At 37.4% G+C, this 72,089-nt stretch overlaps 4 protein-coding genes across 5 annotated transcripts in view; 2 read left to right on the top strand and 2 right to left on the bottom strand.

The window, feature by feature from the left end:
- The window catches only part of LOC104210807 (2-C-methyl-D-erythritol 2,4-cyclodiphosphate synthase, chloroplastic), an 8,640-nt gene extending 8,169 nt beyond the window's left edge, over positions 1-471 (top strand). The window contains exon 3 of one of the 2 annotated variants that reach the window (XM_009759779.2): positions 97-471. In XM_009759779.2, coding sequence (XP_009758081.1) covers positions 97-330 — 234 coding nt within the window. In that variant the 3' untranslated portion in view covers positions 331-471. The remainder of the gene's footprint in view (positions 1-96) is intronic. The other variant, NM_001302588.1, reaches the window with a different exon arrangement.
- Positions 472-12,008: 11,537 nt separating this feature from the next.
- On the top strand, positions 12,009-15,034 carry LOC104226114 (1-aminocyclopropane-1-carboxylate synthase). Its single transcript, XM_009778005.2, has 4 exons — positions 12,009-12,287; positions 12,393-12,524; positions 12,639-12,799; positions 13,683-15,034. Exons 1-4 carry the CDS (start codon positions 12,111-12,113, stop codon positions 14,665-14,667), a joined length of 1,455 nt encoding a protein of 484 aa, XP_009776307.1. The 5' UTR covers positions 12,009-12,110; the 3' UTR covers positions 14,668-15,034.
- A 29,868-nt stretch (positions 15,035-44,902) lies between these two features.
- LOC104222410 (uncharacterized) lies at positions 44,903-45,453 on the bottom strand. Its single transcript, XM_009773643.1, has 2 exons — positions 45,376-45,453; positions 44,903-45,247 (listed from the first exon to the last, which is right to left on the bottom strand). Exons 1-2 carry the CDS (start codon positions 45,451-45,453, stop codon positions 44,903-44,905), a joined length of 423 nt encoding a protein of 140 aa, XP_009771945.1.
- A 60-nt stretch (positions 45,454-45,513) lies between these two features.
- LOC104222409 (uncharacterized) lies at positions 45,514-46,450 on the bottom strand. Its single transcript, XM_009773642.1, has 3 exons — positions 46,162-46,450; positions 45,997-46,061; positions 45,514-45,912 (listed from the first exon to the last, which is right to left on the bottom strand). Exons 1-3 carry the CDS (start codon positions 46,448-46,450, stop codon positions 45,514-45,516), a joined length of 753 nt encoding a protein of 250 aa, XP_009771944.1.
- Between the last annotated feature and the right edge of the window lie 25,639 nt (positions 46,451-72,089).

The following is a 72,089-nucleotide window of genomic DNA, read 5'->3' as shown; positions in this document are numbered from 1 at the left end:
CGATTTTCATTTTTCATCACCAGTAATTGGTAGTACTAATGTGCACTTGAATTAATAGATGATCTAATTTATCCCTGCTTTTTGATCAATTTTCAGGTGCGTCTAATGCATGAAGCAGGTTATGAATTGGGAAACCTCGACGCCACTTTGATTCTACAAAGACCAAAAGTGAGCCCGCACAAGGAGGCGATTAGAGCCAACTTGTGTAAGCTGCTTGGTGCTGATCCATCTGTTGTAAACTTGAAAGCAAAAACTCATGAGAAAGTTGACAGTCTCGGAGAGAACAGGAGTATTGCTGCTCATACTGTTGTTCTTCTTATGAAGAAATAGTGAATAAAGGTGGTCGAAGTTTGGTGTGTAAAACTTGTATACTCTAGCATTGGCAGCCATTCTGGAAGCACATCATATTGGTACAAGAGTCATGGATATTTTCTATTAGTACTAGTAAAAAAGAAGGGAACCTTGGCGTAACCGGTAAAGTTGTTATCATGTGACCAGAAGGTCACGGGTTTAAGCCGTGGAAACAGCCTCTTGCAGAAATGCAGGGTAAGGCTGCATACAATAGACCCTTTTGGTCTGGCCCTTCTCCGGACCTCACACAAAGCGGGAACTTAGTGCACCGGGTTGCCCTTTTACTTCATAATCAATAAATGATATGCTAGAAATTTGAATTCCCTGCCATTTCAGTAACCCTTCTTTCATCACCTTAAGTCCTTAGAGGTCGTTTGATTGGGAAACAAGTTATCCCATGATTAATTATATCGGGATTAGTTATTCCATCCTTTCATAGAGATAAAAAAATATTATAATCCCGGGATAACTAATCCCGAGATTAGTTATACCCCGATTTTATCCCAACCAAACGTGGGATAGATTCATCTCAAATTCAGTCCCGGAATTAATTGTCACTTATTCCTTGTACCAAAACGTGCCCTCAATTGTCCTAGAAAACCGTACTGTTGGTCAAAGTTTTCGCCCCTTTCTGTATTTTTTTTCCATCCATTTTTATTTATATTTGAATTATAGCAGCTGGTCCAAGAAAACTGAAGAATACATACTGCAAGACAAATATTTATGATGACCAAGATATACTGTGATATTTCATTAACTTATTGGCCTTGAACTTTATCCTCTAGATTAAGTGAGCTAAATTCCACTTTCCACATTAGTACAACTTCTAGCATTTTCACAGTCAAATAAGTTTCTGCCCTGGTCTTTATTTTGAAGGACAAAACTGCCTTAAAATTGTTCAACAAAGTTGAAAGGCTACCATTCAATCCTAGTTTCTATATTCTTTTGTGGCATACTATGGTCTAGTTCTCTTCTTTTACCTATTCACATCAGCCCAAGAAACAAGAACATAGAATCATAGATCGATAAATAGAGAATTCAAAATTAATTCACACTCAAGATCTTGAATGGTTCTGCACTTGACCCAAATTAGTTGATTTCCTCAGTTTTTTGATCACAGAATGATCTGGAATTAGAGACCCAATTTTTGAAATTAGATATTTACATGTGCATGATTGACCAAAGAAATAAAAGAATATTGGTAATAATAAAATCAGAAAAAAGAAAGTCTCCAGTATTATTTGTGACTCAGATATTAATCCAGTGGACTATTGAAGTTTCAGCTCATGGTTGCCAGAGGCAAAATTCCTTAATTTTGACTTTCAAAGAGAACTGAGAAAGTTTCAAACTATGTGAATGCATAATATTGAGGTGGTGTTAATATTGAGGGAACTAATATTGACCATAAATGTTTAACCTGTTGGATTAGGTGAATGCTATCTTGATTAAGGGCTAGAACAGATTTAATCGTAATTAATATTGGATCAACTTGGACAACATACGTTATCAGTCTAAATCAATTCATTGAAGTTTTGTCGAAAAATATATATGAAAGAACCAATGTTAAACTAACAATGGTTTTAACTTTTAAATGTAGGTTATAATTTTATTTTATTGTACAATAGCTGATTTTCTTAGCAACTTAATTGCAGATTTAGATTAAAAAACAAACAAAAAAAATAATGAAAAAATAATTTTTAATTACACGATATCTTTACCCCATTAAACTTCTATAAGGATATCTGAAGTTATTTATCTTATTGTATTATTATTAATACTGGATTTCTAATACAACTAGAATGACCCTCATAAATTGCGTACACTAACTCATTAAGAATTATTGGATTGAGAATATAGTGTTACTATTCATTGGAATTGAAATATGTACGAGATCGGGATCAGGATATGTATTAATTAAATAGATTGTTGAAATTCCTAAAGTAATATTCATACAAGATCATATATTTTTCAATGATATTAATCCGCTTAAATTTGGCCCGAACCATTTATTTAACACCCTTAATTTGAAAATAGTAACCAAGCAAAAGAGCCACCCACATGGTTGACCAACTTTTCCTCTGTTCTCTTTTTTCCAAATTATTCTCTTACTCAAATAGAAATTGTTTTCTTTTTCTTGTGACTAGTAATTTTATTGGTGAGTTGCACGCTAAAAACAATTAAGTTTGATTATTTGTTGACTATATTATTTCTGCTTATGAATCATATGCTTCTATTTCCCTTTATTTGCGTATGGTTCAAATGTTGCTCTTGCTTTATTTTAAAAGAGATAAAACACGTCGTAGATTAGGTCAATAATCACTTCTTTTTCGTTGTCTTTACTTTCTTTTCTTTGTCTCCCATAAAATAGAATTTTTTGACTTTATAAAAATAGGATTAAACGATATTGATAAGTTAGACATTTAGGTCTATTAAATTCAAGTTCAAGATAGGTATTTGTGCTATTTAATACTAATTAGGGGATTATTATTAATCAAACATTAATTTGATAATATCGTTTGAACTTTGGTATTTTCTGCAAAGGCACCTTAACAATCAGCCAACACGTTTAAACGTAATTATAAACGTAACTATGTATTCAAGAAGTACCTAGTAATATTATAATTATTACTTTCTCCGGCTCACTTTAATTAATTTTTTTTGAATTTTTAACGTTAATTAACAATAAAATTAACTATATTAACATTTACTATATCTTTAATTTATTCATTGGAAATATAATAGATATTCCGAAATTCTTTACTCTAATGACAACTTTAAAAAATAAATTAATTCTTCCTTGATGTCTGAAAAATCAAATATTGTGGACCACAAGAAAACGCAAAAAAATCAATTAAAGTGTACCGGAGAGAGTATTTCTTATGTCTCATTTTACTTGACATCATTTTATCAGATACAAATTTAATTTTTGTCTGTCTAATATCTGAGTATATAATAAAACAAAATACTAATCACTAAAAAAATAGAAAAAGTATCACATTAAATTATAATTTCAAAATGAAACTTTTAGAATATAAAAGTAGTATTATAAATGAATTATTTTGGAATGTCCCAAAATATGTAGAACAATCATATAAATTGAGATAAATGATATTATGATTAGTATTAAAATATAGAGTCATGCACGTGAGGAATAATTAGAAAGCATTTGTTAGTTAAATACACAATTAGCAGAAAAGACGGGAATATACTTTAATCAAATTTAAGTTGGTTCTTTAATGAGATTTTAATATGTTCAAAAATAGTCCAACATAACATGGTCGGAATAGACCAAATTCCAAATATGGAAAGAATTAAAAAACTAGCCTAATGTTTGAATGATTTTGAGTGAAAACTGCTTAAAATGTGTGGACGGAGAAAAAGCAACCATTTTTGGTACTGCATTTGCTAGGTTTAATAATAGTAAATTCTTAGCCTAGATACTAGTAGCTAGTACATGAATTCATTTTCTCAAAGACGAAATGACTTCCTAACCACTTAAACTTGTAGGGCTTTTGAAAGTCGATACACAAACTTTAGTCTTTCCCATTTAAACACTCAAACTCGTGAAACCTATAACTAATAAACACTTTTGACCATTGACTATGCTTATGTGGCGGTAGCTTATCTTACGTGGACATAGTGCGTACAAGTCACATTCAAATGACGCGTGTGTGCCGATTTCCATAATAGGAACACCCCCGATCTCGTCTTCTACACACCACCCCTGTATCTTCGCACCATCCCCAATGTCCAGAAATAAGGCTTCACCCATAACCTACAGCAACAATCAAACGAACCCAACCAGTCCCTCCTCCCCATCTACGCCTAACAGTGCCTCCCCCCTTCTTCGGATTTTGAGCTTTTCTTGTTTTCAATCTAAAAGCTAGCCGCCTACCACCAGAAACGACTGCAAGATAAACACACATACACGCAAGGGACAGAGAAACAGATCTGCCCTTTTTTTTCCATCTCCATTAGAGGCTTTGAAGCTCTTCACTGCACAACAATGGTGGATTTATGCTTAAGAATCAAAATAGACAATTATTTTTCTTCATTAAAAGTTTCTCTGCAAAAAATTAAAATGAATATCATCTTTAATTTTTTCTTGTTTGAGGGATTGTCCATGGCAAAATCACGACTTAAATGGGTTTGATCTTGAAATGGAGAGAGATAAGAGAGAACACAAAACACTTGAGATCCTGAACAAGATAATAGAGGATACGAAGTCCGTCAGGATCTTTACTGGTCTGCACATTCAACAGTGTGTAGTGAATGATATGTGCTCATTCCCCATCACTATCTCAAGCTCATGCCTCCTAATTCTATCAGTTGGTGAAGAAGAAAATAAGTGAAACAGAAGAAAAATTAGAAATTAATAAATTTATTCCAGCACAGCTGCCCTTGACGTGTAACAATCTCATTGGTAATTTGCTGACTGGATGGACACGTCTGTGAATGTGTAATACACGCGCATAGGATCAAAGGTCAAATGTGTTTATTAGTTAAGAGTTTCACGAGTTTGGGTGTTCAAATGGGAAAATCCAAAGTTTATATATCGGCTTTCAAAAGCCTTACAAGTTTAAGTGGCCAGGAAGCCATTACGCCTTTTCCAAAAACCAACATTTTTCATGAGGGAAACACGAGAATTTTGTAGAGACACTTCTCCGTCCTTAATTAGTTTTAAATATTAACCAAAAAAGATAACATATATTTCTCTATAATGCGAAATATGTTAATTTTATCCTATGTACCTAATATTTTAGGGTCATTCATGCACTCGCCATTAGCAAGTTATCTCATATTTATCTTTAAGCCGATGGAGCTCAAACATATCATAAGGGGTAAATTTAAATCAAAATAAAAAATAGATGAGCGAATTTGAATATTTATTCAAAAGTATTTTGATACGTGAAATTTATCCTATTCACAGTGGAGAGAGGTTTAGACAATAACAAATAATCTACTAACAACACATATATAAATAGCCAAAACCTCTAGGATTTGGTCTAATGGTAAGGGCGTAGCACGCAGGGTCGAATCCAGTGCATTAGTTACGGATTCCCGTGAACCCGATAACTTTTACCTAGATTCTGTATTTGTATTAAAAAATTTATTATATACAAATATTTAACTTGGAATCCAGTCCGTTAATCCAATTATTATTGTATATTAACTTGAGATTTTTGTAGGAACCCGTAAACTTAAAATCCTGAATCCGCCTCAAACAGTGCATACATGAGTGTATTTACGCGCACGTCACTAGCTTAGGGTAATTTTTGGAGATCACAAGATACAAGTTAATTTAGTCAAATCACATGGTTATGGTGATTCACGTTTAATTATCGTAATTACGTAGGTGCATGTACTTATAACTCTACTGTGTAGAGAACTTTTTTTCCCCAGTGATATGTAAACTTTTATATACATTCAATGAATTAGTCTGCGAAGTTACATATCATATTTTACATGTTATCTCATCCTATACTTAATATAAACACTTACTTGCGGTTAAAACGTAAATAATTTGATTGCATTACAATTTGAGATCGAGATGAATAAACTTAAAGGTTTTGCATATATTGCCAGAAAGAGAAAAAGAAAAACTCGCCGTACTACACTTAATTTTTCTCTCGTATGAGCAGTGACAAAGTTAGAAATTTTATAAAAGACGTTCAAGATTTAATATATTTCTATAAAAAGTAATTTTTAACTTATACACCTAGGATAATATAATTTATATATTTAACGTAATTTTCTAATGAAAAATATTCAACTGAACACCCTTCATTCTATTTGGCTACGCCGCAGTATATAAGAACGAAGTTGGTAAAAAGAAGTGATCTTAACTCTCTTAAGAGATGAGGTTTAAACATAAATTTAATTCCAAATTTGACTTTGAGATCGATCAAAAATAAGACTCGTATTTTATTAAAATTCTTTTTTTTTTTTTTTGGTGTTTCTTTCCACACTGGGGCCTCAACTTTTTTTGGAAAATAATAACACCGGCAAATTAAGTCTTTGGTAGTTCAAGTGCCACAGTCACAAGACGGTGGAATTGTATCCAGATGGCTAGCTAGGAAGTATACACTGAAAAATGCTATTATTTAATTTTCTCTCAAAATATGGGACCAGAACCCTGCTACACTTTTGACTTTTGGGTAAAATTTATTTTTTTAACTGTTAGTGTATGACAAATTTCTTTGCACATAAGTTGAAAGTCAATGGGAGTTGACTACAACAGCTGTATTTAATTTTATTTAGTTAACAATTTCTCGTCAAATAACTAACAAGAATGGCAGTGGAGTGGTAAATATTCATTTATCTTTAATTAAAAATTTCGAGTCCTTAGTGTAGAACCACATTTATTAGGAAGCGCTTTACCCCTCCCTCCTAAACCCCCCCCCCCCTCAATGTAGACTTTTCAATGCGAATTCGGATTTAGTTGAGCTCAAATACTGATATAACCATTGAGCGAAAAACCAAAAAAGAAAAAATGAAGGAAAAAACCTCTAGTCAAATAAGCGTTCAACTGACCAATAAGTACTCATTCATCCTTAACCAGAAGTCTCGGGTTCGAGCCCCTGGGTATGGAGTCGCCTTTGTTAAGGAGCGCTTTACCTCCAATGTAAGATATTCCGGCGCGAATTCAAATTTAATCGGATGTAAATATAAATATCGAACACCAGGTGAGAAACAAAAAAACCTTCGCCCTAAGAGAGAGTCTCCCAGAAAATCTCCAATATTTAATTTATAAAGTATCTGATCCGATCAATTACATAGCATTCTGTGCAAATTTCATTTCCAATATATTAGAAAAGCATCTGATCCGATCTATAATTACATAACATTCCGTGCAAGTCCAAGTGTCAATATCTTTCGATTTGACCTGAATACCCTTTTACGTAGTATTTTACATCTAACGTAATTTGAAGACAAGATATTCAAGTGGTAAGCACTCTTCATCTCGAATTCTCAAGGGAATAAAGTCAGTGGCGAAGCCACATGATCACAAGGGTGGTCAACCGATCATCTTTCACCAAAAAATTGCACTGCGTATATAGGTAAAATATTACGTTTTAGAAGTATATAACACATATTGAAAACTCTTTGTCTGGAATTTTTTTTCACTTCTTTCAAATTTGAATACCTTTGGGAAAATTTCTAGCTTCGCCACTGAGTTAAGTAGAGAGCTTTTGCGGAGAGGAGTAAAAGGAAAATGTAATTTGAAAATATAAATATTTGTATACGGTAAAATCATATGATTCTGATTTATAGGCTCGAGGGTCCATCCTAATCCCAAGTCTGGGCGAGGTTGAGTTCGAGACCGATGGACCAGACTCGAGCTCGAAGACAGAGTGCAAAGCCCGGAGATAGGAGTACGGGGAACACCAAGGCCAAGTATGCTCGACCCCGAAATAGTATGTTATGGATTTGCATCGGAATAAACTAGATTCCTGCCACGTTCCCAAGATCATGATGCAAATCCCGGAATAAGATTGTACTATTCCGTACTAGGCGGTTAGACAACTGTACCAAGAATATTCCTTACTGTATAAATAGAAATATACCTTATTTAGGGTTCCCCTATTATATAAAAGGGGCCCCAATCATTTGTAAGACCATCTAATCATTGAGCAAAGAGTATACTCTCTACTTTTTCGCCTACTGTTCATAAGAATCGTCCTTAGCTCTACTGCTCTTACTTTACTTTTCTTGTCTAATTGTCCTTATTGTTCTAAACCCACCTCGAGGTTACTAAGCTCGAGGTCACTGCTGAGTAACATTGGTTTGATTCACTTCTATCTTTCATTTGTACTTCATATTTCTTGATTATTAATTGGTATTGAACTAGATCACATACCTTTAAAACCACTAATCAAATTTAATTGTTACTCGTATTTTCGAGGTAAACAATATTACCAAATTCAAAATAGTCAAAGCATTGTTTAACTTATGTGTGGATATAAAAGAGAGAATCACAGACTGTGACCATGTTACATTAATGGTCTAAGGTGAAGACTACGATATAAAGTACCCTCAATAATGCAATGCAAAAATAGTAAGAAGTGTATTATTTCATGAAATAGAAGTACAAATTGTACCATTCTATTTAGGAAGCATTCTTTTTCCTACCAAAAACTTAGGAAGAATTTGAAAAATTGAAGTAAATTATTGAGGCTCCGACCGCGTTCTATAATATGAAGGATTTCTAACGAATTAAATGCAAATAATTCACGTTTCCTTTCTATTTTTGTGCATGTGCTTGAACGTGTACGTAATTAATGGTTCAAAATTCAATTTAGCTCTATGTTTTAAGCCAAACATATCAGATATGTATAAGAAGGTAATAATCATTAGTTCACTTGCTTAATCTCACAAGTCAAATGCATACTAGAAGCCTCAATTTTTTTTTCTTTTCCTCAAAAATATGTTATTGAGTATGCGAATAAAGTTTTGCATTAGAAGTTCGAAAAATAAAAGTTACGAGTACATATAAGTGTAGTAACTCTGTTAAATGGTGTATGTGATACATTTTGAGAAATCATTAAAGATTTGATTCAAAGTGAACAATATCGTCATATGGACATATGGGGGATCCAGAGGCGGATGCAGCATATACTCACTGGGTTCAATTGAACTCATGATTTTCGATGCGGAGTAAAATTTATATGTAAAAATTCATTAAAATTGCAAAAATAGTAGATATGAACCCATAACTTTAAAAATATATATGAAAGATTAGTCACATCTCAATGATCATGTACAAAGTTTGGGATGCCAAACTCAAATTGTAACTTTTTGCACATCAATGATCAAAGGTGACTGTTTAATAAATAAAAAACTTTAAAAATATATATGGGTTCAATGCTAAAAAATTTAAAAGTTGAACCTATACGGTTTAAATCCTGGATCTGCCTCTAGGCGGATATACTACAATAAGAGCAGGTTTACGTGAACTCAGTAACTTTTGCTTAGACTTTGATTTTGTATTGAAAATTTTATTAATCTTATGAGAATATTTAGCTTAGAACCCAGTTCATTCATTTGATTATTATTGTTTATTAATTTTAGACTGTAAGGAACTCATAAACTTAAAATTCGCCTCTGTATGGATAGAAGAAGGAGAATGAAATGTATATCTAATGAGTTTATATTGTATATATACTATATTGATAGTATAGAAGATTTTTACATCACAATTGTAATTTAACCTACTATTATATACATTTCAAGTGACTTGATGACGAAAATATTTTATACAATCTCTCTCTTTATATATATATATATATATATATATATATATATATAATTCAAGAACGGTTTTTAGCCTTGTGTGGAATCATATTGCTTGATCTTTTCTTTTATTTTCTTTGTGGTTTTAAGCGCAAAACATTGAAGACTTATAGAGAAAGTATTTTCAGTAGTTTTATAATTAATTATATGTGGACCATTATGCTCGAAAGTAAAACTTTCTATTTGGATATAAAATACTTAGTATTTTTTTTCTTTTTCTGTACAATCGCAGAGACAATCAATTTGGAAAGCAACAAAATAGAAACACACGTACGATTTCCTACTTTTGTCTTTTAGGTTTAGAAAATGAACACATGATCCGACATGATTGTGATTAAACCTACACTTAGTTTTTAAAAGATGCAACCAAACAGCTAAGTTAATTCCTTATGTTATCCATTAGTTTGACATAAACTGCTCATATTCGCCGACATTTATTTGCATTAGAAATTTTTAGCCTTTTGCAATAATGCAATATAACATGAAATTAGTTAAATCTTTAATAATATAAGTTACATGTTCATTTTTATATATTTATTTCATCAAGTATAAAATGAAGGATTGAAGAAGTAGTTTATACACTAATTATATTTGAGATTCGATCATATAGAGTAACAAAATGAAGCCATTAGTAATTAGCCTACGGAGCCTTCAAAACTAGATTTTTTTATAGAGAGAATTTCCTCACCTTCAAAACTTGATCAGTTGAAAGAGTCGTCAAAAAATTCTCTAAAGTTCCTGTAAATTTTACTCTTTTTTTTTTGGGAAACATTTCGTAGAAAGTTTTAGTTAATTTCGGGGAAAAAATGAATTTATTTTTCAAGTGAAAATGGTAATTGAAAATTAAAGTTGTGTTTGGACATGAAAATAATATTGGGATTTGAATTTTTGTAAGTGATCTGAAGTGAAAATTTTGAAAAATAATCTTTTGGAGTTTTTTCAATTTTCGAAAAATTCTAAAATTCATCTACTAGCAAAAATCAAAAATGTCATGACCAAACAGTGATTTCGAAAAAAAAGACTCACAATTTTCTTAAGAGAATGTATTTTATACTATGAGTTATTCTTCTAAGCACTGAGAGTATATAATTTTTTAACACTATCAGGTCAACGTAATTTGGTGAAATAGGTAATATCTACGATATATCACGTATTATAACTAATTAAATATACTTACAAAAATTAATTATGTTATATTCATTGTATATAAGTTGAATTCATTTCATATTTATCCCCGAGGAGCCGAGGGTCTTTCGGCAGGGGTGGGTATAGTTTGAGCAAACCCCAAATCCAAACCGAAATCCGATTTTTTGGATTTTTAATTTGAATTTTTGGATTACGGATTGGATTTTGGATTTAATTTTTAAAATTTTTGAATTTTGGATTAGATATTGGATTTGGTACTTGGAATTTTTGATATCTGAAAATCCAAATTATACTTTATATTTAGTCAATTATCCATATGTCAATAGTAATACGTTCAATACTCTACCCATTATATATTATCTCATATATTCAATATTAACTACCAAGTTACTGTGACAATACTTTCTATTTGGACATGATTTTACTATTTCTACTTCTTATCGCCCGCATTAGTGTCTCTATTGTATTTTTGATAATAATTTCATTACTTGAATACTTCTTTTGGATAATTGTGGTGAGAATGCGGAACTTTTTTATGCAATTTAACATAAGTACTTATTTGGATATTCATTTTTGTAAAAAGAAAGACTTCTAAACTTATAAGTACAACACCGAAAATCCAAAACATCCAAACCGAATAATCCGAAACCGAACTTAAAAAACTGATCCAATCTGAAGTTATTTGAATTAGATTGTCATTTCTTCAATCCGAAAACAGGAAATCCAAACCGAAATTTTCATATGCAATCCGAACTGTCCGAACGCCCACCCCTACCTTTCGAAAATAATCTCTCTATTTTCATAAGATAGGGATAATGTCTGCGTATATACTACCTTCCCCATACCCTATTCGTGTTATTTAGCTGGGTTTTTTGTTGTTGTATTTATGAGCGAGAGTTATAATAATGTTTGGTGGGGAGAGTAGGGAAATGAAGGGACTTGTACAGTTCATAACTAGTGCGCTATTAGCATATACACACACGTACTAATTAAACCACCTAACGTATCTCAAGATTGTATTTCTTAAAAAAAAATACTAACTTTTTCAAAGGTGTTTGGAGATTGTTTGGGTGGGGTGGGGTGGGGGTGGGGTTTTGGGGGGGTTGGTTACGCGTGCGTGTAGATCCTATCTTTCATGGAAACTTCTTTAGAGACCATGACAATGTAGCACTTAGAATTACTAGTATAAATAAGGCATCACTTCCACTTCAATTTTCATTCCACAAATTTATAAGACTTGTACAAAAATATTCAAAGTCTTAAAACTTCTTTTACCATATAACCTCTAGCAAATTAGCCAACTCTACAACTTTCAGAAAATGGTGTTCATTTCAGGCAACGTCCAAAAGCAGCAGCTTCTTTCAAAAATAGCCACAAATGATGGACATGGAGAAAACTCAGCTTATTTTGATGGTTGGAAGGCTTATGAAATTGATCCTTTTCATCTCACTAACAATCCTAATGGAGTTATTCAGATGGGTCTTGCAGAAAATCAGGTAAGAGAAAAAAAATGATATATTATCTTCTTTTTCTTTATAAAATGGCTAAAACTGAAAACTTTATAGTTTTTGTTAATTTCTCTATTTTGATGTATTTTGCAGCTTTGCTTTGATTTAATCCAAGAATGGGTGGTCAATAACCCAAAAGCCTCCATTTGCACAATTGAAGGAGCTGAAGATTTCAAAGATATTGCCATTTTTCAAGACTATCATGGCTTGCCAGAATTTAGACAGGTATGATTGTTTTTAAAAGCAAAATACCAGCTAAACTCAGATTCCTATTTTTTTATACTCTAAATTATTCAGTGTTCTAACTACCTTATAAATATAAATGAATCTTAATTTCAGGCAGTTGCAAGATTTATGGAAAAAGTCAGAGGAGACAAAGTCACATTTGACCCAAATCGCATTGTTATGAGTGGAGGAGCAACTGGAGCTCATGAAACACTGGCTTTTTGTTTGGCCAATCCTGGAGATGCATTTTTGGTTCCTACCCCATATTATCCCGGGTAAGAATTCAGTATTCGAAATTTACCGACTCGACTAACTCTATTTTTACACCACGTAAAACTCACGCTTCTATAAGAAATTTCTACATTCTCACAACTCGAATCAAGAAAACCTCATTATTGGAATTCTTAACACAATAGGGACCCTTACCCAAAAAAAAAAAAAAAAAAAAACTCTTCTTAGAGTCCTTACCAACTTATATTTTCTTTATGAAAATCCAAGTTAATTTTTTTTTTTCATTTGTTTCATCAACTTAGGGGCTCTTATAATTTACAAATCATTATCACAAGTGTCTTCCCTTGACCTGCATATTTTTAACTTATTTTGGGTGTTTGGACCTAGTTAAATTATTAATGTGGGACATGAAATCAACTACTCATCTGTACAAAACAGAGAAAATAGGGTCCTCTAGTAACATCCTTCATAATTTCCTGTGGTCCTAAGTGACAAAGACCAATTTTTTTTATTAAGTTGTATCATAATAAATATATTTATTTCTCATTTGTCCCATAAAGTCATCCCTAATTCATTTTCATCAGTCATGTCTCCCTCTGTTCTCTCAAGGACAAATAGGGTGTGGCATAGCCGCATAAATTATACTGACTATATAGAAAATTATATTATTTTTATAGGTCAACAATTACTTTTTATATTATTTTTATAGGTCAACAATTACTTTTTATAAATGTATATTAAACGGTGAACGCTTTTTGTAAACTTTCGGGCTCCGCTACTTGAGTATTGTAAAAAGCATTAAAAAAAGTTGCATGGTTTTCAAGTTTGCTCTCTAGCACAAGGAACAAAGTTTAAAAGAAACAACTATTTTTTTTAGTTTACTTATTGAGGAATATTCTAAATAATTTTGCATTTGTAATATTGCAGATTTGACAGAGATTTAAGGTGGAGAACTGGTGTACAACTATTTCCTGTTGTTTGTGACAGTTCTAATGATTTCAAGGTCACTAAAAAAGCCTTAGAATCTGCATATGAAAAAGCTCAAGAATCCAATATTAATATAAAGGGTTTGCTTATAAACAATCCTTCAAATCCATTAGGCACTCTTCTTGACAGTGACACACTGAGAGACATAGTAACATTCATAAATTCGAAAAATATTCACTTAATATGCGACGAAATTTATGCTGCTACTGTCTTTGATCAGCCAAAATTCATCAGTGTTTCTGAAATAGTTGAAGAACATGTCGGATGCAACAAAGATTTGATCCATATTGTGTATAGCTTGTCGAAAGATTTGGGATTTCCAGGATTCAGAGTCGGAATTGTTTACTCATACAACGATACAGTAGTCAACATTGCTAGAAAAATGTCAAGCTTCGGGCTAGTTTCAACACAGACACAACATTTGATTGCATCAATGTTGTCTGATGAAATTTTCGTCGAAAAATTCATTGCTGAGAGCTCAGAAAGACTAGGAAAAAGACACGGGATGTTTACTAAAGGACTAGCACAAGTTGGAATTAGTACATTGAAGAGTAATGCTGGTTTATTTTTCTGGATGGATTTAAGAAGACTACTAAAAGAGTCAACTTTTGAATCTGAATTAGAATTGTGGAGAATTATTATCAATGAAGTGAAACTTAATGTTTCACCAGGTTGTTCTTTTCATTGTTCTGAACCAGGTTGGTTTAGAGTTTGTTTCGCGAATATGGACGATGAAACTATGAGAATTGCTCTAAGAAGGATAAGGAACTTTGTGCTTCAAACAAAAGGACTTAACAGTAAATCTGCAGTTAAGAAACAATGCAGCAGGAGCAAACTTCAGATCAGCTTATCGTTTCGACGAATGGATGATTTCATGAATTCACCAGTTCATTCTCCAATGAATTCACCTTTGGTCAGGACATGAAGAGAAAAAATGGCTTAGTTTCTTGTTGTTTGTTTAATAAGAGGAGTAAAAATTTCCTCTATTATATAGTGATGAGTGATAGAATATTTGATATATATATATTAGTATTTGATTTCACACTTTATTCCATTTTGTGCAGCTGATCAAGATAAGAAACAAGTTCTTCAGAGAATGTTTTGGACTTTTATTATCTGAGTTTTTCCTATGATTTCATCAATGTAAAGTGTATCAAAATGGGATATACTGTGGAATTTTTATCTGTTCTTGTTTTTTGTTTTTTGTATTCCTTTTTGAGAAAAGGAAACCAAAGTTGTAACCAGAACTTTTACTTGCTTATATATGAAATTTACTGGTGTGTTGTTGACAATTTTTTTCTTGGTTTTCAGTTTGAAACCAAAAGACACGTACTATATAGTTGCAACAATAATTTATACTATGAAATATTAGACAATTATATCAGAGAAAGAATATAAGTATTGGTAGCCAATATTTCATAATTTCAAGAGTGAGAGTCATGTTCCTGTACTTAAGACAGAGTATAGAACTTATCATTAAACACCTAAGCACTATGGGCAGTCCGGTGCACTAAACTTTCGCTATGCGCGGGGTCTGGAGAAGGACCGGGTCATTAGGGTCTATTGTATGCAGCCTTGCTTGCATTTCCGCAAAAGGCTATTTTCACGGCTCAAACCTATGACCTCCTGGTCACATGACAACAACTTTACCAGCTACGCCAAGACTTCCTTCCAACTCCTAAGCATTCTAATAATTCCAATTCTAAGTACCTAGACAAAATAAATAATTTATGTAGGAATGCCGAACTCCAAAAGGACTCCAACTCATTGTGTGTGTGTTTCATTTTTTTTTTTTTAAATTTGATTATCACTACTATAAGTCAACCAAATTTCTCTCTCTCTCATCTTCTTTAAATTTTTAATGCTGCTTTGACTTGGTACAAGTATCAGTCAGATTAAAGTTTAAACTGTAGAATATTGTAGATAAGTATATAAAAAAATTAAGTCAACACATAGACATAGTGGGTAAGAAGACATAACAAGTAGTCGAGGCACTGGAAATAAAATATGAATATGATACTATACAAGATATATAAATAAAATACTACTCCACCTAAACTTCTAGGGAAAAGAATGAAAAGATAGAATTGGTTGACTTAGTAGTTGGATAAACACATTTGTTTAACAAGTCAATTATGTAAATATAGTGTTCTCGTCTAAAAAGTAAATAGGGATTTGCGACTATAAATATAAAATTCCAATCTCCTAAAGGTGGTATGAGAATTATGATTGGGCCGTATTACATAAGTGGAGCATACACGGTTGGCCCATAGTGTAACTTTTGGACAACATGGATTTTGGAATCTTTACCTGGTCTATTCTACTATTTATTTTTCTAGCTAGTATAAAAAAATTATATAATAATTATATACGATTATATATTTGTTATATATTCGTTGGCTAATTTAAAGAAGAAATTACATCATATATCATTTGGGCCATACAACCCATTCGAGAATAGCCCACATTTGAAGCCCTTATCTGGTTTAGCCCAGGTTGTATATGTTGTGAAATTTAGTTTTCACCTGGTAGCCCACAAATATTAAAACAACGGTTTTTGTTTTTCAATTTCAATTTCTCTGTTTCTTTTTCTCTCTCTTCCTCACGTTTTTCTCAGAGACGAAGGCAACCGACCTCCATTGTTGGGTCTCAACTATTTTTTTGAGCTTTCACTCTTATTTTCAGGTAATTTTCGATTCATTTTATGCTTTTACCATAGTTTTGGTTTTGAATTTTGTTTTATTTTTATTTTTTTTGCTTTTCTGATTATGACTATTTTATTTACAATGCTGTTATGTTTTTCGTTTGGTTTTGTGTTCCTTCTATCTTCGTTCTGAGTTTAAACTTGATGTTTCAGTTTGCATGCTTTGTTATTTCGACTTTTAGGGTAGAATTTTTTATTTTTTGAGTTTTGTTACAATTTGGGAAAATTGGCCTTTGCTTGGCCTTTATTTTTGGTTCGATTTTTGTGTTTTCTTTCACTTGTCTTCACTTTGTTAAAGTTTTGTTTGTTTGTTTTATTGTAGAAAATGCTTTCAAAAATACCTGCTTCTAAAAGCAAAATGAAGGTTGCTGGAAGAGGCGTTAAGTTAGATTTTGCGAAAAGATTGAGGGACTTGCCCTCAAGCCCTGATTCTGAAGCTAATGTGCATGTCCAAGCCCCAGATGATGTTGATTTTGAGTCTCCCGCTCCTCCTAAAAACTCGCAACAAGAGAGCAGTCGAATGACTCGTTCGCAAACGAGGAATACTCCCACTCCAGTTAAATTATCGAGGGACTTGCCCTCAACCCCTGCTTCTGAAGCGAATACGCATGTCCAGACTCCTGATGATGATGATTTTGAGTCTCCTGCTCCTACAAAAAAGTTACAACAAGAGAGCAGTCGAATGACTCGTTCGCAAATGAGTAATACTCATACTACAATTAACATCGTTAGAATAAGGAGTAAGAAATGTGGGAGACCTGAAAAATCAAAAGAAAAGCTGAAAGTTGATTTGGTTATAAAGATGATGTAGGCCCCAGTGTTAAACCGAAAAGGAGAAAGATCAAGGACGATGGTGAGAGTGGTCTTGATTGCATATCGAAAAAACAAAGGTTTGCTATTCGCTGCAAATTGAATGAGAGAAGCTAAGCTGAAAGTATTCCCTATGTTGCTATTAATTTTATACATGCTTATACAATTTCATACAAAGTTATACAGCTGTTTATACATCTTTATACAAGTACTGCTACACTAATTTATACATATTTATACAATGTTTTAGTATAGTTTTTGTTCCTGATCTATTTCTTGTTATTTTTCCATATACAAGGTTGAGGACTTCTATATACAACCAGTTGATCATTTCCACAACAGGATTAGTTCCCATACCGAGACTGATATTGTGAGCATTTTGAAGCAATATTTGGCTGACACCTAGCTTCAAATGTTCTGTGCTAGTTGTTTTGGGTACTTCTTGGACCTCCCTCAATTTAAAATTCAAAATCAACTTATTCATTGTATACTATTGAGGGAAGTCGTCCCAGGACGGGAAAAGGGAGTTGTGGGTGAAAATTAATGGTTGTTTGTTGCATTTTAGCATTGGAGAGTTTGCTGTTATCACTGGTTTGAAGTGTGTAGAAGAAGACGCCACTTTCTATGACAAACAAGATGTCAATAGGTTGCTAAAAGAGTATTTTCCAGGAGATGGAAAAAAGGCTATAACGAGGGGGCAGCTTCTTGATCGCTTCAAGAAAAAGGACTGGAAGTCGGAGAAGATGCGTTCAAGATGGCCTTGATGGTGTTTGTCCATCATTTCATATTCTCATATGCCAATAATCATGGTATCAACAAAGATGATTTTGATATCATTGCAAGTGGTCAATATCAGACGTATGCTTGGGGAAAAAAGTCATTTGAAGATATTTTAAAGACAATAAGGGACAGACAGTGTGACTATTTGATAATGTATAAGCTTGGAGGTTTGCCACTTGCATTAAAAATATGATTTTTTGAGTGTTGCTCTATGGTTGACAAGTATCTAGCTGTTCGTGTTGGCACAAATGTTCCACATATTCTTAATTGGAAAGTCACTGAAACTCCAACATATGCGGATTTGATTGGCGGGGTGATCATGTCTAGTATCAACAAGGTAAACATTTTGTACTATAATACTTCTTTATATATGATTTCAGTTTTTCTGTAAGTATGTATATTTATGAATATGTCACAATTTTCTTTTTCTACTATTGTAATCCAGTTTTTCTTCTTGTAGTTGAACTATAGGAACATTTCCCCTACTCGTGAAGAGATGTCAACTCTGAACATCGACACGCTTTTTGAAGTTAATGCTGATGATGTTGCATCAGGGGAGGTGCCTGCCTTTCACACTGATGATTCTGTCGCTGTATCTCCACCCTATCCTCAGAATATGGAGCAACAATCTAAACAATCTTATCCTCAGAATACGGAGCAACAGTCTAAACGACCTTTTCCTCAGAATATGGATCGACAGCCTAACCTGAGTTATGATCCTTCGATGCACATTGATCTGTTGAATACTGAAGTTGAGAAGTTGATGAGTGCTGTTGGAAAGGTACTGGAGCTTTAGTTTTTTCTGTAGTTTATCGGTACTTTTTGTATATACATGATTTTTTGGTTATAAACATGGTTGTTGATTTACTTTTGTTATTTTGTTGTTGTAGTTGACTGATACAGTTACGACACTCAACAATTATATAGTTTTTTCCTTTGAAAAAGTGTTCAGTTTTCTGAATATGAAGGAAACCAAGCAAACGAGGGAGGATGTTACTGATTCTAAGGTAATGTTTTACTGATAAAATCAAATCACTCAACAGTTATGCCTTCTATTGTTTTTATTAGATTCGTCAGCGCGTGTCTGATGATAATACATCTGGTCTCAGCGAATTTGATGGCTATCAATATGATGTTGTTCCTCACTTTGTCGATCAAGTGAATCAAGATAACGCGCTAGCTGACGAGGGAGTTACTGATGGTGTTGATCATGGTATTCGTTCTGCATTTTATCTTTTTTTTGTCTGATTTTTCTTTTCTTCCTTTTGAAAGTTTTTTATTATTGGTTTTCTCTGTCTAAAGGGCAGCAGGTGATGTCAAGGTTGACATATTTTGGGATGACATTGGCGATGAAGATTTAGCTGCGTTACAGATGTCCCAACTTGTGCATCACAAACCATCCATCATAGATGTAGAAGATGATTACATTTCTTCTGAACGGTCAGTTCAACAAAAAATACCAGGAAAATATGCCAAATCTCCATATTTGCCAGTTTTTGATTAGGGGGCATCAGGATCTGTGAGCACGTGATTTTTGTTTTGCGCGACAATCGCTCCAAAAGAATAAAAAAAATATTTGGTCCTGCTGTACAATTTTTGGATTTCTGTACGGCACTTTGTTAATTATTTGTGACTTTTGCCCATTTTTATTTTTATTTTAAAAAAACAAAATACAAAAAATGTGTGTGTCATGCATAATTCGAACCGTAATCCGGTTGTTAAATAGAAAATCATAAATAGGCATCCTCGTCCGTGATTTTTGTTTTGTTTGATTTTACCTGTTTTGAAATATTTTAATGTGTGTGCAAATAATTGTATTAAGTGTGTATTTAATTTTAATTTGATTTTTGCTTAGGTTTGTTTTAAAATAAAGAAGAAAAAGAAATAATAAAAAAAAATCTTCTTCTTCCGGACTTGGGCCAATTTTAAATAAATTGGCCCAAACAAACTCAGCCCAAAACCAGGCCTGCCCGGTCCACACCAGCTAAACACCAGAGCGTCCAAACGACGTCGTGTTAATCCAGGTTAATCTGGGCCGTTGATCTCAAATTGATCAACGTTCAAGATCGATTCCCCATAACCCACTGAGGAACCCAACCCGTTTCCACCCGGACCAACCCAAACCCTTTACCCTTGAAACGACGCCGTTCCCTGTTAGTCGAAGGATCCTGGCCCTTCATCACATCTCATCCAACGGCCAGGATCCACCTACCCACTAACTATATAAGCTTGTAACCTTACCCTGCCCCCTATCCAAACCCCAGCCTTCGTCGTCTTTACCAGAACCCCAAACCCTAGAGCCTCCCCTGTACCCTTCACCATGAAAACCGGCGGCCCGGACGCCGGTGACCTTCACCTTAACACCCTAGAATCCCTTTGCCGTCCTGAACATGAATCTGTTAACTACTTAACTCGAATCCCATCCCACCTTCTCGAATCTTCGTTTGAAGATTCGAGTCAAAACTCGATCTACACCGTTTAACCCCAGCTTCACACCAGACACTCCCCAGACCCCCTTCGTGACCAAACCATGCTTGGTTTGGTCCGAATCTGACCAGGGAAGCATGAATCCCAGATCTGATTCTTGGAACCATAAGGTTCCTCGTCGATGGGCCGTGTTTTGTTCAAACCAAAGGATTAAGGTCTAATGGACCTTAATCGAAGTGTTTCTCATCTGAGAAACACTTCGATTAAAGCCCGTTCAGCCTTAAGAAAGGTCTGTCCAAATCCGAGTTAAGGCTTTTGATTTTTCGAGATTTGAGGTGAGTCTTGCTTTTTCTTTTCTTTTCTTTATTTGTTTTGGTCCATGTGATTGTTCTAAAAGCTGTTCATGTTTGTTGAAATCTTTTGTTTTGAGTTTTATTAACTGTGTCCTGTCCACCTTGCCCGAGCCTTTGTGTTTGATTGTTTTCTTTCGTCTAATGGTTCACTGATAATGGTATGTGTAAGCTGTACAATCAAGTGAATATTGAATTGGTTCGTTCATTTAGCTCCTAGGGCCCTTCTGTGTCAACATTGCAATATGAACCCCTTGTGTGATACTGTTAGATGTCTGATTTTTGGCTACGATTGCACCTGTTGTGATTAATATAGTCGAGTCGACATGTGTCGTCAATTAGTTTTAAACTAGCTGAACAATAACAAATTGACCTGCTGCAGTTAAACATTTGCCTGAACCAATTAAGAACTGAGTCTAGTGCTTATAATTATTAATTTGGATCAGAAATGTAAAATCAATGTTTTGTTTAGTTACAGTTTTGAAATTGGAGGGCATGTGCACTTGTGCACAACATGTGCATTGGTGAACAACCTGAGCCTTGCCTAAAGGCTTTTGAATTAAATAGTTTGACAGCATGTGCTGTCAGACTACATCCTGCTGCCCACACCCTACTTTAGTTTCAGAAATAATAAACATTACTAAAGGTAAGCCTGCCAAGGGAATATCATGGGGTTTTGTTTATACTTAATTAGCTAAGTGGAAACTGAAAAGGGGCAGCACATGGGAGGGTATTCTGATGATCAAAATAGGCTGTTAAAGGGATGACTTTAGGCTTATAAAAAGAGCACATCTGATGATAGATAGGGGGGAGAACATATAGACAGAGGGAGGAGAGGAATACATCTGATATTAGGGAACACACATAGGGAACTCAGACTGGACTGGGGTTTGGGATTTTCAGAACATAAGAGAAAGGATAGATTTGAGAAGAGAGAGCTGAATACATACTTATTAACACACACAGACAGATACAAGGGAGAAAGGATAGGAAAATCAGGAACTGTTTTCTTCACATTGTCATCTGGATTTCATTTATTCTTCTGCTTTCTGCTCCTTTCAAGTTTAAACTGAGCTCACTGGTTGTAGTTTGCATTGAGTTACTTCCTGAAGTTTGGCCTATCTGGGGTTTTCTATTTCCACTGCCCTATTTGTTGCCTGTTGTTATTGCTGTTGCACTTGTTGCCATTGTTACTCTGCTGATTTCCCTCTTCTTCAATTGTCAAATATTTCCAGGTACACAACTTCTGAAACCATGTGTTGTTGAAAGTTTGAAGTTGAAGCAGAAATAAAGAAATGAACATCTGTTTATGTTATAATACTGGTATTCAAAATAGGTTGAATGTTAGTTGGGCCTGTATTTGTTTAACTGCAAACTGCAAACATTCTGAATAAATTAACATATATTCTAAGTTGAGATGAACAATTATATAGCATTGGCTTGATAGATCAGATGTGTTTTAAAGCATGCAACCGTTAGCTTTGTTTCAGTTATGATATCATAACATAGAATCATAGCAAGCATATGTATGTATTTTTGCCTAGATCTCTGAACCATCGAATCTGCTACATTCGTTTCTATTTGACTTCAAGATAAGTGTACCCCAAACTAATTCTCATGCAGCGTTACGTTAACAGGGTAATAATGTATGCTGACCCTTTTATTGGACTACTTGTTTCTACATAGTTTCGATATGGGCTTCAATATAGATTCATCGTTTCGAAATAACGCGACTACTTTTTTTGAGTTCAATTAACAGTGGTTTTCCTAATAAACAACTGATTTCATTTATCAAGCCCAAATGAGCTAGTTTTGCAATCCGAACTGGAAGGTCGTTTTTAATGCAAATTTAGTGTACGTTATTAGTTTGCTTGCAACCCCCTTAGCAAATTAACAAAACTTATTCACTCCTTAAAGACAAGGCATGAGATAATTCTCACCTCATAAACAACCAATTAGGCAATCAAGCAAAAATTTGGATTCGTCATATATAGTAGAGATTTAGTATGTTAGTTGCTTAAACAAGTAAGTTTAGTATTTTTCTCTTTTATTTTTTAGAGACGAACTTAATAGGAAAATATAGTCACTGTAGGTTTATCCTTTTAAATAAAAATGAGACGAGCCTCGACAAACAAAAATGCACAAGCTGCGGGGCCCTCTAAATGTATATATTAAAATACTTAGAATTCGGGACAGGCCGTTTAGCGAATTTTACGGCCTTCCCAAAATAACAATACGCTAGTTGCTTTAGGCGCACCTTTAATAATTTAACCTTCTTAAACACGGGTGCACATTGATGTGACCCAAATCCGAATCTCAACGGAGTCAAAATGTGTCGACGACCACGGGTGCATTGATTGTGACGTGGTTCGAGATGCATTTTCACGACGTTGCAATTCTATAAAAATAAATGATAATAATAAAAGCGGTTTAAACTTAATAAAAGCACATAAGTCACAACATGTATTTAAATCAGATATTTAGCCATTATAACAATTTAAGCGACCGTGCTAGAACCACGGGATTCGAGGGTGCCTAACACCTTCCCTCGGGTCAACAGAATTCCTTACTTAGAATTTCTGGTTCGCAGACTTCATTTGGAAAAGTCGAAAATTTCCTCGATTTGGGATTCAAGATAAACCGGTGACTTGGGACACCAAAAACCAAACCTTTCCCAAGTGGCGACTCTGAATTAAATAAATAATCCCATTTCGAATATTGTCACTTAAATTGGAAAAACTCCCTCGCGCATTTAACCCTTCGGGGCCGGGCGCGCAAGAAGGAGGTGTGACAGCTCTGGCGACTCTGCTGGGGAACGAACCCAGAACCACTGGTTCAGGGTTCAAGAATTCGAGCTTAGAATAATTGTTATATTTGGCTTTATTATCTGATCTTTATTACATGTTTTTGCATAACGTGCTAAATGTTGTCTTTTACCGCTTTGATATTATCTGAACTGTATATAAACTGTGCCGAAACCCTTCTCTTCTTACCTCCGGGGAGAAGCTCGCTGGTCGAGACTCCCTATTCTGTTAGTGTCAATACCTGAAATAAGAAAGAGGTCGGACAAGTTACAAAGCCGGACGATCTCGCGGGTCCCCGGTACGTAGCCCCCTCCTCGACTCGAGTTGTCCGCTCGGGTACACAGTCTAGAACAAATACCCAGGGTATAAACCTAGTATAACGAAACTTCATGCCGGATCCCTAGTAGGAACGTTTATTTGCATCATGTTGCATTTGACTTAGGGGGCTCAACACAGGGGTTGGGTCCGTCTAGGACAGGCAACCTGAAATGAAAAGACCACCCTGCTGCATCCTATTTGTTTTGCGCATTTATTTGCTTCGGTTCCGCATGCTGACCGGTTTCTAAAAAAAGGAAAAATAACAGCGTAGGGAGATAATTACTTATTTTGGGAAAATAAAACCAATGTCCAAGTAGTGTCACAATCTCGCCGGAATTTTTTTTTTTTTTAAAAAAAGAATAAAACCAACATTTGTCTTTTAGTTTGATTTATTAAAAAAAAAACATATAAAAATTTTTCTTTTCTTTTAAAAATCAAAAAGGGCATTTATTTAAAAGTAAAAATTTTTTTTTTTTTTTTTGGAAATTCATAATGTGTTGTTTCTTTCGTAGCACCTCTTTATAAATTCAGACTAATAGTCCAAATACTACCTTTTTTAAAAAAAAAAAATCTTTAGTCTTTATCTCTTTTCGAAAGAAAATAATAAAGAAAAATATTCTTGCTTTCTGGGTTTAATTGATTTTCTCTATTCATGTTACCGAACTACGCGGGTCTGATTCTCACCGGATGTGAGATACGTAGGCAAACCTCATCGGTTCCGGCCCCAATTAAAAAAAAATCCCAAAAATATATTTTTCTTTAGTTTTTTCTTTATAAATGTTTCTTTAGAAAATACAAAAAAAGGGAAATAAAAATAATATAGAAGTTTTCTTTAAACTCAAATAAAATAGTCTCTTTCTTTCTGAAGTTTTTCATGTGAAATAATGAAATAAGAATTAAAAATCAGCAACAAAAATCCAAAAAAAAAATACTCTTTGCTTTTAGTCTCTCTTTTGTAAAATGTTCAAAAAAAGAAATAGTTGAAAAGTTGAAATCCAAAATATTAGGACTTTTCCTTAGAAGTGCTTTTGTAAATAAATGAAACTCAGAAATTCCAAATCATTTTTCTTAAAAGTCCCTCTTTCAAAATTTAAGAGGCAACATCATGACAAAAAATATATTCTTTCTTCCGTAGAAAAAGGTGAAACAAATGAAAAATCAACCAAAACACATTTTTTAGAAGCAAATAATGTTTTTAGAAGTCTTTCTTTAAAAAAATAATAAAACAAAAATCAAATAAAAAAAAATATCTTCTTTCTTCTTTTAAATCATTTCTTTTGAAAATTCCAAAAAAAAAAAAGAGAGAGAGTTAGTTTACTTACTCCATTCACGATCGCCCGAACTACGCCGGTTTGATTCTCACCGGATGTGAGATACGTAGGCAACCCTCGTCGGGTTCAACCCCCATTTTTGCTAAAATAGCCAAAATCAATGAATAAAAAAAATGCGTTTCAAACTTTAAAAGAGTCGTAAATAAATCGGGTGACGCTGTTTTGTCATAAATAGCCGAATGTTCCCGAAAGGGACGCCGGAAGGTTGACTTTGCATAAACAGCCACTTTTGGGTTTTGTTTAGCATTTTTGTACAGTTGACCTACACAGCCTTAAAATCTTCGTCCCCGAAGTGTTTAAAGGCCGTGTTCAAAACTTGATCCCCTCTGTAAAATATTTTTGAGTCAAGTCATTTTTGTTAAAATCACCTTAATAAATGTGCAGGATGAGCACAATGCAAAATGAACACTTTTCAATAATGACCAAAATCCCTGTCAAGTTACGGCTATGGTGGAATGATCTAGGTGTTGAAGGACAAAATGAGGTCAAGAAATATCTGAAAGGTCTTGTGGGTTTGTTGGAAATTCAACCTCGGGGAGATATCATAAGAGCTTTGGTTACCTACTGGGACCTAGCGCACAATGTTTTCCATTTCTCTGATTTCGAACTCACTCCGACTTTGGAAGAAATGGCCGGGTACATCGGGAACGCTGAACTTCCGTTGAGGCAAAAATACTTGGTCGCCCCAAGAGTTGTCACGGTGCATAGGTTCCTAGATTCATTGAAGATACCTAGAACAGTCCACAACCCGGATCTGGCAGCCGGATTTTGTACTCCATGCTTCATATATGATAGGTACGGTCATGAGGGGGATTCAATAATCCAATCAACAAACTGTGCAGCAAAGGAGTTCGTCAGAAGTGGGACAAGCACAGACGGGTAGCGTTCGTGATGATGTTCTTAGTCCTTCTGGTATTTCCAAGGAAAGACGGAAACATTGATTTAAAGATATCCGGGGTCGTCAGCACTTTACTCACGCAAAGTGACAGTACTCTCGCGCCTATGGTGGTATCTGACATCTTTCGAGCTCTTACAGTTTGTAAAGCTGGGGGAAATTTCTTCGAAGGTTGTAACTTGCTCCTACAGATATGGATGACCGAGCACCTCTGCCATCATTCCGAGATTTTGAGCCATGGTTCCCCGGAAAAGACCTGCATAGAAGAATCTTACACGAGAACCAAAGAGATCAGTTTGCCCAAAGGAGTCCTGGCATGGACCTCGTTCTTTCAAGCTCTTACTGCCAGCCAAATACAATGGACGTTGGGATGGTTGCCTGTTGATGAGATCCTATATATGTCTGCAGCTAAAACTCATTTCTTACTAATGGGGCTTAAGAGCATTCAACCTTACGCACCCTGCCGAGTTTTGAGACAGTTCGGAAGATGCCAACAGTACCTCATGAGGAAGATCTTAGCACTCAAGCAGTTGAGATAAGTCCTAACGGACAATTCCCAGAAGCAAAGATTCGCCAAATCTGGAGTGAGTGTCAATATTTGAAATCAGATACTTGCGTGCGGGATCGAGCCAAAGGAGAGACGGCGCCAGGTTACCTTGCATGGTACAGAAGGGAACTTGAGCATGAAAGGCCAGCTAAGAGACCCCACATCCGGAATTTCACCGAATCATCGCAAAGGCAGTGGGATTGGTTAGAAAAGGAAAGAGGCTATTGCGCCGAAATCAGCAGGTTAAAGCAACAAGTGGAAAGTTTGAAATATGAGCACAACGTGCAAGATGCTACCAATCTGGGAGAGCGAAACAGGTTAGTTCAGGACAACGAAAGACTCAGAGCCCAGATCAAACAGATAAGGGTGGATGCGGATAAACAGCCAAGGCATCGATCAGACGAGCAGCTGATAAAAAGGCTGAAAGGTGAAATCAGGGAATGGCAAGATGGTTTGGAGAAATCTGAAAACGTCATAGCAGATCTCAGGGCACAGTGGGATACAAGAGCAGATAAGCATCGCCGATACCTAAATCAATTGGAAGGCGACCACGAGAAAACTGTTGCTAAAATAAAGAGAGAGATGGCTACACTTGAGATCAAAGCAGCTAATCAGGCCAAGGGTTTCCAAATTGAGAGCAGATACTGGTACGACTCAATAGCCCAGATGAAGTTGGAAGTACGGCGACTGAAGCACCAGCATATACAGGATGCTCAAGTATTCAAGATATGTAGCGATCAGATAAAACGCCTACTCATAGAGAAGAAGCAAACCAGAGATAGGATCAAGGCCATTGCCCATGCCATCACCAGACGATGTCTACGATGTGAGAACATGTCCAGCGTTACCGTCCTCTCGGCAGTGATGGGTTATGTCAAGCAGACTATGCATGAGCTGGAGCAACTTGAGAGGGATCTCACGCCTAGGACCGCGGTGAGGCCGAACGATGCCCCGCGGACACCAATTTTCAAAACCATAATGCACTCATAAGTCAAATCTGTATCTTAGCATCTTCTGCTTGTTTTTCCCATCAGGGTGATTTTTAGTCTATTTTGAGTCTAGGTTTATTTTCAAAATTCGCTTTTTCTTTTGCAAAATGTAGTTTGTAATAGACCATTTCAACAATAAAGAGGTTGCTTCTTTTACGCTCATTTGTGTTTTTCGAACTACGTAATGATCTGATTCACGTAGGCATCGTGATACGTAGGCAATCCTCATCGGATTCGGTCGCATTTCTTTTACTGCAAAATAAAAAAAAATATAATAAAAGAAAAACAAAAAAAAAAGAAAAAAAAGGAAAAACTAATAAGAGGAAAAATGCCGGAATAACGCATGCTCTCGTAGCAAACATATAGTAATCCACTTAACTGTATAGGTGCATCATGCCCAACGTGATATTAACTATCTGTTATTTGCTACAAATTAACCGTGCGTTTGTCGTTGAGTATTTCCAGGGTTTTTGGGAAGACAGTTGGTTTGGTGAAAGTCTGGCCTCGCACTCATACTTCACGAGGTCAAGGAGAAGTGTTCAACTACCTGTTGTTAGGACCAGAAGCAGTACTCACACTTACTTCACCAGGTCAAAAGGAAGTGTGGAAATGTCTTCAGAAATTCCATTGCAAACAATCCCTGTTTCCGAGGAAAGCTCGATCTCAGCCGTCCTCACACCTGAATCCGCAACTGCGGAGGAAAATAGAATCCTACGGCTCCGCATGTTGGAAATGTTGGACGACTGGAATAATGGGAAAGAGCCGCCAAGTGTCGTCCCCGGATTCCCTGAATTATTCTCCAGGTCAAGTGGGACTTCTAATGTTCCCATAAATTATCCTGCTACCCCATTCGGGTACCCAGCCACCTCAGCCTTCTCTGCTGGATCGCCTTCTGAGCCTCATCCCCGAATGTCGGCCACTGATGCAAGCATGAACATCTTTACTACATCGCCTTGCCCGATCACGGCACAGCCAACCACGTACAAGCCAAGCTTTGACTCATCCTCTTTTACATTCCAAGCACCATCGTTCTCAATGGAACCAACTAGGTTCGCCACCAGTACTAACCCTCTACCGCCTCAGTGCGAGCTTGCACCTGGGCAGGATCAGAACCCCAGAATTGCAGAACAAAATGAGATTGCCAAGAGAATGAAAAGCCTTGAACAAAGTTTGAAGAATATGCAAGGATTGAGCGGATAAAAGAGCGTCTCTTATGCCGACCTATGCATGTTCCCTCACGTGCACCTGCCAACGGGTTTCAAGACCCCAAAGTTCGAGAAATACGATGGGCACGGTGACCCCATTGCACATCTTAAGAAATACTGCAACCAATTACGGGGAGCCGGCGGAAAAGAAGAACTGCTGATGGCGTATTTTGGGGAAAGTCTAGTAGGGATAGCTTCGGAATGGTATATGGATCAGGAAATGTCCCGATGGCATATATGGGATGATCTCGCCAGAGATTTTGTAAAACAATTCCAGTATAACATCGACATTGCGCCAGACCGAAACTCTCTGTCGAATTTGAAGAAGAAACCTTCGGAAAGCTTCAGAGAATATGCTATTAAGTGGCGTGAACAGGCGTCGAGAGTGAAGCCTCCCATGGATGAAGTGGAAATGGTCACTACCTTTCTCCAGGCTCAAGAGTCTGACTATTTCCAAAACATGATGTCAGCCATGGGTAAGCCATTCGCGGAAGCGATCAAGATTGGAGAGATGGTGGAAAATGGCTTGAAAACAGGTAGGATTCTGAGTCAAGCAGCCATAAGGGCGACCTCCCAGGCCGTCCAAAGCGGATCCGGAGGAACGACAAGGGGGAAGAAGAAGGAAGAAACGACTATGGCAGCCTCAGAAGCAAGGGAGTATCGTCATCCCAGGCCCCATTTTCCGGAAAGAGCCCCACAACACTACTACCCCCACTCAAATTTGGAATATGCTCATCAACCTTATATGGTCATGAATGCCCAACCTTATACCCATCCGCCACAACAAGCCAACCGAGGCCCAGCTCCACCTCCCAGAAATCAGCCTCCTTACCGCAACCACTATAACCCACAACCCCCGCAGAATAACTTCCGCCCTCAGGAGCCACCCAGAAGGCGGACTTTCACGCCCATCGGTGAGCCATACTCAACTTTGTTCCCAAAGCTGGTCCAGTTGGGTTTCTTGCAACCAATCCCTCAAACAAGGCAAAACCCGACGTCACCTTCTTACAAAGCTGGAGTCAGATGCGCCTATCATTCAGGAGCCGAAGGACATGACACAAATGACTGCTGGTTGTTGAAAAGAGTGGTTGAAAACTTGATAGAGCAAGGGAAAATAGTGCTAAGGGACGAGGAGATCTCGAATGTAACTAACAATCCATTACCTGCTCACAATAATGGGCCGCTGATCGGGATGATTTGTGAAGACAAAGAGTTTGACCCTGCTCTGAAAGCCATAATTGCCATTGTCGACACGGGAAAGAGGCCCGAAACGGACCAAAAACCAGAAAAGGGGGAAGAGGCCAAAGCTATAAAGAAAGTGCCTGAAAGAAGGTGGAGAAGAAAGTGGTACCGGTAAAGGATGAAGTTCTTTACATACCACGAGGTCAAGCTGAGAAGACGCAGAACTTCGGAATCAAAAAGACAAAACCTATGTACGTGCCAAAAGGGGCCTATGTGGTCCGGGGGACGATTCAACCACCTCGGCCGAATGAGCCAGTGGTTATCGGACGCGTGCCACAAAAGCCAATGACCAACCCGTCCACAGTGCCGTGGAATTATCAAAAGACTTTGGTAATGTACAAAGGTAAAGAGGTCATGGGAGAACTTCCAGAAAATACTTTCATTGGAAGGTATTCAAACACCCAAGAACTGAACAACGCCACACAAAGGCGCTTCCCGCCAAAGAAGCCCGTAAGTGTTGAAGAGGCGGAAGTGTTCTTCCAACAAATGAAAATGCCGGATTACGAAGTAATAGATCAACTGCGCAAGTACCCCGAGCAAGTGTCCATGCTATCATTATTGATGAGGTCGGCCGAGCATCAAAAGATCTTACTGAAGACCCTGAATGAAGCATATGTGCCAGTTGAGACCTCGGTTGAGCAATTAGAGCGGATGACAGAAAGATTCTTCGCCGTCAACCAAATCTCTTTCAGTAAGAACGATCTACCCCCGGAAGGAGCGGCACACAACAAGGCTTTGCATCTAACAGTTAAATGCGAAGACTATTATGTCAAGCGGGTAATGTTGGATGGAGGCTCAGGCGTTGACATTTGCCCGCTCTCCACGCTACAAAGAATGGAAATTGGGACCGGAAGAATCCGACCCAACAATGTCTGCGTAAGAGCTTTCGACGGCATCAAGAGAGATACCATGGGAGAAATAGACCTGTTGTTGGTCATAGGACCAGTCGAATTTCGAGTAACCTTCCAGGTGATCGACATGGACACATCCTACAATTTCCTCCTTGGCAGACCTTGGATCCATGCGGCAGGAGCCGTGCCTTCCACTCTTCACCAGATGGTGAAATTCGAGTACGAAGACCAAGAAATCGTGGTCCATGGGGAAGATGAGCATGCTATTTACCGGGACCCATCCATTCCATATCTGGAACCGAGAGAAGGGAGCGAACACACGGTCTATCAAGCTTTTGAGATTGTACTGGCAGAGCAGCACGAAGAGGGAATACCCTGCCCCCAGCCTTTCTTGTCTAATACCTCGGTTATGGTGGCCAAAGAGATGATCCGGCATGGATTTAGGCCAGGGAAGGGGCTTGGACGAACCCTTCAGGGAATAACAGAACCCATTACCTTGCCAGTCACCAAGAAACCTTTTGGACTAGGTTTCAAGCCTACTCCAGCAGACGAAGAGTGGGCAAAGAAAAGGAAAAATGAGGGTTGGAAGTTACCTCGACCACTGCCAAATTTATATGCAACTTTCATCAGGCCAAGGTACGCTGAAGAAGAAGATGATGAGATCTTCACAGCTGAGGAAATCGAGGAGATATGTGGGGCGATGAGAAAGATGCTCTACGAGGTCCACATGGTTTGACCAGGTGAAGGCACAAGCACTGCTGAGATGCTGTATATGGGGCCGAACGCCCAACTTCAAAACTGAGAGGCCACGCCATTCCCGACTAGACGGAAGTCCGGGTAGACCTGTCCTGCCACCTTTCCTGTGTCACAAGTTATCTCCAGGGCATAACTTGAACGTTTTCTTCCTTTCAATTGTTGTTTTTAATTCCTAAGTTGTAAACATTGTTGTCTCCCAACTTTCCAAAAAAAATAATATAATAAAAAAAATCATCATTGCTTTCCTATTCTTTCTTTTGTTCTGATTTTTGTTATTTTTCCTTTTACCTTTCTTTTCAGTTATAATAATGCGGCTTTAAATATGACATGCTCACGGACTTCACGCCCAGATCACAATGAGTTATTTAACTGCGAATTAATGAACCCAGAACCAGAATATGATGCGGAAGAGGCTTTTAGGGAGATAAACCGAGAGTTGGAATATTTCGAGAATAAACCTAAGCCAAATCTGAATGACACTGAACCGGTAAATTTAGGAACCCCGGAAGAAATCCGGGAGACCAAGATAAGCATTCACACGGACAAGAAAACGCGAGAGGCGATAATTCAACTTCTTTTTGAATTTAAAGACGTGTTTGCTTGGTCATATGATGACATGCCGGGGCTAGGTGTTGATCTAGTGGTTCATAAATTGCCGATTCATCCTGATTGTCCTCCAGTTCAACAAAAGCAACGAAAGTTCAAAACTGAGGTCAGTGACAAGATTAAAGAGGAGATCACCAAACAACTGAAAACGGGAGTGATTCGGGTAGTCCAATATACAACCTGGTTGGCAAATGTGGTTCCAGTACCGAAAAAGGACGGTAAAACTCGAGTATGTGTAGATTACCGAGACCTGAATAGAGCAAGTCCTAAAGATAATTTCCCACTACCCAACATCCACATCCTCGTTGATAATTGCGCCAAACACGAGATACAGTCTTTCGTAGATTGTTACGCTGGGTATCATCAGGTATTGATGGATGAAGAGGATGCCGAGAAAACTGCCTTCACCACGCCTTGGGGCACCTACTGTTATCGGGTCATGCCATTTGGTTTGAAGAATGCGGGGCTACTTACATGAGGGCCATGACTGCCATTTTTCATGACATGATGCATCAGGAAATAGAGGTGTACGTGGATGACGTGATAGTCAAGTCCAGGACGCAGGATAATCACATCCAAGACTTGAGGAAATTCTTCGAGAGGCTAAGGAAGTATGACTTGAAGCTAAACCCAGCCAAATGTGCTTTCGGAGTTCCGTCGGGCAAACTTTTGGGCTTCATCGTAAGCAGGAGAGGTATCGAGCTAGATCCAACTAAGATAAAATCCATCAGAGATCTGCCTCCCCCAAGAACAAAGAAAGACGTGATGAGTCTTTTGGGCAGATTGAACTACATCAGTCGGTTTATTGCCCAGCTGACAAGCACGTGTGAGCCCATATTCAAGCTTCTAAGGAAAGATGCGGCGATTAAATGGACAACTGAGTGTCAAGAAGCTTTTGATAAAGTCAAAGAATATCTTTCAAATCCCCCGGTCTTGGTCCCTCCAGAACCAGGGAGGCCGCTTTTCTTGTATCTAACAGTCTTGGAGAACTCTTTCGGTTGCGTCCTCGGGCAACACGACATAACCGGGAAAAAGGAGCAAGCAATCTACTACTTAAGCAAGAAATTCACCGGCTACGAGGCCAAATACACTCTGCTGGAAAGGACATGCTGCGCTCTCACATGGGTTGCTCAAAAGCTGAGACATTATCTCCAAGCCCACACTACTTTCCTCATAAGCAGGTTGGATCCTTTAAAATATATATTTCAGAAACCGATGCCTACTGGAAGACTGGCCAAGTGGCAGATCTTGCTTACTGAATTCGACATAGTCTATGTCACTCGCACGGCAATGAAAGCCCAGGCGTTAGCAGATCATTTGGCCGAAAATCCGATCGATGAGGAATACCAGCCATTGCGTACCTACTTTCCAGATAAAGAGGTAAAAACCGTAGAATTGGTCTCGGAGGACGCTCATGTTTGGAAGATGTTCTTTGATGGGGCCGTGAATACCAAAGGTGTAGGAATTGGGGCAATTTTGATCTCGCCTTCCGGTCAGCATTATCCCGCCACAGCTAGACTTCGTTTCTTTTGCACAAATAATACAGCTGAGTATGAAGCCTGCATCATGGGCATGCATATGGCAATCGATCAGGATGTCGAAGACTTACTGATTATGGGAGATTCTGACCTGATTATCCGGCAAGCTCAAGGCGAATGGGAAACTCGGGATGTCAAACTTATCCCTTACCGACAGCATGTGGAGGACCTCAGCAAGCGCTTTACATCAATAGAGTTCAGGTATATCCCGAGGTGTCACAATGAACTGGCAGATGCACTTGCTACTTTGGCTTCAATGCTACCCTACCCGGGCAACGCCCACGTCGATCCTTTGGAAATCCAAATCAAGGAAAGACACGGTTACTGCAGTGTAATCGAGGCGGGATCAAATACGCAGCCTTGGTACCATGACATCAAGAGGTTCCTTAAAGACACAAGAATACCCCGAGCACGCTACTGGAGATCAAAAGAGGACCATTAGGCGACATGCAAGTGGTTTCTTTCTAAGCGGTGAATTGTTGTATAAGAGGACCCCGGACCTCAATCTTCTAAGATGTGTCGATATCGAGGAGGCAAGAAAGATCATGCACGAAGTACACGCAGGTGTGTGCGGACCTCACATGAACGGTTATGTCTTAGCAAAGAAAATCCTTCGAGCAGGTTATTACTGGATGACCATGGAAAAGGATTGCTTTAGCTTCGTTCGGAAGTGTCATCAGTGTCAGGTGCACGGTGATTTGATTCATGCACCTCCCACGGAGCTGCATCCCATGTCTGCACCTTGGCCATTTGTCGCCTGGGGCATGGACGTCATTGGACCAATCGAACCGAAGGCTTCGAATGGACACAGGTTTATACTGGTTGCCATCGATTACTTCACAAAATGGGTAGAAGCTGTCACTCTCAAGTCGGTCACTAAAAAAGCTGTAGTGGATTTTGTACACTCAAATCTTATCTGTCGTTTCGGTATTCCTGCGACTATCATTACAGATAACGCAGCAAACTTGAACAGTCACTTGAATGGGAGATGTATGCGAGCAATTCAAGATAACGCATAGGAATTCTACTCCTTATCGGCCGAAAGCCAATGGCGCTGTGGAAGCGGCAAACAAAAACATCAAGAAGATTTTGAGGAAAACGATCCAAAGTTCCCGACAGTGGCATGAGCAGTTACCATTTGCATTGTTGGGGTATCGCACTACGGTACGCACATCAGTAGGAGCGACTCCTTATCTTTTGGTTTATGGGACCGAGGCTGTAATACCGACAGAGGTAGAAATTCCTTCGCTTCGAATCATTGTCGAAGCAGAAGTCGAAGACAGCGAGTGGGTCAAGACTCGGTTAGAGCAATTGACTTTGATTGATGAGAAGCGAATGGCCGCGGTTTGTCATGGACAGTTGTACCAACGAAGGATGGCCCGTGCTTACAACAAGAAAGTCCGACCCAGGAATTTCGAAGTAGGTCAGCTGGTATTGAGGCGTATTTTGCCGCATCATGAGGAAGCAAAAGGGAAGTTTGCTCCAAATTGGAAAGGCCCATACATCATAAGGAAGATATTGCCGAGAGGAGCATTGTATTTAGGTGATATCGAAGGAAATGACCCCGACACAGCAGTAAATGCGGATGCAGTCAAGAGATACTACGTCTGAATTATACTCCAGTAGTCTTGACACATTTGAAATGATGAAGGTTTTATTCCCCACTACTCCCCAAACACTACCCAATTCTCTCTACAAACCTTTGAGCCACTTAAAAAAAAAAAAGAAAACAAAACAAAAACATTGATTGAGGCCTGAACTACGTTTGACTTGATTCCGAAAGGATACGTAGGCAGCCTCTCCCTGAGGTTCAGTCACACCAACAATAAAATCCCATTCACCCTGAAATTGAAACCGGGGCACGTCGAGCAGTTTAGAAGTTAGTATCATCTACCTCTCTTTACCAAGCACAAGCCTTCAGATCAATTACCAAAGATAGTGGGAAACCAATAAGCGTCACAAATGGAGACCGGCACACTCTGAATTGAGAGAGATAAAATGAGAGAGTCTCGTCGGTGAAAACCTTCGGGCACCACGAGGCGACGGGAGTAGAGAAACCAAAATGAGAGAGCTTGTTTAGTAAAAACTCACAAAGAGTGCTATCAAGCGATGACAGGAAGAGAAATGAGAGAGGTCAGCCGGCGAAAACCCGCAAAGGGCGCTGTTGGCCGGAAAGAATGACTCCACCCCAAAGAGGTCTCGGCAAAGTTCCACCAGTTTGGAATCACAAATCCGTTCTGGTTCAGGGAAACGCAAGTTCATGGAAGGTCAGGCGTCCAGTCTAAAGAACATGTCATGTCATTTAAAGCCAGCATTATCTTCCTCAGATAAGTCTTTCTCGTCCCGAAGGGGGCACTCTTTTCTGAAATCCGTTTTATCTTTTCTTTGTTTTTCTTCGAATCTCTTTTTGTTTAAGCCCAAGTTCTAGATATACCGGAAAGGACATGTGGCAGGTTTGGTTGCACGGAATTCCGTTTCATGAAGGAAAATGCCTCGTTTCGTTGGTACGTTTGTCCAAGCCTGATGAATCATGATGTTTGATGGCGTTCAAAGTAAAGAGGAAAAAGAGAAATTTCCCCCAGCAAGTCCGCCTTCGGACGAATCCCCACAGAGTCTCCTCCTGTACGATCCCCCGCAGAATCTCCCTAATACACAAAAAAATAAAAAAAAAATAATAAAAAAAAATCCCCGTTGGAATTTCCTCAGCACATTCCCCAGCGAGCCCCTTTGTAAATATTCCCCAACAAGCTTACCCCAACAAACCCTGGAAAACTCGCTTTGAAACAAATACCCAGCATGCCCCATTGTACAAAATCCACACAAAGAATCAACTTTGTAAATGTTCCCCCACAGAGCTTTCTTTTGTACAAATTCCCACAGAACACCTCCAATAAAATCCCCGTTGAGAACCTCCAATCAAAACGGGACAAAAAGAGAGAGAAAAGAAAAAGAGCCTTACGAGGAAAATCATCACAGAATCTGGAAATGCAAGCCTGAGCAGTCTAAAGGGTTCCGACATATGAATCAAATCAATAGCGGGACTTCGCAACAGAAATGAAGACACAACAAGGCAACCGGGAACGATCGAGGTCACCAAACCGACCGTCATTTTCCGAACTAACAAATGTTCTTTGTCTGAAAAGTTCAAACAGGCTTAATCCAAGACAACCGTGCAAGAAGCAGGTGTCGCCCAAAGAAGAAGGTACATGGGTACAAGAAACATTTTGGCAATAAGGAATTCACTCGAAAGGTAAGTTTCCACGAAACTCCCTTTATTCTTTTACTAAAGTAAGAAAATTCAATAAAAAAGAAGTCAGCGGTTGTTCTCGAATTTTGTCCCCAGCCATCAGCATTAGGGTTTTAAACCCTAAATTGAATTTTTCTTTTAGTCAGCATTAGGGTTTTAAAACCCTAAACTGAACTTTTTCCATTCAGCCAGCATTAGGGTTTTAAACCCTAAACTGAGCTCTTCCATGCAATCAGCATTAGGGTTTTAAACCCTAAATTGAATTTTTCTTTTAGTCAACATTAGGGTTTTAAACCCTAAACTGAACTTTTTCCTTTCAGCCAGCATTAGGGTTTTAAACCCTAAACTGAGCTCTTCCATGCAATCAGCATTAGAGTTTTAAACCCTAAACTGAATTTTTCCCTTAGTCAGCATTAGGGTTTTAAACCCTAAACTGAACTTTTTTCCTTTCAGCCAGCATTAGGGTTTTAAACCCTAAACTGAGCTCTTCCATGCAATCAGCATTAGGGGTTTAAACCCTAAACTGAATTTTTCCCTTAGTCAGCATTAGGGTTTTAAACCCTAAACTGAACTTTTTTCCATTCAGCCAGCATTAGGGTTTTAAACCCTAAACTGAGCTTTTCCATGCAGTCAGCATTAGGGTTTTAAACCCTAAACTGAATTTTCCCTTTAGTCAGCATTAGGGTTTTAAACCCTAAACTGAACTTTTTTCCATTCAGCCAGCATTAGGGTTTTAAACCCTAAACTGAGCTTTTCCATGCAGTCAGCATTAGGGTTTTAAACCCTAAACTGAATTTTCCCTTTAGTCAGCATTAGGGTTTTAAACCCTAAACTGAACTTTTTTTCATTCAGCCAGCATTAAGGTTTTAAACCCTAAACTGAGCTTTTCCATGCAATCAGCATTAGGGTTTTAAACCCTAAACTGAATTTTTCCTTTAGTCAGCATTAGGGTTTTAAACCCTAAACTGAACTTTTTTCCATTCAGCCAGCATTAGGGTTTTAAACCCTAAACTGAGCTTTTCCATGCAGTCAGCATTAGGGTTTTAAACCCTAAACTGAATTTTCCCTTTAGTCAGCATTAGGGTTTTAAACCCTAAACTGAACTTTTTTCCATTCAGCCAGCATTAGGGTTTTAAACCCTAAACTGAACTTTTTCCATGCATGTCAGCATTAGGGTTTTAAACCCTAAACTGAACTCTTTCCTTTAGTCAGCATTAGGGTTTTAAACCCTGAACTGAATTTTTCCTTTAGTCAGCATTAGGGTTTTAAACCCTAAACTGAATTTTTCCTTTAGTCAGCATTAGGGTTTTAAACCCTAAACTGAATTCTTCCTTTGTTCGGCATTAGGGTTTTAAACCCTAAACTGAATCTTTCCCCAGCTAGTCGGTATTAGGGCTCCAGTCCTGAACTAAGCATTTTTATCTTCCTTCATCAATTTTGTGAACTTCCTGGCGAATAATTAACGAAATTTTCCTAGTGAAACTGGGGCAGAAAATTTCGTTCGTTTGTTTTCTCCCGCAGGTCTAACCTCGAGCCACATGGATCGAAATGACCCACGAGATGAGTCCCAGCTCGGAATCAAAGAAGAAAAAGAAAAAAAGAAGATGTCCCGAGATATCAGAGTAAATGGAAGGCAGATTGACTCCAACATCTGATTAAGGTCCTGAACCCTGCCAATCGCGTCTCACTCAGTATCCCAGAGATTAAACAAGTCGCCTCAACTCGCAAGCATCAAGATTCAGATCGGAGTCTTCAAGCAGAATCTGCTAAGACCCAAGATCAAGTCATAAAAGAATCATAGATAGGAATCTTGTAACTAGCAGTTTGAATGCATATAAGTAGTTAGTTCAGTTTCCAATTTTCGTTTGGTTGTAATAAGGCGGTCAGTGACGCAGCAGTGACAACAACAACAACAGTAACAGCAAGCATTGCAATCCCATGGTAGTCCCAGCTACCAAAACTTCTCGAACTACATTGACCTGATTCCTGTTTAGCCCAGGATATGTAGGAAATCTTTGAAGCAAGATTCGGTCAGATCTTTCAAAAAACATGCTTCATACGGAGTAGTCCATAGGCAAAAAGCGCTCATACACGCTCACTTTATCTTTGCACGAAAACTCTTCGTGTTTCCGAACAAAGAGGGGCAGCTGTGAGCACGTGATTTTTGTTTTGCGCGACAATCGCTCCAAAAGAATAAAAAAAATATTTGGTCCTGCTGTACAATTTTTGGATTTCTGTACGACACTTTGTTAATTATTTGTGACTTTTGCCCATTTTTATTTTTATTTAAAAAAAACAAAATACAAAAAATGTGTGTGTCATGCATAATTCGAACCGTAATCTGATTGTTAAATAGAAAATCATAAATAGGCATCCTCGTCCGTGATTTTTGTTTTGTTTGATTTTACCTGTTTTGAAATATTTTAATGTGTGTGCAAATAATTGTATTAAGTGTGTATTTAATTTTAATTTGATTTTTGCTTAGGTTTGTTTTTAAAATAAAGAAGAAAAAGAAATAATAAAAAAAAATCTTCTTCTTCCGGACTTGGGCCAATTTTAAATAAATTGGCCCAAACAAACTCAGCCCAAAACCAGGCCTGCCCGGTCCACACCAGCTAAACACCAGAGCGTCCAAACGACGTCGTGTTAATCCAGGTTGATCTGGGCCGTTGATCTCAAATTGATCAACGTTCAAGATCGATTCCCCATAACCCACTGAGGAACCCAACCCGTTTCCACCCGGACCAACCCAAACCCTTTACCCTTGAAACGACGCCGTTCCCTGTTAGTCGAAGGATCCTGGCCCTTCATCACATCTCATCCAACGGCCAGGATCCACCTACCCACTAACTATATAAGCTTGTAACCTTACCCTGCCCCCTATCCAAACCCCAGCCTTCGTCGTATTCACCAGAACCCCAAACCCTAGAGCCGCCCCTATACCCTTCACCATGAAAACCGGCGGCCCGGACGCCGGTGACCTTCACCTTAACACCCTAGAATCCCTTTGCCGTCCTGAACATGAATCTGTTAACTACTTAACTTGAATCCCATCCCACCTTCTCGAATCTTTGTTTGAAGATTCGAGTCAAAACTCGATCTACACCGTTTAACCCCAGCTTCACACCAGACACTCCCCAGACCCCCTTCGTGACCAAACCATGCTTGGTTTGGTCCGAATCTGACCAGGGAAGCATGAATCCCAGATCTGATTCTTGGAACCATAAGGTTCCTCGTCGATGGGCCGTGTTTTGTTCAAACCAAAGGATTAAGGTCTAATGGAACCTTAATCGAAGTGTTTCTCATCTGAGAAACACTTCGATTAAAGCCCGTTCAGCCTTAAGAAAGGTCTGTCCAAATCCGAGTTAAGGCTTTTGATTTTTCGAGATTTGAGGTGAGTCTTGCTTTTTCTTTTCTTTTCTTTATTTGTTTTGGTCCATGTGATTGTTCTAAAAGCTGTTCATGTTTGTTGAAATCTTTTGTTTTGAGTTTTATTAACTGTGTCCTGTCCACCTTGCCCGAGCCTTTATGTTTGATTGTTTTCTTTCGTCTAATGGTTAACTGATAATGGTATGTGTAAGCTGTACAATCAAGTGAATATTGAATTGGTTCGTTCATTTAGCTCCTAGGGCCCTTCTGTGTCAACATTGCAATATGAACCCCTTGTGTGATACTGTTAGATGTCTGATTTTTGGCTACGATTGCACCTTTTGTGATTAATATAGTCGAGTCGACATGTGTCGTCAATTAGTTTTAAACTAGCTGAACAATAATAAATTGACCTGCTGCAGTTAAACATTTGCCTGAACCAATTAAGAACTGAGTCTAGTGCTTATAATTATTAATTTGGATCAGAAATGTAAAATCAATGTTTTGTTTAGTTACAGTTTTGAAATTGGAGGGCATGTGCACTTGTGCACAACATGTGCATTGGTGAACAACCTGAGCCTTGCCTAAAGGCTTTTGAATTAAATAGTTTGACAGCATGTGCTGTCAGACTACATCCTGCTGCCCACACCCTACTTTAGTTTCAGAAATAATAAACATTACTAAAGGTAAGCCTGCCAAGGGAATATCATGGGGTTTTGTTTATACTTAATTAGCTAAGTGGAAACTGAAAAGGGGCAGCACATGGGAGGGTATTCTGATGATCAAAACAGGCTGTTAAAGGGATGACTTTAGGCTTATAAAAAGAGCACATATGATGATAGATAGGGGGAGAACATATAGACAGAGGGAGGAGAGGAATACATCTGATATTAGGGAACACACATAGGGAACTCAGACTGGACTGGGGTTTGGGATTTTCAGAACATAAGAGAAAGGATAGATTTGAGAAGAGAGAGCTGAATACATACTTATTAACACACACAGACAGATACAAGGGAGAAAGGATAGGAAAATCAGGAACTGTTTTCTTCACATTGTCATCTGGATTTCATTTGTTCTTCTACTTTCTGCTCCTTTCAAGTTTAAACTGAGCTCACTGGTTGTAGTTTGCATTGAGTTACTTCCTGAAGTTTGGCCTATCTGGGGTTTTCTATTTCCACTGCCCTATTTGTTGCCTGTTGTTATTGCTGCTGCACTTGTTGCCATTGTTACTCTGCTGATTTCCCTCTTCTTCAATTGTCAAATATTTCCAGGTACACAATTTCTGAAACCATGTGTTGTTGAAAGTTTGAAGTTGAAGCAGAAATAAAGAAATGAACATCTGTTTATGTTATAATACTGGTATTCAAAATAGGTTGAATGTTAGTTGGGCCAGTATTTGTTTAACTGCAAACTGCAAACATTCTGAATAAATTAACATATTCTAAGTTGAGATGAACAATTATATAGCATTGGCTTGATAGATCAGATGTGTTTTAAAGCATGCAACCGTTAGCTTTGTTTCAGTTATGATATCATAACATAGAATCATAGCAAGCATATGTATGTATTTTTGCCTAGATCTCTGAACCATCGAATCTGCTACATTCGTTTCTATTTGACTTCAAGATAAGTGTACCCCAAACTAATTCTCATGCAGCGTTACGTTAACAGGGTAATAATGTATGCTGACCCTTTTATTGGACTACTTGTTTCTACATAGTTTCGATATGGGCTTCAATATAGATTCATCGTTTCGAAATAACGCGACTACTTTTTTGAGTTCAATTAACAGTGGTTTTCCTAATAAACAACTGATTTCATTTATCAAGCCCAAATGAGCTAGTTTTGCAATCCGAACTGGAAGGTCGTTTTTAATGCAAATTTAGTGTACGTTATTAGTTTGCTTGCAATCCCCTTAGCAAATTAACAAAACTTATTCACTCCTTAAAGACAAGGCATGAGATAATTCTCACCTCATAAACAACCAATTAGGCAATCTAGCAAAAATTTGGATTCGTCATATATAGTAGAGATTTAGTATGTTAGTTGCTTAAACAAGTAAGTTTAGTATTTTTCTCTTTTATTTTTTAGAGACAAATATATTAGAAATGTAGCCACTTTAGGATATCCTTTTCAAAAATAGAGGCGAGCCTCGCCAAATAAAAATGCAAAATTGCGGGGCCCTCAATAAATAACCACAATAATTATTTAGAATTCAGGATGAGCCATTTAGCGAATTTCATGGCCTTCTATAAAATAATGACGCGTTAGACTCTTTAGGCACGGCTAAATTAAATTACATTCTTAAACTCGAGTGCACATTGATGTGACCCGAATCCAAATCTCAACGGAGTCGAAATGCGTTAACAACTACGGGTGCATTGATTGTGACGTGGTTAGAGATGCATTTTCACGACGTTGCAATTCTATAAAAATAAATGATAATAATAAAAGCGGTTTAAACTTAATAAATCACATAAGTCACAACATGTATTTAAATCAGATATTTAGCCATTATAACAATTTAAGCGACCATGCTAGAACCACGGGATTCGAGGGTGCCTAACACCTTCCCTCGGGTCAACAGAATTCCTTACTTAGAATTTCTGGTTCGCAGACTTCATTTGGAAAAGTCGAAAATTTCCTCGATTTGGGATTCGAGATAAACCGGTGACTTGGGACACCAAAAACCAAACCTTTCCCAAGTGGCGACTCTGAATTAAATAAATAATCTTATTTCGAATATTGTCACTTAAATTGGAAAAACTCCCTCGCGCATTTAACCCTTCGGGGCCGGGCGCGCAAGAAGGAGGTGTGACAGGATCGGCGAACAAGCTCATTTTTGATATCAAGCATCCTTTTCACGATCGAAATTGATGATTTTGATCCATTGTCGCCATTGGCTAAAGAGTTTTGCGCGTTTGTTGATAATGAGATGGATACGAGGCGAAGGTATCTTCATTTTCTTTAATCTTTCATGTTCTGATTTTATACTTATCAATGAAGGAAGTTCTGATTACTTTTTATTTTTTATGATTTGAAGTGCCAAAAATATATATACCGATGAAGTAAATAAGCTTGCAGAAGCTTTTACTTTTGGCTTGTGTCATGTGACCACGAAGGATTGGTTCCACTAACTTACGTATTGTGGTTGACCTTTGATTGACACGGTATTTAATAACTTTCTGTTCTAATGCCTTTTTTTATTTGTTGCATATCTTTATTGTTTGAGACCCCCATAGTGTATATATAGCTTTGTAAAATCACAATATAAGATTGTATAACCTTGTATAAATATGTATACCTCTGTATAATAGTGTATAAATTTCTATATTTAAGATATCTAGTAATGATGGTTGTTCTGTTTTATTTTTTGTCTTAGAACTTGGATGTCCTCTTTTATTATTTGAGGAACTATTAGTGTACCTATCTGAATCTGATTTGTTTCTTTTTAATTACAGTGATTGTGGTACTTTTGTTGCTGGATTTACTGAGTATTTCATCCTTGGTAAGGAAATTCGAAAAGATAATTTTGATATTGTGACACTTCGCACTAGGTAGGGATCTCTATTGTGGGATTATGGAAGGAAAAAACAACACTCCGGTGCAATTAATGGTGATTAAATCACATGGAGACTTTTCAGGAAGAGGAAGAGGGGACGACCGAGAAAGTAGTTCTGTTTTTTTTTTCCATTTTACTGTAGTTTTGCTATGTATCAGGAGTTGTTGCCTAGTTTTGTCTAAGTACTATTCTGCTACTTGTGAGATAACCTTAAAGGATATTATAGATGTTTTTATTTTTGTGTAATTTGTGGTAGTCATTACACATTGTGGTTGTGAATGAATTACATTTTAATGAATATTTCAGTTGCTTTTGTCCTTTAACAAAGTATGTATTTTCATTATGGTTGCAGTTTTGTTAATGTTGCAGGGTTTATACATATGTATACAATAATATACGTAGTTATACAAATTTATACAAACTTATAATCTCATTTATACATCTGTATACATATAATACCATTGATTGTTTGCAGTTCTATTTTGTATTTGTACAATCTATCAATATATTTAGCACAATTAAAAACAGCAAGACACTATTATTGGATAATCAAAACATGTATAATGAAAAATATTTAACATAATTGCAATATATAGTGTAAATTGTAATTCTTTATTGACATTTCTAACTCAATTGCTTGTGAAACTTAACTACTCAACATTTGTAACTCTATTGTTTGTGAAACTTAACTACTCAACATGACAACAAATGTAATAGAAAGTGTTATGTTTCCAACTATTTATTTTGGTCGATTCCTATATGTTTTTCTATTGTGACTACCTTGTCCACACACAGAACATGAAAACACACTCTTAGACTCTTTCTCTTAAGCAGGTTTGAGTCTTTCCTTTCTTGGCCTTCCTAAATTCCTTCTCCCTTTAGGTGGTAGGACCACATCTTCCAGCACCTCTGTTGGGATTACCCATAAACTCTCATCTGGCATTGGATGCATTGGAAATTCATAAGTTCTAAGGAGGCTATCCTTCTTGTAGTAAAAAGAGCAATACTGGCCAGGTTTTAGCTGCTGGTTCTTCAAAACCTCCCAAGCATGCAGACATGGAAGTTCATCCATTTGAAATTTTCTGCAACTGCATGTTCCCTCTTCAAGACACACTATGTTTTGCCTTACCCCTTCAAACATAGTATATAACTGCTCCGTAGCAGGCCTCACCTGCAAAAGTATTTTTTTTAAAAAAGTTAAAGAACATTATACATTATTATACAGAGTTATACATCCTTATACAAGCAATAAAATGCAAGTCAGCAGTGCCAAGCATAATTATATTTGATTCATTTTACCGTCATTTGCTCCGATGCAATTAGATTTTCCCGAAGGAGTTTGTCGTACTTTTCGCCAAGCTCTGTAGATGTCTCCATTACACTTTTTCTGTTTTTGTTGTTTCACTGTTGTAGCAAATTTGTCATGTAATCCAGCAATCACATTACTGGTAACTCTCTAGCATCCTTGTTTGCTGCATTAATTGACTCTGCAATATTGGAAGTCATTACCATCGACCTTTTCACTTTGGAGTATGCCCTAGACCACCTTTCGTAGCTAATTTTGAATAAGTAAGACTGCACCCTCGGATCAATTTTGCACATCTCTGTCATATGATACTCAAACTTCTCTATCGTGTAAGCTCTATCCAAAGCAAAGAAGATATCCTTCAATTGTTTGTGATGTTTCTTGAATGTGCGCTTTACATTCTGCCACAAGTGAAACATACAAATATAATGTGGTACTTCTGGGTACACAACTTTTGTAGCATTGAAGATGCTTTCGTTTCTATCTGAAACTATACACAACCCTTCCCTAACACCAAAAATACCCTTTATCTGGACAAAGAACCACTCCCAAGATTAATTATTCTCTGAATCTACAATTGCATATGCAAGTGGAAGGATTTTTCCTGTTTATACAAAATAGATATTAGGATTTAGACAGTTATACAAATCATATACATAGTTATACAACTTTATACCAACTGCAAATTTTATAAAAACAACAGCTGTAAAATCCTATACAGTTTTATACACTACAACATTATACAAACTACAGAAATAAGGTAGATGCAGTCAACTCACCAGCTCCATCCTGTGTGCAAGCAGTCAATATGGTACCCTTATATGCTGCTTTAAGAAAACTTTCATCAACAACCATTATCGGTCTGCAATGCTCCCAACCCTTGATAGATGCATATAGCGAAACATATGCATAAAGAAAGCATCCATCTTCTGATTTGTGCAACTTTGTAACCGTTCCTGGATTTGTATGCTCCAACATATAAAAATACTTCGGCAACTCCTTATATGAATCACTCAGACTCCCTCTTATCATTGCCGTTGCTATCTCTTTAGCTCTCCATGCTTTCATGTAGCTCACTTCAATCCCCGTGTTGCTTTTGGATATCCTCTATTATATCATTTGCGGTGTAAACGTTTTTTGGATTAACATACTTGTCCTTGACTATACTAGCAATTACACCCGAAGTAGCTTGACATTGTGTTAAGTATCTTTCACCATAGCCGCATGTGTGATTATTATTGTAACTTTTCACTTTGAATATGTTTGCCTTGAAAATGACAGAAGATTTGAAACTCCAAGCACAATGGTCATCCACACACATAAGGTGATACGTAGGATTAAAGATCATTCAACTTCTAAATACACTTGTATACAAAAACATAACTAGATATATACTAATTTTAATACCTATATACAAATATATACTACTTTATACATATTTATACATATATATAACAAAATATACAACTATTGACATACCTTGTTGCGCTTGATCTCTTCACCTTGTATTGGAACCTCTCGCGTACAGCCAAGTTCTTCATCATATTCATAACTATCTTTTTATCTTTATAAACTTGATCATCTTCAACAAATTCGTTCAACATATTATATATTATACCCGTGTTTTCACTAAATTTTGTGTTTTCAATGAATTCGATATCAGGCATAATCTCAGTGCTATCAATTGTGGATACATCTATAAAATTGGAACTTGTAGCAATCAAACAACTAGAACTTGTAGCAACCAAACAACTGGAACTTGTAGCAACCAAACGATTATCATAAATCTCTTTAACTGTCACAAACAAGGGGTATTTAGTGAAATTCAAGTTTTTCTTCTTTAATTCGATATACACCTTAACACCCGTATCGTTGTAAATCAGGATCGGTGGCAAAGCGTCATTTGGGAGAAAGTTAATCTCTATTGTGTTTAACTCACTATCGATCCTAATCTGTTCCAAAATAGCTGCAACTAAATTGTTGAAGCTGTCGACTCGATTATTACACAATCGCTAACGAAATTGATAAACTTGTTTTCTTCCCATTCACCACTATGAAGAACGTAAACTGGAAAAAGCTCCATCGAACAAAAAGTTGAAATCAAAATTGCAGCAAAAATGAAAATTGCGCTGATTTGCAGCAAAAAAAATTCATTTTTCGTGTTTGGTTTGCTATTAATTCGAGATGAAAAAGAATTTCTAGGGTTTTTGGAGCTCCATTGACTGCACGATCGCGTTTTTGTAGATTTGGGGAAGAAGAATGGAAAGAATGAGAGAAAATCCCGCTGAAAGATACAAAATTCCGCTTCTGACTCCCAAAACCAAGAAATAACGCCCTTTTTTTTCCGGATATAGGCCTCTTATTTTTGGGATACTCAATTGTAAATTGAAATATGGGCTATAAAGTTAAAAAAGAGGCAGCCCAGTTGTTTTAATATGAAATTTTCTCTTTAAAAAGGAGAAGAAGGAAATTGTAAATAAAACATTCACTTGGTAATAAAACTATTTTGTTTACCAAAAGAAATAGTAAAACACGTGATGGAATTAGATATTAATTTTTTCTTGATTTTTCTATTTTTCATAAAGAAATCATCACTTATATATTTAGATTGGTTTAAGTACTTGAATCCAAATTAAGAGACGACCTGAGGCTAATTGGGTAGGTGGGGTAGGCGACATTGGTTTAACGTTCTTTGAAAAGACAAATCTGGAAGTCTTACTTAAATTTTTCTTTTTTCGATGAGTCATAATAATAGGAGTAATAATCATAGTGCTCGGCACTAAATTTAATTGAAAAAAGGGCGTTATGAACAATCAAGCACTCTTGAGGATTAATCTAATCTTATAATTCAGTTTTCTACTTTAATATTGTGATAATCAAAGTCTATATATATAGTCATGGCGCAACGTGATTGCAATAATCACCGGAGAGTTTAAATTATATAGATCGTTAAAGATGACCTGATGATATAAAAATTTCGTAGGGGACTTCTTTCGGAATAAGTGGAGAGCAACTGTTGGTCTCTTAAAGATAAGGTAGAATTAAATGAATTTAAATTTTAATAACTATTCAAATAAACCAAAAAAGATATTCAAATAAGCGAGATATTATAATATTATTCTAAATTACATAAAAGTAATAACATCAACAAGATATATTTCTGTCTTAGAATATTTGAGTTAAAAGAATTTGGTCACTAATTATTACGAATTGAATCATGGAAAAGTGACAATACTATGGGAGGAAGTATTTCTTTATTAGTACTTCTTGTTTCTGAAAGGGGTCAGAGTACCTCATCTTTATTAAGTTTTTCCTCCTGCCTTTAAAAAGGATATTAATAATATAACATGCAGTTTTTTCCTTGTGTTTTGCTTTGACACGTCTTACTTTTTGAGATTCTGAAACCAAGGGCAGATTTATTCATCAACTAGGGATCCAATATTAGTTGGGAATTTGTTGGGAAAAAATGATTTTCAAAGAATGTGATATCATGCAGATTATGTCCCCAAAAGCATGCAGATAGACAAAATAGGTTATTTGACATCATAAGAGAAAGTGATTGTATCATGAGAAATAGTAAATATATAAATCTTTACCCTTTTAATCTCTCAAAGTTCAGGTCATCATATGTAAAATTTTATTTTATTTTATTTTAGTTAAATGCTTTGCAAGTAAAGCTCACCAGGATAAAGAATGATTCCCTTTTTCCTTTTATTTTATTTTATTTTGAAGTATTTGATTCTTGTTGTCTTCATTCATTTTCCAAGGCTCCGAGGAAGCTTGACGTTGGTCATGAATATATATCCTTTGTTGGGTTGGTTTTAACTCAAGATGGATCAACAATCCAGTATTAACTATATACGATGTTTATTTTTCTATCAAATGCAAAGTACGTAAAATTATTTTACTTAAAAAATAGTTGCTGATGTCCGTGAAAACCATTGTTTTCTTGCACCCATTTTCTTGATATTTAGCGCGACTGAAAATGGAGAGAACTTTTCTTACTACTTGGTTAAAGTCGACTTCTTATATCATGCAATCTAGAGCCCGTTTGGACATAATTTTTTTTCCAAAAAAAATTCACATTTTTTCGAAATTCGCGTTTGTTCATAAAATTTCCAATTTTCACTTGAAGATGTATTTTGAAAATTTTCGAAAATTTAAAAAACTCCAAAAAACTGTTTTTCAAAATTTTCATTCAAATCACTCACAAAACTTCAAAAATAACCCAAACTGAAATTTATGTCCAAACACAACTCTAAATTTCAAATACCATTTGCACTTGAAAAAGTTTTTTACCTTTTTTTTTTTTTTTTGAAATTTTACAATTCTTATGTCCAAACGCCTACCTAGTATGTGTATTTTTCAAGAACTGCTGCAAATGGCGGGTTAGGATCAACTTTTGAAACAGGCTTACTAGAGACCTCAAAGTCCGTTTCCCTCCTGACCGGAGGCGGATCCAAAATTTTTACGCTATGGGACACATTATTCTGCTCAACCAAAGCCCCCTAATGACTTCTAGTATTCAAGGTGTCAACTTCTTTAAATTAATCATTTTCAAGGTATATATATATACATATACATGTACATACAAGATTTCGACCGAAGTTTACGGGGTCCGGTGACCCTTCACCTAAACACATGGGTCCGCCTCTGCTCCTGATAAAAAAAAAGCCCAAATAAAGAAATTTACTAAAGGGGCGAATTGGCCAGCAAGGATTAGCTAAATTGATTGTGTGAGTGGTTTTCCACGTGGGAGACCTGAGTCGATTGATCACCAGCCGCCTCCTCAGTAAGAACTTGCTGCATCGGGCTTGCCTAATATGATTTATTGCACAACGAATAAGTTATGTAATGCTCACCCAAAAAATAGTGGCCGCAAATTTTCCTTGAAATTTTCCAAAAAAAAAAGGGACGAATTGTAGTACATACGATTTACCCAGATTAAATTTTTAATGTTTCCTAGCTTTGACCTGGTAAAAGTCCTCAGTCAAATTATACTTTTAGAATATTGATTATGGATGTTTAACAAACTGAAGTCAGACACATAGTGGGTAAGAAGACATAATACAGTAAACGAGACACAGGAAATAAAATATGAGAGTACACGAGGCATAGAAATAAAATACTAGTACCTAAACTTCCAAAGGGAAAAAGATGAAGAGAAACATAGATCTACAGATTTGGTTGACTTAGTATTTGGATAAACACATTTTTTTAACAAGTCAATTATGTGAATATAGTGTTCTCATCCAAAAAGAAAATAGTATAAAGCACAATTTTCATTTGGATTTAAGTTTTGCTTCGCCCATTGAACTTATAGTCACTTTTTAAAAAAGTTTAATTGATATTCAAATTTTGGGTAACTTCATATACATATACTTTTCTCTTCTTCTTCGATGTTGCTTTCTTTTTCTTTGTGTTTAGGGTTTCTTTTTCTTCTTAGTTGCAAAATGAATTGCTAAATTTGTTATTGCTTTGACAATTTGATGATTAAGGTTTGCTCTTTATGATATTTGAAAGTTGTGTTTCGAATTTGAGATCATTTAAAGTGGATTTGGGCGTTGATCGTGCGTTAGATTGTTCAAATTTAAAATCGTGTATTGCATTTGGAGTAGGCATTCAAATGTTTCAAATCATGCGTTGAGATTCGAAATCTGAAGTTGTATTGAAGAGATTGGATTACTTCAGATTCGGGGTATACTTTGCAAGATTTTATACAATGCGGGCAGTGACGAAGCTAGAAATTTCATCTAAGGTATTCAAACTTGAATAAAGTAAAAACAAATCTCCAATAAAGGGCGTTCAATATATGTACGAATTATTGAAGGAATGATTTGTGAAAATTTTCTGTGTGTATTTCTCTTCACAGTGTAATCTATATATACAAAAAAAATAGAATCTAGTCTAAACAAACTATGCCAAGTGGAAGGATTTTACTAGCCTACTCCTAACATCTATCGTAACAAACTAAAGGAATATTTACAAAGAATAATTCTATCTACAATGCAAAATATCTGTTTGTATCTTCTGGGCTCTTCTACAATTGGACCGATGAAATCACTGAAGGTTGAAGGCCCATTTGATATAAAACCAAGTCAGAAACAAAATAAGGTCCAACCCGTTTACCCATCACACATAAATTATATCGAACATAGAACATAAGTCTTTTACTTTGTAAAACATTTGGTTTGAAGCTTGGTCTCTTCTTTGTCTCTTCTCTTTAGGGTTAGACCTTCATCTTCTTCTTCATTAGTCTCCGAAACTCCATAAGAGGTATGAAAGATGGAGTTGAAGAGTTTCTTCTTCCTAACATCCCTCCTCAAGTTAGAGGGGAACTGAGCTATCCCTAACTTGCCCACAATTTTCTGATGAGAAACCCCAGATAAGGGCTATGTGAAAAGATCCGCGAGTTGAGCTTTAGATGGGACAAAAGAAAGAGCGATTAAACCTGGGAGAAACTGTTGTCGCACAAAATGATAGTCAATTTCAACATGTTTTGTGTGTTCATAAAAAACTGGGTTACGAGCGATGTGGATGGCTGCTTTGCTATCAGAATGGAGAGGAATCGGTAAAGAAATCGGGGCAGAGAGATCCTCAAGCAAACGCACTAACCATGTAAGTTCTGTTGTAACCCTTCTCATAGATCTATATTCTGCTTCTGCTGAAGATAAAGAATTTGATACTTGTTTCTTTGATTTCCATGAAATAGGTGCTCCTCCAACAGTTATGAAAAAACCACTGACAGATCATCTTGAATCTTTGTAAGATGCCTAATCAGCATCACAGAAAGCCAGCAAAGAAAAAGAAGGTTCAGCTGAAAGAAGGATACCTTGTCCTGGATCGGAGCTGAGGTATTTGAGAACTCGTAAAGTAACAATGAAATGAGAAACACAAAGCTTCTGCATGTATTGACTGAGGGTGAGTACTGCAAATGAAAGATCAGGTCCAATATTTGTTAAATAGTTTAGCTTTTCGACTAAATGACGAAATACAGTGGGATTGCCAGAGGTTGACTATCATCCGCTTGAAGTTTAGAGGCTGGATCTAAAGGAGAGCTGACTCTGTCTATATATGAAACATTAAATTCCTTCAACATATCTAAGGTAAACTTCCTTTGACTCACAATGAATCCTCCCTTTTCTCTCAAGATTTCCATACCCAGAAAATAATGGATGTTCCCTAAATTCTTGACCTTGAACTCAGCATTGAGAAAATATTTAATGCTTTGGATTTCCTCTAAATCATTTCCTATGAGTAGTATGTCGTCAACATAGACTGCTAGGATTGAAATAAGGCTACATATGTGCTTAAAAAATAAAGAATAGTCATTTAGGGATGAAGAATATCCCTTAAAACTTAGAACCCCTGAAAGCCTAACATATCACTGTCTGAAAGCCTATTTTAAACCATACAATAATTTCCTCAAAAGACAAATATGTTTGGGACTAGGAGGATCCAATCCTGCTGGGAACTTCATGTATATTTCTTCCTGTAAATCCTCATGCAAAAATGCATTGTTGACATCTAATTGAGAAACCTTCCAGTTTTTCTTGGCTGCAACAGTGAGCAGACACCTTATGATTGTCATCTTCACCACATGTAAAAAGGTCTCACTATAATCTATCCCTTCTCTTTGAATATCCCTCCTTACCACTAACCTTGCCTTTAGTCTTTCAACTCTCCCATCTGATAAATGTTTTACCTTATACACCCATTTTCAAGTCAAAGCTATTTTTCCTTTAGGTAACTCAACCACATCCCATGTGTGATTGTCCTCTAGAGCTTTAATTTTTTGCATTTATAGTGTAACACCCCGTAAATTTGAATTAGTTGTGGATGCATTAAATGAGTATTAATATGATGGTTATCAATTTGTTATGATAATAAGTATACTAGGCATATCATAAGTGATTTGGGATCCAAGGAAAGACCTAAGTCTAAGCCAAGTTGGAAAATTACATGATAGACTAAAATTCTAAATGAGCACGCACAAGACTATATTTTGGACGAGAATATCTACATTTATATAAGGTGTTATGTGATGAAAAACCTATAAAATGAAATATATTCAAGTCTAGTTTCTAAAGCTTCAAACTGTTCGTCATTTGGACACTCCTACCAGATGTTATGACCAAATTACCAAACGCTGACAGAATTTTATACTACCGCACCGCCCCATGCGTCGCGATTGTGTAGATTATCAGAGCACCTCCAAATTTTGTTCCTAGACACATATTTCATTACCACACCACCTCACATGGCTCCCCATGCACCGCGGCTGTGCAAATCTTCGTTGTTTTTAACCCGACACTATTTTGATATAAAACCTTCGGGAGTTATTTTCCCCACTTCATTTGGACGAATTTTAGGATTTTTCTCCACCCTCTCAAGACCTCCAACCCCTCCATATTCAAGGTAAGTAATCCCCATTATCTTGGTGTGAATTCCATCATTTATACACTAGTATTGATGAAATCTATACATAAAATACTTAGATCTTCAAGGGATTTCTTCAAGAACTCAAAGGAGGGTTTTGCAAGATTTCTTCCAAAAAGGTAATCTTACACCCTTAGACTTACATGTATGGATTTATTAAGGAAATATGAGTATGAAAAAGTATTGGAACTCTTGGTATGGTGATTGAAAATCATAAGTTCCCAATTTAATTACACAACTATTATAGAGATTGAAAGATGTTTATTTAATGGAACTTTGTTGGTAGGGTGTGGATGGATGGTCATATATGTGATGTTGGAAGTTATAAATTGGTTAATCATGATGGTGGGATAAATTATTGATGAATGGTGGTAATTAGATGAACTAACTATATGGTGATGAGATGTAGAGATTTATGCCTACAAGGTGTTTGATAATATGCCTAAATGGCTTAAGTTATGGAATTTGTTACTAATATTGGTTCCATTAGATGTTCTATTGTAGATTGAAGGTTCTTAGTGTTATGGATCATTGTAGTATCACTAAGGGGTGAAATTGAGGTATGTGAGACTAACTCTCTATGTTTGGGAATGTTAATAATTCTCCCTACACTTCGTTTCTTTTACGACGTATCAATTGCCTCAGAAATATAGTTAAGCCTAGTTCCTTGAATAATTGTGGAACTTTTATTCTCTAGCTTCATAACGCGTTCATGACTTTCATTCTGAGCGTTGTGAGCTTAGTTCGTATTCAATATATACTTGGGTTTGATGTCCCTAAGTCTCAGTATAGCTTACTCAGCATGTCATAAACAGTTAAAGTTTCAGTGTTTATAATCAGTTCAAGAATACATGTCTCATTCTAGTCCTATTCAGTATTCCAGTATTATGTAACTTAGTATGATCCAGTATTCCAGTATCATGTAACTCAGCATGATTCAATATTTCACTATTATGTATTACAGTATGATTCTCAATTCCTAATTTTAAATCCCTGAATGTCGAACACCTGTATTTCGGCCTGAGGCTACAGTTAATGATTTATGTATCTTTGGGCCTGAGGCTGCAGTTTATGCTTTATGAATCTTTGGGCCTGAGGCCACAGTTATGTATACGTATACTTGGGCCCCGAGGTCGCAGTTTAGTATTCAGATAAACATGTTGTTCATTATTCAGAAGAGGGAGTATTCATATCTTTACTTCCTTTGTTCAGTTCAATTATTATTTATCAGTTCAGTTATCAGTTCAATTATCAGTTATCATTTCAGTTTCAGTTTCAATAGTTATCATTTCAATTATCAATTATCAATTCTCAGTTATCAACTTAGTTTCAGTTTTAGCATTTATAATTCTTTCTTTCAGTTGCTTTACATACCAGTGAATTCAAATGTACTGACATCCCTTTTGCCCGGGGCCTGCATCTCACAATGCAGGCAATGATTTACAGGTTGATGATTCAAAGCGCTAGGATTCTCGTACCAGCTATTTGGTGATCTCCAGTTCTTTCGGGGCATTATCATTACTTTATAGTCTTTCAGCATTTACAGATAGTCAGTGTTTTCAGTACTTTATTAGAGGCTTCATAGACTAGAGTAACAGCTAGACAAAGTCACAAACTTTTCATATTAAGTTATGTTGACTACAAATATGTTTCAAAATTGTATTAGTATTTTCGCGCTTTGATTTTTATCATTCAGACTTTCAATATATCAGCATGTGTTAGTTTATCTTCCGCATTTAGTATGTTATGACATCACATGTTGATTCAGCCAGCCAGTTGGTTCGCTCGATCACATGTAGCCAGGCACCGAGTGCCGTGTTACGTCCAAGCCAGGTTCGGGGCATGACAAAGCTTGGTATCAGAGCACTAGGTTCAAGAGTCCTAGGGAGTCTATGAAGCCGTGTCCAGTGGAGTTTCCTTTATATGTGTGTGCTGGCCACTCATATAAACGGTTAACTACCAAGACATCCAGGATTGTCTCCATTCTTTCTACCCTAGATAGTGCCATGAAGCTTAGATAAATAGTTAAAATTCTCTTCCTATCGATTTCCAAACGTATTGGATGCCCAAGCGACGTGCAGGAGAAACCTAAGGTCCTAGACAGGATAATTGCCTATTGGGATATAATTATGTAGTACAGGTTGGTAAATGAGACTTAAGAGGATGTTAAAAGTGATATGCAATGGATAGTAGTACATATTAGAGCATAACCTTATCAGAAAGTACAAAAGCAACTATCATGTCTTATAGTTATCAGTTTACCTCAGTGACCAGTTATACAGTCTTTCAGTTAGCAAATTTATAGTTATTCAGTATGCCATTATTCAGTTATATGTTTACCAAATATCTAATTTTCAGTATATCAATATTTCTGGAGACTTATGAGTATACAGTGATGCATATGGATGCTCAAAGAAAATGTAAGTAACAGTGATTATAGCAAAATCTTCACATGTTTTAGGGATTAAGACCCAAGACTCACTGGATGGTGCATGAAGTGAAATATCTGATATGTATGACAGTGTATCCATATGTCAGACCCCATGGTGTATCGGGTTAAGAATTCAACTGCAACGAACATAGAATTGATCACTATAGTTTTGGACAGAAAGGAGCCTAAGAGAAATATAGCTAAGAATAATATGATGTACGAAATGAGAACCAAGAGCAGACGACATTGAATTTTAGGGAATGATTTTAAGTTGTTTAGATTTATTCAAATCAGAACTAGAAAGTACCATGTTAGTGAATTTGTATACGAAGTGGCTATTATTGTGAGATAAAAGATATGACAGTTCCCCTTCACATGATGTGACTATGTGTTTAGGCCGGAGGTTTATAGTCTGAAGTGATTTTGAAGTGTATAGAAAGTTTGGGGTTAGATATTCTAATTTTGTTTAAGACGGATGAAATTTCCCTAAGTGTGATCCATGTGCATAGTTCAAAAGAATGATAGCGTACAACAAAAAAATATGGTCAGATAATAAGGGAAGTTAGGATAAACCTTATACTTCACTTAGTTATTCAAAGTAGAGCAAGAAAACATGATGCTAGCAGGTGGTTAGTAAAAAATAGTAAACAAGTTTTGAGTAAATATAGTGAATTAGCAATTTCAGCAGAGCTAGTAGAGGTAAGATTTGATTCACTTAGTCATGTTAACTCCAGTGAGTGGATGACAGTTTGAAATATCGAACATGTGTTAGAATCCAAAGAGTTTAAGTTAAACCCGAAGTACAGTGATTGTGGGAAAAAAAATCAGCTAGCAGTGAGAGAGCAAGCTATAGAAGAATAGCCTTTAGCAATTATCGAAATGTGGTTACTCCAAGATTGACAGTGTGCACAGAGTTAAATTATTAAGATTGTGTATGATAGGTGTGAATATATTAGCTTTTCATTATGTGAATAATTTAGTTTTTTATAGCTCAGAAGTAAGTTGGGAAATGAGTCGTCATTGACGTAGAGTGCAAAGAATTGCAGAAATTAAGAAAGGTTATTTGGATCCCAACAAAAATAGAAGGATCCGCAAGTATAAGACCTTTGGTCTAAGGGGTGAAGCAAAAATTTGAATAAGTCCAGTTAGAGATTTGAAACCCGAATATTTAGCATGGATATGGAAAAGAAAATCAGTTCGGTAATGAGCGAATTATGAAAAAGAAAGTTACAAACTTTGTGGCCAAGTGTCTGAATTGTCAGCAAGTGAAAGTCGAGCAGCAAAAAATCAAGTGTTTATCTCAGAACACAAATATCCTTTAGTGGAGATGATAAATATGGACCTTATAATAGGATTATCTCACTCATTTTGAAAGCATGATTTTTAGAGGCGAAGGTGCAGATTGCCAATCAGTTGGTTCGAAGGTGGTGAAGTGGAGTTGCTGGGACCAGATTAGTTAATCAGTCTATGGAGAAAGTCAAGTTGATTCAAGAGCATTTGAAGACAGCTCAGAGTTGCCAAAAGTCCTATTTAAACATGCAACATAGAGACCTAGAGTTTCAAGTTGATGATTGGGTGTTTCTAAACGTTTCGCCTGAGAGAGATGTTATAAGATTTGGGAAGAAAGGAAAGCTTAATCCCAGATACATCGGCCCATATAGGATCCTATGAAGGATCGGGTAAATAACTTATGAGTTAGAATTTCCACCATAATTAGTTGTTGTACACCAGTATTTCACATGTCATGTTATAACATTCAAGTTTCTAGTATTCAGATCTCATGTCACGACATTTATGTTTCTAGTATTCAGATCTCATGTTAGAATATTCAAGCCAGTTCAGTACTCAGATACTCATGTTAGTCCAGTACTCAGATATTCACGCCAGCTTAATACTCAGATATTGATGTGAGTTCAATGATCAGATATTCACGTCAGTTCAGCACTCAATTATTTGTGCCAGCTCAGTATTCATATATCCATGCTAGTTCAGGATTTACGTATCCGTGACAGACTAGAATTCACATATATGTTTCATGTTATGCGTTTTATGATGCCATGTGGAGCTAGTATTATGCTCTGTTAGATGATAGGTATTTTGTAGAAATGTTGAAGGTATCTAACCTTCTCATTCAGACCTTATATTACAATCTCCATGTCTTTCAATGTTTAGTCAGTTTAGTAGCCATTCAGTCTAGTACCTATTTAGTTCAGTATCTCATCAGTTCAGTAATCGTGTATTCATTCAGTTTAGTATACAAGTATTAATGAAATTTCATGTTCCCACCAGACCCATTTAAGGTCCGAAGTTAGCCGAAGATACATCCAGGACAATCATTCGAGGACGAATGATCCCAAGAGGGAGATAATGTAACACCCATAAATTTGAATTAGTTGTGGATGCATTAAATGAGTATTAATGTGATGGTTATCAATTGGTTATGATAATAAGTTTACGAGTCATATCATAAGTGATTTGGGGTCAAGGAAAGACCTAAGTCTAAGCCAAGTTGGAAAATTACATGATAGACTAAAATTCTAAATAAACACGCACAAGACTATATTTTGGACGCACATATCTACATTTATATAAGGTTTTATGTGATTCACAACCTTTCAAATGAAAGATCTTCTAATCTAGTTTCTAACACTTCAAAACGTTCGTCATTTGGACACTCCTACCAGAAGTTATGACCAAATTACCAAACGCTGGTAGAATTTTACACTACCGCACCGCCCCATGCGTCGCACCATGCGGCGTGGCTGTGTAGATTATCATAGCACCTCCAAATTTCATTCCTAGACACATATTCCATTAACACTCCACCCCACCCGGCACCCCATGCACCGCGGCTATGCAAATCTTCATTTTTTAACCCGACCCTATTTTGATATAAAACCTTCGGGGGTTATTTTTCCCACTTCATTTGGACGAATGTTAGAGTTTTCCTCCACCCTCTCAAGACCTCCAACCCCTACCATATTCAAGGTAAGTAATCCCCATTATCTTGGTGTGAAGTCCATCATTTATAAACTACTATTGATGAAATCTACACATAAAATACTTATCTTCAAGGGATTTCTTCAAGAACTCAAAGGAGGGTTTTGCAAGATTTCTTCCAAAAAGGTAATCCTACACCCTTAGACTTACATTCATGGATTTATAAGAGAATATGAGTATGAATAAGTATTGGAACTCTTGGTATGGTGATTGGAAACGATAAGTTCCTAATTTAATTACACAATTATTATAGAGATTGAAAGATGTTTATTTAATGGAACTTTGTTGGTAGGGTGTGGATGGATGGTCATATATGTGATGTTGGAAGTTATAAATTGGTTAATCATGATGGTGGGATAAATTATTGATGAATGGTGGTAATTAGTTGAACTAACTATATGGTGATGAGATGTAGAGATTTATGCCTACAAGGTGTTTGATAATATGCCTAAATGGCTTAAGTTATGGAATTTGTTACTAATATTGGTTCCATTGGATATTCTATTGTAGATTAAAGGTTCTTAGTGTTGTGGATCATTGTAGTATCACTAAGGTGTGAAATTGAGGTATGTGAGGCTAACTCTCTATGTTTAGGAATGTTAATGATTCTCCCTACACTTCGTTTCTTTTACGATGTATCAATTGCCTCAGAAATATAGTTAAGCCTAGTTCCTTGAATAGTTGTAGAATTTCTATTCTCTAGCTTCATAACTCGTTCATGACTTTCATTCTGAACGTTTTGAGCTTAGTTCGTATTCAATATAGACTTGGGTTCTTTCGGGGCATTATCATTACTTTATAGTCTTTCAGCATTTACAGATAGTCAGTATTTTTAGTACTTCATTAGAGACTTCATAGACTAGAGTAACAACTAGATAGAGTCGCAGACTTTTCATATTAAGCTATGTTGACTACAAATATGTTTCAAAATTATATTAGTATTTTCGCACTTGATTTTTATCATTCAGACTTTCAGTATATCAGCATGTGTTAGTTTATCTTCCGCATTTAGTATGTTATGATATCACATGTTGATTCAACCAGCCAGTTGGTTCGCTCAGTTACATGTAGCCAGGCACCGAGTGCCGTGCTACGTCCAGACCCAGGTTTGGGCTTGACACATAGCTTCTATCCAACCTGGATTTTGACAAGCCTGCCCAAATGTATGAGGTTCAGTTAGTGTAGAAAGAGATTGCATTACATGTTGATTATTAGGTGAGAGAGATGAGAAACAATATTCCTTAGGCCTGGAGGGTTGAGCAAAACAAGCTATGTCCACATCTGTGAACATGATGCTACTACACACATAGTCTTTCAAATAGGTTGGTTGACTAGAAATCCTTTTTGACCTTCTTAATGGCATAAGTTCTTCAGGTATAGGAAGGGGTGAGGTTGTATGTGGTGATTGATGAATAGGTGAAACTGGAATTTGACTAGGAGAGGTTTGATGGTGATGATGACTATATGAAAGACTTGATGTTGAAGCAATGTCATTTGCTTCTGATTCTGAGGGAGTGGAGAGTGTTGGATCTGTTGTTGTGGTTGAGTAGCTAGGCTCAGTGGTGAAGTTTGAAGTTGGAAAAATAGAATGGTGTGGTGTGTTGATTTCAACAAAGGGAAAATGTGATTCATGAAACTTTACATCCCTAGATACAAAAACTTTCTTTGTAGACAGTTCAAGTAATTTGTATCCTTTCTGTTGAATAGGGTAACCAAGGAGAACACAAGCTGTTATCCTCTCATCAAAGTTTCCTCTTCCTTGTGATAGTGTAGAAGCATAACACAGACACCCAAAATTTCTCAAGTGTCCATACTTGGGTTTTTGTTAAAATAGGATCTTATATAGTGTCTTTCCTTTAATTACACTAGAGGGTAATCTATTAAGAAGATGTATGGCAGTTAGAATAGATTCACCCCAATATGACATAGGTAGCATGGATTGAAACATCAATCCTCTAGATATTTCTAAGAGATGTCTATGTTTCCTTTCAATAACCCCACTTTGTTGAGGAGTTGCCACACAAGATAGCTGGTGTAAGATTCCTTCTGAAGCTAGGAAAGCCGCCTCTTGTGTTCCTTTTCCTAGTTCTAGTGCATTGTCAGATCTTATTATTCTCACCTTTACATTGAATTGTATTTCAACCATAGACAAAAATAATTTAAGCATAGGAAAAGCATCGCTCTTAGCACACAACAAGAAGGTCCATGTTCCCCTACTATAGTCATTTACTATAGTGAGAAAGTATCTGAATCAATTATAGGTATTGGACTTATAAGGTCCCCATATGTCTACATGTATGAGATTAAAAATCTGTTTGGATTTAACACTACTAGCAGGAAAAAGGATTCCTTATTTGTTTAGCCTTAGGACAAACATCACAAATAAACTCAGAATTTGGATCACAATGAAGAAAATCTAAATGTCTCATTCCTGAAAATGGGAGATGTCCCAATCTTACATGCCAAAGCTTAACATCAGGAATAGCTTTAACATTAACAAGAATAGAAAACGACTCTGACTCTGAAATGGAATTTCTTCCTATTTGAATTGAAAATACATTAGTATTGAATAGACACTTAGACTTAAGGTTACTAAGCTCCAAAATTTAAAGTCCTTCTCTAACTTCACCAAAAGCCTGTGGACTCTTCATTGAAAGGCCCTACAACACACACCCAATGTTTGTGAATAAGATATCATACTTGAACTGTACATAAAACCTATGAAGTAGCAAGGGGTTGTACTTGAAATCTGGAACATGTAAAACATTGTTCAAGACATGCTCTGGCAGAATAGACACACTTCCTATATGGGTAACAATTACCTTGAAAGAATTAGATAAACTGATGTTCAAAGGCACATGAAGTTGAGTTAGAAACAAAAAAGAATTAGGGTCAAAATACATATGCTTTGAAGCACATGAATCAATGATCCAGGTGTCTCAATTCAGAGTTTTAAACACTGAACCTGAGTATTTTAGAATAGTAACAGCAACTGTATTAGCATTGATTCATGAGTTTCCTGTTTGTCCCTGTTTTGCATGTTTATACATGTTCATCATTTCCACAACTTGCTCCTTGTTGAGATGCTATCCAAAATTGTTGTTGTTTTCAACATTTCGTCCTGTTGCATTCTCATGACATACATGTGTCAAAACTGCATTTCCCTTGATTTGGTTTTGATAATTTTTCTGATTGGTGAACTCAAAATCATCGAGAACCCAATGATTCTATAGCTGTCTTCCTGTGTATGCCTTGTCTTTCCACAATAAGTACAAGATACATTTGGATTATATTTCTTTCTTCCCTTAAACTTCTATTGTGGCTTGTTGAATTTCTGTCCAGAATTTTTATACCTAGGTGCCATTAGAGCTCCTTTTTGTGCTTGATTCCTATTTTTCTGAAAATTTCTCCCTTGTCCTGTTGCCATGAAGGCTGCAAAATCAGCCAAAAAATGAGCATTAGGTTGTTTAGTTTCTCCAGTTACCATGAATGAAAGTGAATTAGAGTTTAAAGATGTTTTGCATAAATTTCTCTTTGAATTTCATCTTGCAAGAGAAGTGAATAGGTAACATCTATGCTAGGCAAGGGGTTCATCATGAGTATGTTCCCGCTTGCTTGTGCATAGATGTCATTCAATCCCATTAGGAATTGGATCAACCTCTGATCTTCAAGAGATTTAGTTAGATTTCTTTTCCTTCACAAATACAAACATATGGACAACATATGATAACATTTAGAGCATCCAATTCATCCCATAATTGTTTGAGTTTAGTTAAATATCCTGCAATGTCACTATTTCCCTGAACTAATTCTGATAATTCTTTCTGCAGGTGATAGAGCTTTGCTCCATTTAATCTTCCAAATCTCTGATCTAAGCTATCCCAAAGTTCCTTTGCAGTTTTGGAGTATATCACACTGTCTCCAATGTCCTTAGAGAGTGCATTCAAGATTCAAGATATGACCATGTCGTTGACACAACTCCATTGATCATGCTCTGGAGATATCAGACCTGGAGATTGACATGCTTCATTGATGAAGCCAAGCTTTTTCTTGGATAATAATGACAATAGGATAGATCTCCTCTATCCTGGGTATCCTCTCTCATCAAACACTGCATTTACCAGTTTCATCCCAGGAGAATCGGAGTTGTTGAGATGGTAGGGATGATTGACATCATAGCTTACTACCTTTGTAGTGTTGGTGTTATCTCCAGTGGTGGTGGTGTCACCCATCTTAGCTTATTAAAGAACATATTTGATTAGATGAAACTTAGATGATTAAATTGTTGGATCGAGCTGGTTGCTCTGATACCATGTACGAATTATTGAAGGAATGATTTGTGAATTTTTTTTATGTGTATTTTTCTTCACAGTGTAATCTATACATACAAAAAAATACCAGTCGTTTTGAGAATTTATGCCCCGATCCCCTATTAACTGCTTTCCTCGTGTCTATTTCTGTTATTGTGATTTTCCAGGATGGTTCATCTTGAGTTTCAGAGTGTTTTGGGAAACTTAGTCGCTAAATGAGAGCTTAAGTCTTAAAATTTAGACCGTAGTCGGAGCAGTGTGAAGAGGGCTTCGGAATGGAATTCCTTCAATTTCGTTAGTTCCGTTGAGTGATTTTGGGCTTAGGAACGGGTTCGGATTGTGTTTTGGAGGTCCATAGCTTATTTTAGCTTGAAATGTCGAAAGTTCAATTTTTGGAGTTTTCGGGCCGATAGTGAAATTTTGATATCAGGGTCAAAATTTAATTTCGGAAGTTGGAGTAGGTCCGTAGTGTTAAATATGACTTGTGTGCAAAATTTGGGGTCAATCGGACATGGTTTGGTTGGTTTCGGCAACAGTTGTAGGATTTTGGAAATTCAAGTTCATTAGGTTTGGATTGGAGAGTGATTCGGGGTTTTAGCATTGTTTGATGTGATTTGAGGGCTCGACTAAATTCGTATGATGTTTTAGGATTGGTTGGTATGTTTGGTCGAGGTCCCGGGGACCTCGAGTGAGTTTAAGAAGCTTAACGGATGAGAATTTGGACTTAGGCAAATTTTTGATGTGCTAAACCTGTTGGTTTCGCACCTGCAAATTTTGGACCGCAGGTGCGGCGCAACAGAAACGGTATGGCAATTGAAGATGCGGTCTGAGGCATGAAGATCACTGGTCGCAGATGCAGCTCAAGGACCGTGATCACAACCTACTTTGCACTACTAATTATGTAGCGAGAGAGGGTCGGAACAGCTTTTACCCGATTTTGGGTCGGGATCGATATCCACAGAGAGCTAGAATTGGAATTGAGTGTCTATTTAGATTAGGATTGCGTAAGTGTTCCAAATTACACTTCTAATCATTTTTGGGGGTTTTATTTATAATTCTACTTTTATCAAACTACAAATTATAATTGCAACTAGATTAAGCTAAGAGATAGGCTAAAAGGGTAATTCAAATGGTTTAAAGGGAACTAGGGTAGTGATATCCGCCAAGGTGGTCAATTGACGGGTACTTGAGTCTAAGGCACAATTGACATGATTAAGGAGTATGATATAACCGTTGCACTACTTTACCCATTCTAAACCTCTCGGTAGTTCAAGTGATTTTGCCCAATTGACTTTTTCAAGACCAATTGGGTATGCAAATTTACACAAGCAACTTAGGGTTCAAGTCGGGTATTACTCTCTCGAGGTTTAACCCTTTAATTAGGGATATCAATCTCATAAAGTACGCCCCAATTCCTTGTTGGATCAATTTCAAAGACTTAGTCTCTCTTTCTCAAGAAGAACCCTAGTCAACTAAATACAAACTAGTGTTTGCAACCACTAATTTAGCACTTAATCATGAAATTGACCCAAATATCAAACACCCATAGTCAATTTAACCCTAAAATACAAGACCCATCAATTACTCACAATAGGGTTGAGCCACAACCCTAGCTATGGGGTCTAGCTACTCATATTCAAAGAAGAAAAACAAGAAATAGATGAAGATAAACTCATATTAATTAATTACTAAGATAAAAATAAAGGTTCAATGTTGCAAAGTAGATAAAATTGCCCAAAGTGGCTACAAGAGTCCTTCCCACGAGTGTAGCTGCTTCTAAAAACTATCTGATGCCCTAAAAATAAAAAAAGAATCTATTTATACTAAGCTAAAAATTTTGGACAAAAATGCCCCTGCAGGGTTAGTGCGGACCGCATGGTGTGCGGCCGCACTTGGGCTCTAAACTTGAAGATCTAGTTCTCTGAACCCGGGCTCCGCGGATCGCACAGAATGGACTGCGGCCGCAGAGGCTTCTAGTGCGGTCCGCACAAAATGGACTGCGGACCGCATTGGCTTGAAAGCTCCAACTTGACACTTCTCTGATTCTCAGCTCTACGGATAGCACAAAATGGTAGTGCGGCGCATTGCCTTCAGTGCGGACCACACAACACCTAGTGCGGCCGCATTGCCTCTTAGCCTGGAAATCATGCTCTCTGAATCTCCTAGTGCAGACCGCACAAAGTGGTGTGCGGCCGCACTGGGCCAGTTTTGCCTGAGCTTGTCTTGTCTTAGGCACTTGTGCAAGTTTCACTCCTTTTGAGCTGATCTTTGATATTTTGTCACTTTGTTGAGCAAACCTGCAATGAAGCACAACTTGTGAGCCTTTCGGGACTATTTTGTGTGAATTTCTAATCAAAGCATAAGCAAGAAGGAGTATAAAATGCGTCAAAATCCCTAGTTATCAACTCTCCCAAAATTAAGCTTTTGCTTGTCCTCAAGCAAACAAAATAAGACCCACCCCTTAAGGGAAAATCCAAGAAGTTTTCAGCTGTCCTAAAGTAACCTCAACTAGCATCAATTGGGACCAACAATTGCCCTCAATACAAATGAATCAGTAACAACATTTACTCATTGAAACATCATGGGTTAAGTGCGACACAAGAGCATCAAGGGTTGACTCAACATATCAAAGAACTCTTTCAATTACTTTGGTCATTGTGGAACCCAAACTCACACATCCTCAACTCTCCCTAAGCAAACCTCACCTTTAGAATTAGTGGCACGCAAAACGAGATTAATGAAAATTCACTCATCTCTCTCAAGAAAAAATCACAAGTTCTGCTCTAAATACCATATGCTTGCCCCTTATGTGAGTATCCACTAATGTAAGCTTCATTCAACTCAAGATCATATAGGACTTTTGTGGAAACATTGTGAAGGCTTTTGGTTCAAGGTAGAGAATGTTTTGGTCTAAGTAGGTTCCATCGTCCCTTAAGCACTTCTTTTGATTCATTTGACACATATTCACTTGACTCTTTGAGTCATTTCACTTCTTTCTAAGGGGTTAGAGAGACACAATGTCACTCTTTTTTATGCATTTCAAATCTTGTCTCCTTTTTCAACTTTCCACACCTTTCATTCTTTGCTTTTCTTGAATCCCTTTTTATTATTTTTCACATTAGACATTCTTTTTATATTTTTGCTTTTCTTTCTTTCTTTCATTGCCTTTCCTTTTATTCATTTTATGCCTTTTTACCACTTTGTTGCAATCCTCGTCTCCCCCCCCCCCAAAAAAAACTTATACTTTTGCCATGTGCTAAAGGAAAGATTGGGTGCCAAGAGATGGTATCTTTTAGAATGGGTATAGGCTTGTATCATGGTTCTTGAAAGAAAAAAAAGTCCAAGGCTCAAGAGGGTTGACTAGGGATCTTATCATTGGTAGGCTATGGAATTGTTCAAACTATCATTTGGATCAAGGAGAGCCTATAATCATGTCTCAAGTCAAAATTCACTTAGAATTTCGCCTCAACAAACATTCAGGGCAAGTTCTAGACCAATGGCTCGGGACTGGGACTTGCAGTTCAATTACTCACCGCACAAGCTAAGGAATTTCTAAAGACATAGAGTCGGGGGCCCACAATGACCTTAGATACAATTTGAGCACACAATGGTCCCGAAAAACCACTTGATGATTATCGGTCAACACAAGAGTCTCAAGGTCACGACTTTTACCATCCTAAACACAACAATTTGTTTTTGACCATGAGATCAAAGGCAAATGTGCTAGGCCCAAGTGAAGCTTTGCTTGAGGTACCCTTAACTACCAACTACTAAAAACAAAAACAAAAACAGACTCAAACCCTTAAGAAGGTTATCACACCATCCATCATTAGGACGAGCCACTCGGTTCACACAACACTCCACCTTTGTAAAGAACCGTGACATTAAGAAAACCAAAGGCTTATTGCAAACTTTGAAAATAAGAAGCTACGAATCACAAATAAGAAGCTAAGAACGAAAAATTTACGGAAAATAGAATGAATATATACAAGAGGGGATTTGAATATACAATAAATGGGATGAATATGTACAATGAAACATAACTTTATATACGGACCCAAAGTAAAATAATAGTACGATAAATGTAACGAAATGTCAAAATTATATACAGACCAAACATGAAAAATCAAGAAAGCATAAAAATGTATCAAATATATATACAATCATCCGAATGAATAACAGGTAGGGCCTACCCCCTCAAATGAAAGCTGACATTATCCCCAATGCCAACTAGTCTAAATAAAGTACCAAAAAGATAAGAGGAAAAAGGATATAAGAAACTCTCTATGGCCTGTCTGTCTGCATAGGGTCATGTGTGGTCCCTGGGTCCTCATGTGCTCGGAAACCTCAGACTGGTCCCCTATGGCCTGCTGCTCTGCTACTGGGACCTGAGCCTGGATCTGGACAAACTCTGTAGGTAGTGCACCCTGTGGCTGACTGGAAGAGGTATCCTGTGGGTCAACCAGCTAGATGACTGCATCATCAGCTCGAGGGATCATCCTCTTCCTCTTGGGAGGCCTCTGTGACTACTCCGGCTCTGGATGAACTGCTGGTGCTGGGTCCTGGAGCAATAAATCTAAAGGTAGGTGATCCGCCTTCAGTCTATCTAAATATACTCTCAGCTCTTTCACGGACTCTTTGGAGGCCCGTGTCTTCCTACGCTTCTTGTGCTTCCGGGCAAGCTCCTTGAGAGCCTTGCTATGTGAATCAACTGCCTTTGAGAGCACTGCCTGAGTGCCGAGAATTTTCTTATGGTTGTCTAAAATCTCTCTAAGAGCATCCTTGATTGACTAGGGAACCTGTGGGGCTGGAGGTGTCGGCTGAGCCTCAACCACAGTAGTGAGTGTGGACAACTTGGATGAGGCAGTCTACATCCAGTTGTTTATACTAAGAAGAGCCTGGCTCAGTCGGTGAGCAGTAATAGAATGGGCCTAGGAAGATGGAATATCTGGGCCTGCTGAGGTGGATGGACCGACAGGAATGGCTGTGGATGTGGAAATACCGGGAGGGATATCTGTGGAAGTGGAGGTAGGCTCAGCAGGAGCCACTACCACAACTGGCTTTTCGGACTGGCCAGTTGGAGCAGTAGCTGTACCTTTGAAGTTCTTGCTCTTGGGGTTATCATCCCCCTGCATGCTGTACCAAGAAAATGGGGCTTTTGCCTTGACTTTGATGTCGAAGGGCCTCTTGTCCACTTTTAAGTCCCGGAAGTACATCGCGAGGAAACTGGGGAATAGATAGTTTCTGTTATGCTCCGCACCCACAATGGTAATGATCTGTGACATCACATTTCCCACGTTAATGGGTTACCCCACCATGATAGAAGCCACTAACATAGCCTGGTGGAGAGGAAGAAAGTTATCATGTGTCGTAGGATCCAACCGGCTACATACAAAGGTCTCCCACCTCCGTGCCTCAAAGTTCAAACTCCTTCTTAAGATCTTAACTCCAACAGTCAACCAGTTCGGGGTGGTACTTGGGATTGCCAGGTATTGTGCCAACCATGGACGGACCTCCTCGCCCATTTTCATCTTCGCCATATATATGGTCTCATCCTCCTCATTGAAGCCAAGGTATTCATTTATCGACTTTCTATCGAATAACACTTTCAGATTCCGAACCTTGGTCACTTTGGAGCCCTTTTTGATGTGGGCTACGTTGCAGTAGAATTCTTTGACCAAGTGTTCGTTGGCGTCCACACAGTCATCCAGAAAATGCTCCCATCCAACTCTCGTCCTAAACTGCCTTCTCACGTTGGGGTTGTGAGGTAGCAAGTCTCTATCTATAAAGTTCCTCTCCGGGATCAACTTCCTCACCGGCCACCACTCCCAAAATTTATGGTATGCCACCTCACTCATAAATCTGTCCTCCCAAGCCTCAGGCTTTCTAGTTCTAGCAATGCCTCCCACTTGAGGCTCACCTCCTTCTGCTACTCCCTCATCCCCCTATACTTCCTCCTCACCTCCTACTGCATCCTCTCTAGATAATGAAGCTGTGGGAGAGGTGGAGTATTCCCCACTACCTGCTATTGAGCCCTCAGACGACTCAGACTTCACGTGTTGGAGCTTGGGTAGTGGGTGATGGTGGAGGAATGTCTCTCAATCTATGCCTCTCTGACCAGTCAGGGATGTATTCAGGCATAGAGTCCGAAGAAATTTCCCGGGAGGGTTCGTACTCTTTCCCCGACAGATCACATGCCCTATCATCTGCTTTTATTGCCTTCCGCATATTTTTGATGTTTTGCCTAGCTTGGGGAGTGAGTCTTATCATTTTCTGCTTCCCTCCTCGAGAAGATTTACCTTTGTCAGGTTGTTTAGATACTTTGCCTCGTTGTTTAACCATTGTCTGCAAACACAATCAAGTGAACTTGTTAGTATCAGTAGCCTCAGTTAAAAACATTGTTGCAGAACATAATCAAAATGTTGCAGACATGTTGCAGAAAACAGCCTAGTGCGGGCTGCACAAAATGTAGTGCGGCCGCACAGGGGTCAGTGCGGACCGCACAAAATTGCCAGGCGGTCCGCACAGGGATAGGGATCAGACTACCCATCCTTTGTATCTAGGCTATGCGGATCACACAAAATGGTAGTGCGGCCGCATTGGGGCAGTGCGGTCCGCACAAAATGTAGTGCGGCCGCATTCCCTGAGGTTCAACATTCAGGTCTTTCATCAATGCGGTCCGCACAAAATGACACCGCGGACCGCACAAGGGCACCGCGGACCGCACAAGGGCACCGCAGACCGCACAGAATCGACTGCAGTCCGCACTGAATGCCCAAAAGCAGCACAACTTAGTGTTTCATAAATTTTGATTTTAAGTCTAATTTTTCACCTAAGTAGTGTCCCTACATGTTTACCCAATGTAATTAACTATCTAAATCTACATTAATCAAGAATTTAACTACCCTAGCCTAAACAATTTGAAGAAACTACGGGAAGAAGAAAATAAAAACAAGGAAAATAAAAAAGTAAATGGAAATAACGAAATTAAAGTAATTAAAAGAAGAAAAGTTACCAGTTGTGAGAATTACAAATGATAAGAGAACTTTAGCAGCTATTTGCGAGCAGAAATTATGATGAACATTGCTCTTTAGATGTCTGAGAATTAGAGGGTCGAAAAGTTTGAACAAGAGGGCCTCAGGGACTATTTATAGAAAAGCCCTGGGGCCCAACTCACCTACCCCAGTGCGGACCGCACAAAATGGACCGCGGTCCGCACTGAACATTAGTTTCAAAGCTTGAGGAGGCACCGCTCTACGGTCCGCACAAATTGGACTGCGGCCGCAAAGGTCCACTATGGACCGCATAAAATGTAGTGCGGCCGCAGTGACAAACTTCAGAGAGGCTGCATTTTACCCACACCAGTGCGGTCCGCACAGAATGTAGTGCGGCCGTACTAGCAACTTCAGAGACCTGTGCATTTTTCCACTATGTCTTGCACTGCATCAACACAACCCTGTAATATCTTACAACTAGTTAGCCCAAAAATCAATCTTATACTACAAAGAAAATCAAAGAAAACAAGAAGAAAAACACATGGGTTGCCTCCCAAGAAGCGCCTGATTTAATGTCACGACACTACGCAGGTTACCATCACATCATTTGAAATGAAGAAGTGCCACCACGTGGCTGTCATCAATTTTCCCAAGATAATTCTTGACTCGGTGTCCATTAACTCTAATAACTTCACCATTTTTGTTCTTTAAATCAAGAGCACCAAACAGGGTCACATGCACCACTTCAAAAGGTCCACTCCATTTTAATTTAAGCTTTTCGGGAAACAGACGTAACCGAGAGTTGAACAAGAGAACCAAATCACCTACCTTGAACTTCTTTCCACGAGCATATTTATCATGAATGTACTTCATCTTGTCCTTATACAAGGACGAACTGGAGTAGGTATGGAATCGGAATTCATCAAGTTCATTGAGCTACTCCACACGAAGATTGGCTGCAACATCCCACTCAAGATTTAGCTTCCTCAAAGCCCACATGGCCTTGTGCTCTAACTCAACCGGTAGATGGAAAGCTTTCCCAAACACCAACCGATACAGAGACATACCAATCGGAGTCTTGTAAGCAGTCCTATAAGCCCATAGAGCGTCATCCAACTTCTTTGACCAATCGGTCCTATTTGCATTGACCGTCTTTGACAATATGCTTTTGATTTCCCTATTGGAGACTTCAACTTGACCACTTGCTTGAGGATGATAGGGAGTAGAAACTTTGTGATTGACACCATACTTTGAAAGCAAGGTGTCGAAAGCTTTATTACAAAAATGAGACCCCCCATCACTGATGATTGCACGAGGAATACCAAACCTTGTAAAAATGCTATTTTTGAGAAATGCAAAAACACCCCGGGCTTCATTGTTGGGCAAAGCCACGGCTTCAACCCACTTTGAAACATAGTCCACCGCCACAAGAATGTAAGTGTTCCCACAAGAGCTAACAAATGGGCCCATGAAATCAATGCCCCATACATCAAAAGTATCAACCTCAAGGATGGTATTGAGAGGCATTTCAT

Source organism: Nicotiana sylvestris, chromosome 8 (assembly GCF_000393655.2).
Source record: "Nicotiana sylvestris chromosome 8, ASM39365v2, whole genome shotgun sequence".
NCBI classification, from domain to species: domain Eukaryota; kingdom Viridiplantae; phylum Streptophyta; class Magnoliopsida; order Solanales; family Solanaceae; genus Nicotiana; species Nicotiana sylvestris.
Note: the sequence above shows the minus strand (reverse complement) of the source record. Positions and strands in the feature narration are given on the sequence as shown.

Excerpts from the sequence above, each read along its gene's own strand:
- LOC104226114 (XM_009778005.2), top strand. The coding sequence starts at position 12,111 with ATGGTGTTCATTTCAGGCAACGTCCAAAAGCAGCAGCTTCTTTCAAAA. Across the intron at positions 12,288-12,392 it reads TGGGTCTTGCAGAAAATCAG|CTTTGCTTTGATTTAATCCA; the intron begins GTAAGAGAAAAA and ends TGTATTTTGCAG. Across the intron at positions 12,800-13,682 it reads CCTACCCCATATTATCCCGG|ATTTGACAGAGATTTAAGGT; the intron begins GTAAGAATTCAG and ends GTAATATTGCAG.
- LOC104222410 (XM_009773643.1), bottom strand. The coding sequence starts at position 45,453 with ATGGAGACATCTACAGAGCTTGGCGAAAAGTACGACAAACTCCTTCGG. Across the intron at positions 45,248-45,375 it reads TTGCATCGGAGCAAATGACG|GTGAGGCCTGCTACGGAGCA; the intron begins GTAAAATGAATC and ends ATACTTTTGCAG.
- LOC104222409 (XM_009773642.1), bottom strand. The coding sequence starts at position 46,450 with ATGAAAGCATGGAGAGCTAAAGAGATAGCAACGGCAATGATAAGAGGG. Across the intron at positions 46,062-46,161 it reads TTGCACACAGGATGGAGCTG|TTGGTATAAAGTTGTATAAC; the intron begins GTGAGTTGACTG and ends TAAAATTTGCAG. Across the intron at positions 45,913-45,996 it reads TAAATCCTAATATCTATTTT|ATAAAGGGTATTTTTGGTGT; the intron begins GTATAAACAGGA and ends TTCTTTGTCCAG.